The following is a 71,711-nucleotide window of genomic DNA, read 5'->3' as shown; positions in this document are numbered from 1 at the left end:
TGTAAAACAGAGACATTAGGCAGACAATCTATCAATCAGTCTCTTTCCTGCTGCTTAGAAAGGCTTCGCATGGAGCCAGCAACACCCAGAGCAAAGTGATTATCTTTCTTTCAGTGCTTCTGGGGAAGTATGCAGGGGAACAGAAGGGTTGCTGCCTAGGAGTGAAGCTGAAGCTGCCTGGAGAGAGAATGACTGATGGATTTTCGGCTGGCTGGCTGGCTGGCTGGCTGGCTGGCTGGCTGGCTGGCTGACTGCCTGCCTGCCTGCCTGCTTGCTTGCTTGCTTGCCTGCCTCTCTTTCTCTCTCTCTTGTTAACAAGGCTCTTATTAAATGACTGTTTTACTTTAATTTAAAGGGCCCTTCTCATTGCATTGAGATAGAAAAATCCGTGGATAATTAGGTAATAGCTGTAATTGCTTGCATGACTGTCTCCCTACAAAGGTGAGAAAAGCAGTTTAAAAAAAAAAAAAAGCTGTTATTTAAAGGGATGCATTTTTCCCTTTCTCCAGGGGTCAGCACATTCCTTCTCATTTGCAGTGGCCATTCATGCTGAGTCAAATCCATGTATAAAAAATCTGTGTATAACAAGGTTGTACCTGCATTTTACGTACTGTTAGATGCCACTGATCTGGGCAAATGACAATATCCTGGAGTTAATCTGTGATGGAAATTTCTAAGTCTCTGTGTCAATCTCATTGCAGGATAGTTTTTAAAAATTATCAGCATGTTCTTTCCTTCATATTTGCCATTCATGAGATCAATAAGAATGCCAGGCTTTTGCCAAATACTACTCTGGGATTTACAATCTATGACAATGTATTTGATGCCAAGGTTACATATGAGACAATCCTGGATCTCCTCTTCCAAGAGCAAAGAAAGATGCCAAATTACAAGTGTGGCAAAAAGCAGGATGTATTTTCTGTCATTGGGGGACTTACTGTAGAAAACACCATTCAAATGGCCAGCATCTTGAGTCTTTACAAGATTCCACAGGTATGTGCGTTTGTGTTCATTTATGGAGGGAGTGATCCTACTGTTCAGTTATGCCCCAATTCCATCCCCCTCCCCTCTTGGTGTAACTAGCATTGCACTGGCAGAGCTTGCTTTCCAGCTGTTGTGAGGCAGCCTCTGCCAACAAGCACAGCAGGCCCACCACCTGGCAGGGCAGAGTGGCCTCTCACACACTGGTGGAATTATGGGCATCCACTGAAGCATGTAAGCCCGTACAGAAGGTTGGAGGAAGGGGGTTGAATGTAGCAGGGAGAGGGCAGAAGGGGGAGGGGTGGGCTGAATGGGGCAGTGATTGGGTGGAAAGGAAGATGGATCAGGTCCAGGGAGGAGGCAGAATTGGCAGCAGCATGCACCAAATCTCGAGCCCCTTCCTGGACCTGATCTGCCCACACAGACCAAAGTGGACTTGCAGCAGCAGTGATTGAGCTAGCGCAGATCTGACATGTCCCATAGAAGTTGCTGACGCTTCCCTGCGGAGACTTCCAACAGCCACAAATCCCCTGCAGGATGCAGTAGAAGCCATGCGAGAGCCACTGCATTGCCGCACAGAGATTTGCTGCCCAATCCCGGTGCCCATGGTTTCAGCTGTGCCAAAATGGCGACTGTCAGATCTTATGGACGCTGGGACACCACCAGAGGTCTCCTTGGGGAGCATTTGCTCCCTTAGCCCAGGTAGACAGCAGCCAGTGGCAATGGGTCTCCTTGGTTCTGTGCCTGTGTTTGAGCAGGCACAGAGCTGAGGAGTTCCGTGTTGGGCAGCCTGGGCCGGGAGGGAGGACAGGCTATGGTGGCAGAGCCTGCAATCAGAGTCACAGAGGTAAGCACATCCATTTTGAAATCTGTAGATATTTTTTTGAAGTTCTATTGAGTCACATTTTCCCCATTAGCACACCCATGGTGCATATGAAAGTATGCTCATTGATAAAATGGACTTCCCTTCTTTGTACTGGATGGCACCAAAGGAGAATATTCAGCACATGGGGATTGTTCAGCTACTGCTGCATTTCAGATGGACATGGACTGGTCTCATTGTTTCCCAGGATGACAGTGGGGAAAACTTCCTGTCGAACCTGACACCTTTGCTTGCCCAGAACAGCATTTGTATTGCCCTCTTGGAAAGAACTGAGATAATCAAGGATAACAATTGGCATCATTACCACCAACACATGTTAAGCATGTCGTCAGTACTTTCATTGACTGATGTCAATGTGATTGTTGTCAACGGGGACTCTCAGTCTCTGCATGCTTTGCTAATAATCTTAGATTATGCTGAATTTGACACAAAGGGCTATTTGGGAAAGGTTTGGATTACACCACCTCAGTGGGATTTCACCAGCACCATTAGTGTGAAGGGCTTCTCAGCAAAAACATTCTTTGGTGCTTTGTCTTTCTCAGTTCACACAAATGCAGTGCCTGGATTCCAGGACTTTCTCCTGCATTCAAAGCCTGATGAGTCACTGACACATTTTTGCTGCCTCTTCTTGAAAGTTGTGTTTCAGTGTTGTCTAACCAGAGTGAAATTTCAAGGTTGTGCAAAGTGTACAGGAGAAGAGAAGCTGCAGAGCTTGCCTATGTCTCGGTTTGAGATGGAGATGAGCGGTCAGAGCTATGGTATCTACAATGCTCTCTATTCTATAGCTCATGCTTTACATAACATATATGAGTCCAGACAAAGAACACCGCTAGATGGAGCCAAATCTAAGCACTTGAGTACTCAGCCATGGCAGGTACATTCATCACTGAAATAAACTTCTTTGAATGGATGAATTGGTGTTTGTTGACTGAAATGGGATAGCAGTGTGAGCACCAGGAATTCAAATTTGAATTCTGACAACCTTTATTGGCATCATACATAATAAATACACAGTCGCAATGAACCCACTAATAAAACACAAAAAACAACAGACCACATATAAAATGCACACTCAAACATACCAGTCGGGGCTACCTTAGACTGTTAGAAATAAAAACTTTTGCAAGAAACTTGGCAACAAGCGACGTCGTTTCTTGCGAAAAGTCGTGTAAAAGAAACACTGCAAGAAGATGGGAGGGGCCAGAATAGCTAGAAAGAACAGGGTCTAGAATAGAGCGGCGGAGCTTGCTGAACGCAGGACAAACGCAGAAGAAATGAATAACAGAATCAGGCTCAATGCCGCAACGGTTACAACACCTTTGGTCAAAGGGTATCATCGAGTAGCGACTGCTCAACACTGCAGAGGGGAAGATATTCAACCGGGCTAACATAAAAGCCCTCCTCTTGAGAGGATTCGTAAGGAAATGAAAATAAGAATACCAAGCACCAGGAATTTCTACAGATATTTTTAAAGCTGAAAACTAAATAAAATGAAGGTTTCCAGAGAGTTTCCTGGTGATCATGTTGCTATTCCATTTCAGTGGGATTTCCCGAAAATCAGAAGGAGCTTTAGATCAGTGCTAAGGGCTTTGAAAACAAGCTGCGGAGGATATCAGAGCGGGTTGTGAGCATCCAGGACCATGCAGGAGGCCAGCACTTTCCCCCAGGAAAGTCAAAAAGCCCCTTGGCGGTAGCAGCATTGCAATCTCTGTTGCTGCCATTGGAGCAGGGCCACTCCCCTTAAGGGAGAATGCCTTGCTTCTGGTTCACCTGGTGGATGGTTCCCTTCTGGTTCCCTATGGCCCATGGGCCACATCTGACCCACCATCTGAAATCATTCACCTCATAATCTCCTCATAATCTCCAAAAGATATCCATTCATCCCACAGTGGTTCTAAAAATTTGTAATTCTGTCTCTATACAGTGTTGTTCTATCTCTGCTTACAGTAAGCAGATTCTCTGCTTCTCTGTTGGGGTGTGAGTCTCTCCACTCCATGCTCATATTTTTTTTCTTAGGTCTATGGCTTTATTGGGAGGTTCACACATGCGTATAGAGTTCACATGTGTTCTTACTATGGACAGACTCAGTGCCTCACCCCTCCGCAGAAGAACATTGCTGACCCCTGTTCTGGACCTTGTCATCTCCATGTAGATCTGCAAAAGACCCTTGTCTGTTGCCACATTGAACTGAAATCAGTTAGTTTTGACAACACTAAGCTCAACTGATCAGTGAACTGACACAGTAAAAGGCAGTTTCCTATGCAGAGTGGCTATATTCTTGACTCATATACACATATTCTTCATGGTCTTTTCTCCCAATCTAGCTCAATTCTTTCCTCAAAAATATCTTCTTTAACAATGGTGCAGGATATGAAGTTTTGTTTGAGAATGGGGAATTGTCCGTTGGGTATGATATTATCAACTGAGTGACTTTCTCCAATCAATCCTTCCTTAAAGTCTGGGTTGGAAAGATCTCACCAAGTCAAGAATTCACCATCAGTGCTGATAGCATTGTGTGGAACAGCATATTTGAGAAGGTAGGAATCAAGGGTATATCTGTAAGTCAGTGGTATTCAAACTGGGACGTTGCGATGCCCCAGCCTGTGGGTCCTGGCCTCTTCCCCCCTAACGGGCGGGGACAGCCAGGAGACAGGGGGAAGGCAATGGCCTACAGATTGCGCTGCTCATGGGGGCTGCAGAGTCTTGGGTGCACTTCCCCAAGCCTCTTGCAGCCTCCTGGGGGTGCAGGGAGCCCTGCGCAACCTTCTGCAGGGCTCCCCAGTTCAGGAAAAGTGAATACGGAGCAATCACGCCCCGCTCCGCAGAATTGGAAGTGGAGCACGATCACTGCTTTCCCTTCTGATGGGGTGCACACTCCAGTCCCTGCAGCAGCTGTCCCTGTGTGTGGGGAGCCCTGCGCGAGCACCTGCAGGGCTCCCCAGGTCAGGGAGTGTGGGGCGATCATGCTCCCCTTCCGCTTTTGCAGAGGCAGAGCAGATGGCTCCACTCTCCCTTTCCCTGTCCTGGGTCGCCCTGCAGGTGCTCGTGCAGGGCTCCCCGCACACAGGGACAGCTGCTGCAGGGACTGGTGAGTGCATCCCAGTCCCTGCAGCCCCCTGAGCCACGCCATCCTGGGGATCATGTCGCTGCCTTCCCCCTGCCCCTGCTGCCTTCCCCCCTGCCCCTGCAAAGACTTACTGCGGGTTTCAAACTCTCGGAGAATATGAAAACCACAGCTGTATGTCATAGCTGAATTGCCAGATGATGCTTTCCATGTGCTGTAATACTGGGGTTCAAGAAGCACATGCCTGAGTGTCTTCTGAAGCTTCAGTCCTATGTCATAATTCCACCAAAGCCTAACTCCTTTCCCATACCATAATCATACCATAGTCATAATTTAAGACTTCCACCAAATCCTAATTCCCTTCCCATACCACCTCCTGTAGCATGAGTCCACACAGAACTGTACTAGCTATTTAGCTAGAGAAGGTATAAGTAACCCTCCCCCACTGCACTGCAAAGGCTTACCCCCAGGTACCTTTACCCAGAGGAGACCTCCTCAACTGCCCCCCCCCACAGGATGCAGTGGTAGCCATTTCAGTACCACTGCATCAGTGGGGGCGGGGGACACACAATAGGATTGAGTTGTCAGTCTCACTCTATTTGCTGATGTCATGCAGACGTTTAGGTGAAGTTTAGGATCACTACATGTTTGGTGTGACACATCTTTCTATTTCTAATGGTTAGATGCCACCCCGTTCCACATGTGTCAAGAGCTGCCTTGTTGGACACAGAAAGATGGTTTGGGAGGGGAAACCAGTTTGTTGCTATGACTGTACTCCATGCCCAGCAGAAATGATTTCCAACCAGACAGGTAAGTGACAGTGCACGCATTTGCCAGTAACTGTTTTCAAATATTTCCATACATGGTATGCAGCTATTAAGTAATTGGCAAGATACTTTTCCATTTTACGGCCCACAAACCTTTCATCATTTCTTCCTAGAGCAGTGGTTCCCAAACTTTTTAACATCAGGACCCACCTCAAACAAATTTCATTTTACCAGCTAGCTGCTCAAGCCTCTTCGGCTATAATGGTGATTGAGCAGCAATCAATCAATCAATCAAACCTTTATTAGGCATAAAAATTAACACATAATATCTCTAAACAATCCAATATATAAATATATGTTAAAAAAGCAAATAAAGATAAAGGTTAAAACAGAACAATTTACTTGCGCGGTAACTCCAGGTTGCTTAGGACCAACAGATTAGCCCTCTTCAAGTTACTCAGGTGTAAAAATTTCGCAACTGGAAGGGTCACGAATTTAGAATCTCCTGCCAACAAAAATTGTAGGCAAACATTCTCAGAAAGACTTTTTTTAGTTCTTAATAATGGGAGAAGGTACTGATCTCTAGGCACTTGATTGCCAACACAGTGCAAAACAATGTGTAAAAGAGAGTCTACCTCTCTAAGGCCACAGTTACAGACTCGTTCTTCCTTCGGGGCATTTCTAAACCTGCCAAGTAGGTCTTTAGAAGGCAACACATTGCAGCGAGCTAATGTAAAAGCCCTCCTTGCGAAGGGGCACTTCAAGAAGGTCAGATACTTTGGTTGTTGACCAAATGTATTACTTAGGTGAAAATTCAGGGGCGAACATTTTTTTTGTGCTGCACCCAAAATCTCTTGCCTTTCTATATCAGTTAATCTTGTTATCAGGAGCCTAATAGAAACCTCAGGTGTAGCAGCTCCTTGTAGATCTGCCTCGAGGCCCATTTGTCTGATTTTCTTATAGAAAAGAGCTAAGCAGGGAGATAACATTGGGTCAGTCAGTATCCCTTTTAACAAAGAGTTTTGATCAGCCCTTGAAGCACACTTTGGCCCAGTATTTTAAGAAACGGGACCATGCTAGAAACTCCAGCCTATATTGGCCTGTCTCCAGGCAGAGTGCCGCATAGGGAACGCAATGCGGAACACCTAAGATTTTGTATAAAAAATTTGAATGGATCTTTTCAATTAAATCATTTAATGCTGGCATCCATATAGGAATGCCATACAAAATTTGAGGTGTAACTTTAGCATTAAAAGCTTGGAGAGCAGCTGGAACAAATGAGTTACCCCAAGAAAAGAAAAAGCGGGTTATAGCCTGGACAACTAATTTGGATGAGTTAATTACTGGGAGGCGATGGGAAGACCAGGAGTGCCAGTAGTGGAACCGGAGACCAAGGTACTGGAATTCCTTGACTTGGTGTATTGATTTACCACTAAAAAGCCAAGACTGCAGTTTCCAAGAGTGCCCAAACACCACAATCTTGGACTTATCATAGTTTAACTGCAGGGCGTTGTTGGTAAAATATTCTATACAGGCGTTAACCAGTCTCCATAATCCTATTTTACTGCGGGATATCAAGGCCATATCATCCGTGTACAAAAGTAAAGGAGTTTCCACTGAACCTAATTTGGGAGAATGCGTATCGAAGTTAGCTAAAAAGGGAGCCAAATCATTGATAAAGAGATTGAACAAAGTGGGTGCAAGAACGTACCCGTTTGACTGCCTTGTTGATTGGAATTGGGGCCGAGAGGCCACCCCTTGGAGATAGTTTCACTTGACAAGAAGTGTTTGAGTGAAGGGCATGAATTAATATTAATAGCCTTTTGTCCAGTCCCATCTTCCCAAGTTTATCCCAAAGTATATCTCTATCTATGGAGTCAAAGGCCGACTTCAAATCTAAAAAGGCCACGTAAAGTCGGGATTTATTTTGAATCCTTTGTTTAGAGATTAGATGGGATAATACCGCACACTGATCAACTGCGGACTTGTTTGGCCTAAAGCCCGCTTGCTCTGGGCCTATGATGTTATGATCAGAAATCCAGTCCAAGCAGCAATCGTCGCCCCCTCCTCCAAGTAGCAGGTTGCTTGACTCTTGATGCACGTTTCCCAGTGGTTCCCAAACTGTGGGTCGGGACCCACCAATGGGTCATGAAATGATTTTTGGTGGGTCGCGAAACTGACAAGCTGATCTCTGAGACGGAAAATGCTTTGAGCACTATGGAAACCGAAATGCAGTAGCATGTACATGTTTACTCACAAGTGGGCAAACATGCCTCTGTTCTTATCAAAAGTCAGGTGAAGGGAAACCCAAGGCCACCAGAAAGGTCCTGATCTGATGAACAAGGAGCTCAACAAATGCTCCAAAAGGCGATCGCCCCTCACCATAGTAAAAAAGATAAAAACAGAGGCAGCTGGTAAAGTGAAACTCTCTTTTTAGTCTAGTAAAGCTGGGTGGGTCCTGATAGAGTGTCATTGTAAAAACTGGGTCCTGGTGAGAAAAAGTTTAGGAACCACTGACATAGCCTAATCTGCCTTGTAGGTTGTACGACCCACCCAAAGCTGGGTCATGACCCCACTAGCGGGACATGGACCCACAGTTTGGGAACCATTGCCTTACAGCAAGCATCACTGTGTGAACACCTGATATTCTGTTTGTCCCTTTCAGATGCAGCTCAATGTATCAAATGCCCACAAGACCAGCATCCAAACAAGAACCAAGACCAGTGTATCCCTAAGGTCATCACCTTCCTTTCCTACCAAGAGCCTTTAGGGATCATTTTTGTTTCCTTGGCTGTTTTCTTTGCTGTGATCACAGGTTTAGTGATATTAACCTTTATAAAGAACTGGAACACTCCCATTGTCAAAGCCAACAACCAGAGTCTCACCTGTGTACTTCTCAGCTCCATCCTGCTTTGCTACCTTTCTTCCCTGCTCTTCATTGGTAAACCTCAGAAAGTCCCCTGCCTTGTTCGGCAAATAATGTTTGGCATCATTTTCTCTGTGGCTGTTTCTTGTGTGTTGGCAAAAACCATCACTGTGGTCCTGGCCTTCATGGCCACTCAGCCAGGCAACAACATGAGGAAATGGCTGGGGAAAAAAGTGGCCAACTCCATTGTCCTTTCCTGCTCCCTCATTCAAGTGGGGATTTGCACTGTCTGGCTGTCAACCTCACCTCCATTTCCAGACACTGACATGCACTCACTTTCTGAGCAAATCATCCTGGAATGCAATGAAGGGTTAATCATCATGTTCTACTGTGTTCTGGGCTATGTTGGTATTCTGGCCATCATCAGTTTCTCTGTGGCTTTCTTTGCTAGAAAACTGCCTGACACCTTCAACGAAGCCAAACTGATCACCTTCAGCATGTTGGTCTTTTGTACTGTGTGGATCTCCTTCATTCCTGCTTACATGAGCACCAAAGGGAAATATGTAGTTGCCGTGGAGGTCTTTGCCATCTTGGCGTCCAACACTGGGCTTCTAGCTTGCATGTTTTTCCCCAAATGTTATGTTATAGTCCTAAGAGTAGATCTGAACTCCAAGAAATTGCTAATAGAGAAAAGAAATCATTAAATCTCATTGTGGAATTGTAGGTGTTTGCATTTTTTTTTCCCTCTATACCCAGAAAGAAATTATGCATAAAACAGCACATCCTTTGCTGAATGTTTTGCAAGTTGCAGGGACAGAGTAGACAAATGTTATATGCTGCTCTGAGTACCAGAAACATAGTAAGTAAGTAAGTAAGTAAGTAAGTAAGTAAGTAAGCAAGCAAACAAACAAACAAACAAACAAACAAACAAACAAGCAAACAAACAAACAAACAAACAAACAAACAAATAAATAAATAAATTTACAGGGACATAAATTTACATTAAATAAATTTACAAGTTACAGGGACAGAGTAGACAAATGTTATATGCTGCTCTGAGTACCAGAAACATAGTTAATAAATAAATAAATAAATAAATAAATAAATAAATAAATAAATAAATAAATAAATCATTTCAGAATCAATAGCTGTATCTCAGACAGCTATCCAGAGATAATTTTGATAACTGAATATAAAATCATAGCACAGAAGTCATAATGCTGAAACAATAAGATAGTTACTGGGTGTGATTTTCAGAACACATGTAACATGTGCATCCAGGGGAAATCCATTTCATGTGCCGGGACTATATGCAGTGGCCAAGAGAAGTGGGGGGGGGGGGAGAATGAAGATTCAGTAACCAAACTTTTATTGTGGAGATGATAGCACAAATATAAGGGAGGGGAATCAAAATGAGTCTGCACCAGCAACCAATCTTATCTATTCTTCTTCTGTTTTACATACCAAACATTGTAGGGATTGTGGGCTAGGTTGCTAAGACCACATAAGCTCCTGAATGGAAGGCAGAGTGCAACAGGTGGGAAGGATTTGAAAGCAAGTTAATTTTAAGGAGGGAAGCAGGGCAAGAGAACCTTGCAAGTTGCTTTCCAGGGAGAAGGGGCATGTTGCAAGGCAGACCACAAGGAACAGCTCTCTGGCCCATGCTAGCACAGTCACTTTGTGCTTGGGGAAGGGAAGCAGGGGAGAAAGAAGAAAGGTCCGAAACAAAGAAGGGAGTGGTTGGCTACAGTTTTGGGTTGGAACATTGGTTCTTGGGTACTGGCTAGAACACGGACACTTCATGGGTCAACATACAACAAAACCAACAGCAAGGCACCAAGAAGGTCAGGAAGCTTCAAGGATATGACTTTGTTCACAGGGTCAAATGAGCTGTGCAAGCAAGTTCCAGCCACCCAGGAGATTGCTTTCAAAAAATGACACCAACGCAAAGCTGCTCTCAAATCAGCCTGCTAGAGTGACGTAGGGATTGCTCTGACAAATTAAAAGTGTGACCTTCTTCTCAGTCTAAAGGGATCTGAGACCTATAGTCCAGTTCATTAATCCTGTTCTGAAGTCACTTTACTGAGAGCTGTTAGAGCTAACACACCACAGCCTATACACCACAGCACAGCCTACAAAATGCATTGTCGTAATAAAAGTGCATTGAAAGTGGATTAAAGCTGAAGTGGAAACACACCCCTGGATAGTCTGAGATTAAGGTACTCAAATTTATTTTTTAATAAACATGTTTTGTACGGTATAATTTGTTTCGTCATGGCCTGCCCCCATCCCCAGCCCTGGTCCCATGGATAAACAAACAGGTGAGTAGGACTGATATATGGACCATTCTGGACAGCATTTAGGGCAGTGATTTTCAACCTTTTTTCATCTCGTGGCACACGGACAAGGCACTAAAATTGACAATGCACACCATCAGGTTTTTAACAACTGACAAGGCACACCATGGTGCCAGTGGGCTGCTCACATCCCCTTTGGCCCTACTAATAAGTAATCTTCCCCCAAATTCTTGTGGCACACCTGTGGACCACTTGCGGCACACTAGTGTGCCATGGCACAGTGGTTGAAAATGACTGATTTAGGGAGTGCATGGGTCTCAGGGATGAAATAGATCCAAAACTGAGAAGAGCACACTGGAGTCAGAAGGTTGCCCATGGTCTCCCCCTACTCAGAAGCACCCTTAGTATCTTCAAGTAATCCAGGCTTGCAACTACCCCATCACTGCAAAACGTTTTTCATTTATTTCAGTGGTTGCTGGGGAACTGACAGTTGCAGCAGTGTGTTCTTTTGCAGGAAGAAGGGACAAGCAAACTCCCAGTATCTGCTCCCTCCCTGGCTGATGGATGAGGTCTTCTCATGGTCTTACCATGATGGCAACGCAGGGCAGGAAGAGATGACTAAGCCCAAAACTTTCCTTCTTCCCATGGTTCTGTTCTAGGCTCCAGCAATCATGCTGTAGGCTCAAGTAATCAACCAATCTCACCCTCCACTGAAGAAGGCCAAAAATCTCTTTCACCAAGGAAGAGAAGGCCCAGGAGGCAGGCAGCTGCAGAGGGAGGCAGTCTTGGAAGGCAGTTGATCTAGGAAATGCAGCCATCACCCAGATTCCTTCAACAGGTTGATAGGATTCTTCTAGCAGGGGAAGAATGAGAATGGTGAGGAAATTGAAAGGCTGGAAAGAATCCAGGATTTCAGTGACTACATGCCTTGATGGCAAGAGCCTGACCACAGACAGGTGAAGAGACTCTGTGACAAATAAGTCCAGCCTAGTCACATGGTTTCACCAGGAAATCATCCCACCTATTGTGGTTCTTGGGGAAAGAAGGAGAAGGGAACAATTGTGGCTGGGATGCCAGGCGAACATCCCCCTTCCCTACTTTTTTAAGTATATAATCAGGGATTTAACTCTACCCTCCACACTGGTCTTTAGGTATGCTTGCTGTTTCATTAATAAAGTCATGACCAAGTTTATAATCCACATGCAGTTGTGTCTTATGTGTGTGTCACCTAGGCCCAGCCCAGGTGGCCTGGAATCAACCGGGAGCAGGGTCTTCCTCAGGGGTAAGGGCCTCCTCTGGAGTAAAACAGGACTACTATCAGGACTGGGACCCCAGCCAAGTCCCTTCCCTGGGAGCAGGCCCTGGTGCCTCCTGGGAGCAGTCAGCAGGCACGTGGGTGGAAAGGGCAGGGCTGGAGCAGAACAAGGGGAGCCTCATAAGGAGGCTGGGAGGCCAAGGGAGAGGTTGCTTCTCTCCAGTCGGGAGAGGAATCCCAGAGGAGGCGAAAGGGGGTAGCCACCCCGGCCTCATCCAGACGACTGAGGCTCCTCAGGGAACTCGGCTGACCTCAGCCCTGGAGAGAAGGGCCAGGGGCTGGGAGCCTCCAGACCCTAGTCATGCCTGGGGTCCTGGGGTAGAAATCAGAGAGGCGAGTCTACAACAGCCAGGATCCCCTCTCAACAAACCTCGTTGGAGGCCAGGGATTTGAGGGGCAAGACCGGAGGTACATGGGGCCCTCCTGAGGACAGCTGAGCAGACCCCCAGCCAAGGTACTGCAGTTCTCGGGAACCCATACCCCTGGCCGACAGACAGCAGCGGGAGAGCCAGGCCTGAAGCCCCAAGGGGTCAGGCCGTCGTGGGGAACGGGCCGGGTATGCGCCGACGCCACCAGTCTATGTAAAACAAAGGGGCCTGTGACGTAACAGGCCCCATGAGTGTGAAGAACTTAACACGAGTAAACCGGCTGTATAAATCCACTATATCTGCCTCACGTTCTTCTTTTCGCCGACGACCGGCACGCATCGTCCGGGTAAGCCCCCCGTGCTTGGGCACACCCAAAGGGGTGGGGTCTCCACCAGCCATGGACGTCACAGTGTGTCTTCTGCAAAATCCAGTCCTAGAATGGAAGACTTAGTGGCCATTAGAGAAGGACCATTATCTTTTGCTCTTGTCATCTTCTTGGTTACACAGAAGGTTTAGTACTTGAAAACCAGCAAGCATGGCTGAATTCAATTGATTATAACAGGCATTAAGATCACATGGGCAGAATCACATTCACTGTTTAAACCATTGTCTTTCGCTTTTTGTTGTCCAGCACATATGCAGGCCTGAGTTGCTTAACTACCTTCTGCCTAATGATGGCAAATCACATATAAGACAGTGGTCAAAGCACAACAAAGAGGCTCTTAATCAGGCAGTCATGACTCCCATAGCCTGCAGCAGAGTGTCTGTTTACACAACAAAGGGTGCAATCCTACCATATGTTGGAACAGGCAAGCCAAGAGGCTTGCGCTGTGTCTAGTGCAGGATAGGGGCCCAAAGTGTCTCAGCCAGAGGCAAGGGGAAAACTTTCCCCTTACCTCCAGGTAAAACATGCTGACCCCTATGGGTCTCCTCAGACTTGTGCCACCTCCTGAGGAGAGCAGAGTGGCTTAAAGTCGCTCCGAACTCCCCAAGAATGGGGGTAGGGATCCCGCAGAACTGCTCCCCACGCCCCACCCGCCCCGGGGCTGCCCATTGCCCGCCCTCCCCTGACAGATTGGGAAATGTGGGGGGAGGGGGAATGGTGAAATGCAAGAGAGATTCTTGCAATTTGGAACTAAAGCTTGATGTATTAAAGCACACTGAATGTGGTGCAAGACAAAAATATGCATCTCTTGCTTTAGGTTTATCAACATCTACAGTGATTCTTTATGGCAGGGGTTCTCAAACTACTTACCTTGTGTTGTCCATGGCAAATTCAGGGTCTGAAGACCAGGAAGCCGCAACCTAAAATGCCACGCAACCTGGAAGTTGTTTCTGCATGCAACCTGTTTGAGTGGCCATGGTGCACTGTGGTTCTTAAATGGTGTGTCATGACCCACTGAATTGCAACCCAATTTTTGGTCCAGGAAATAGTGTGCCACGGCCAATTTCAATTTTTCCCATTGAAATTAATGAAATAAATGTATAGTACTCATTATCCAGATTTCCACATAAGGGCTGTTGTCACTTGTGGATTAGATACAGGGGGAAAGGTGTATTGTGATTTGTTCCATAAGACGGGGATTACTTAGTCTTCTTGCCTATGCTTGTAACAGTTACTCCAAGATGGATGACAGGGGATAGATAGGGGATGGATAGACTCAGGTTTCTGCAAAGAGGGAGCAAAAGAAATCACTGTGTTTCTGTTTCAGCTTTGAATGGAATCTGCCATCTCACAGAAATCACAGGCACCAGTGAGCTCCTTTCATCAGGGCATGTCCAAGAAGTCCCACAGGAAAGAGGAATGAATTATACTCTTTTATTTGATTAAGAGCCCACCAGTCCTATCCATTCTCCCCCTGCTGATGTACCAGTGCCAAAAAGGCTACCAAAAGGCATCCTGCTGGGAGGTGGGGGGCAGTCATGAATGTCTCCTCTGGGTAAGGGAACATTCAGGCTCCAAACTCATCAGCTACCTATAACTAACTCTTTCCACGTTGCAACTTTCATGTACTCAAATCTCTTTCCTGGAACCTCATCCAAGGAGTGGCTTTCACTATTTTCTCCATTACCATATGATGATTTTGAAACAAAGCCAAGGTGAAATAAACTTGCCTGGCCCTTTTTTATTTTTTCTACTGTTTTCTGCACTTCAGATTTATATCTGTAGTCCATACTGTTAATTTCACCTTCAAACATTGCCAAAGCACATATAGACTTGACCAAAGGCCATGTGTTCTAGACACACACTGAATCAGAGGAAGGGGTGAAGCTTGCTCTTCGGGCCTGGGAATTCTGTGAACTGAACTGGGTGACCTACTTCTAAGGTCATTAAGCAACCGAAGTCTCAGCTGCAACCGAAGTCTCAGCTGCATTCTTCTTAGCTCCATCCTACTTTGTTACCTTTCTTCCCTGCTCTTCATTGGCAAACCTGGCAAAGTATCCTGCCTTCTCCGGCAATCAGCTTTTGGCATTGTTTTCTCTGTGGCTGTTTCCTGTGTGTTGGCAAAAACCATCACTGTGGTCTTGGCCTTCATGGCCACTCAACCAGGCAACAATGTGAGGAAATGGCTGGGGGAAAAAGTGGCCCACTCCATTGTTCTGTCCTGCTCTTTCATTCAAGTGGGGATTTGTGTTTCATGACTGTCAACCTCACCTCCATTTCCAGACACTGACATGCACTCCCAGACTTGGGAAATCATACTGGAATGTAATGAAGGCTCTGTCACTTTGTTCTACTCTGTACTGGGCTACATTGGCCTTCTGGCCATTATCAGCTTCACGGTTGCTTTCTTAGCCCGAAAACTGCCTGACACCTTCAATGAAGCCAAACTGATCACCTTCAGCATGTTGGTCTTTTGCAGTGTTTGGATTTCCTTTGTTCCTGCTTACCTGAGTACCAAAGGGAAGTATGTAATGGCCGTGGAGGTCTTTGCCATCCTAGCCTCCAACACTTCACTGTTGGTCGGTATCTTTCTTCCCAAATGTTACATTATTGTTTTTAGAACAGATCATAACCTCAAGAAATGGAGAATAAAGTAAAGTGAATTTTAAATCCGTTTCTGAGAGTACAGATATTGGACTTTTTTCTTTGTATCTGTTGTCATTGATATCACCACTGTTCATGACTGCAATTAGCTGATCTGGCTAATCAAATAATACTAAAACAAATTGGGCATCCCTCTGCTTCTCTTCCATCCTGCAATCAGATGGACGGCTCTCCCTGTACATTGTGAATGCTGAATGATCCCCCCCCCCCAAGTCCAACTGACTGTATTTTTGTTCCAGAAGGCAGAACAATTAACACACAAGATGGATGTACACCTGGTTGTACTGGTGCACTATGAACCAAACATTTCCATTAAAAACCCATTAAAAGGAACAGAGGCTTGATTGACTCTTACTCATGTTATTTTTCTCAGTTGTGCAGACTGCATATGACATCTGGGAAATGTTTATCTACTCGGCAATTATCCAAATCGCTGTTATTTTCCTCCTTGTGCAGTCAGTAACCAATAATAAAATCCAGATTAAAAGCATAAGTGGTTTTTATTTTGAACTCGCTCCTGTGCTGAATGGCCACTCAGAGCTGGGGTATCGCTCCACAGAACAGTACGTTTAATCAGTAATTTAGTCAACAGTGTTTTAGTGGGAAACCTCTGACCACCGATTCTGCTTCTTTGTGATTCCTTAGTGAAATGCATTAGGTTTCAGCAAGATCCTTGTCACAGAAGCAACTCTATCAGGGACGGACAGAGTGCAAGCATGACCTTGGGAAGCATGGATGTCATCAGGTGGTTGTTACTTCTGTTACTGCTTCTTCTCCCTTGTTCTCTGTGTTGGGAAGAAACATACATCACATGTGATGACAGAAGAGCCCTTGGGCACAAGGTATACAGGCCAGGAGGCGTCATGATTGGTGGCATTCTATCTCTCATACATCTTACCATGGCTCCAATCCATTTTCAGAAGCCGCCAGTTAAAGATGATAAGAAATGTTTGTAAGTTCTTCATAGTTTAGTAGTCATAATGCTGTTAGACACATGATGATTCAGACTGATAGCCTGTACAGGATGGATGTGATTTCCTATCATGACTGTGAGCAATGGTGTTTGGGCTCATACAGCATTCTCTTTTGCTGACTGTCTGCTTGATCAAGGGCGGGCAAACATTTTGGCCGGAGTGCCACAGCATCTCTCTGACACTGTGTTGGGTGCTTGGGGGAATAAGAATTAATTTACATTTCAAATTTGAATAAATTTACATACATCTACATAAATGAATACATTAGAGACAGAACTTACATGAATGAATTTTACTGAGCTTATTTATAATACACATGAGAACTATAATGCAGGTATGTAGAACCACATGAGAAATATGAACTGTTTGCCGCACACCTTTTGCACAGTGAAAGTATACAGACCAAGCCAGAAACACTTGGAGGCATAAGGCAATGGGGGGGGGGGGAATCAAACTAGAGACTAGACATGAGACTAGAAAAGGCCATGCACTAACTTGGACCGCAGCTTGTGTCTGGTAGTCATAACCAAAAGTTATGGGCCAGCATGGGCTCCAATAGTCTCTGATAGATCAGAGGCTCATTGGAGACTGGGGGCTCCCTGCAGGCTGAATTGGGGGACCCTGAGTGCTGGAAATGGTCCCAAGGCTGGGGTTTGCCCCCCCCCCCCGTGCTTGATGAATAGCAACTCAATGCTTGCTCTTTGAACAAACCCAAAGTCTCATCCTCTTTTGAACTGTGGATATTTCTTTTTGTGGACTACAACAGTCATCTACACAGGTTTTTGTACTCCTTCAGGGCCGAGGATGAGCAATAAAGTGCCATGAAGCCACAAAAAGGTTGCTTGATGAGTTCAACCTACAGAGGACCCAACAGTTTTCTACGGAAAAAAAAGTTGATAGCATTGTGAATCACAGAACCCTTCCTTCCTTTCATTGTTTCTGATCTTTGTTATTCATTCCACATTTTGTTCCCTTGCTGATGGCTTTGCGGTTCATTGGCCAACCTGTGCTACATGAAGCAACCCATTAGTGGCATCACCAGGGGGGTGCAGGCTAAACTGGGAGTCCTGCACAGGGGGGTGACCCACTACTGGCCAAAAAATTTTAAATCATGGTATTTTTGAATAATAACATCAGGTTATATATCATTTGATGTATAATTTCTTGCAGAATGCAATGAAACAAACTGCGCTGAAATTATAGCCAAAAAACCTGTGGGGTGGGGCAATGGTGCATTATCATGTCCACTACCTGGGATGTTAAGCCACCTACTGTATGGGAGGAAGTCCATTATGGGGGAGAAGTGCTGGCCTACTGCACTGGCTGATGCCAACCCTAATGATACCACTGACCCCCAGTCCAGCTGCTACCCAAGAACCACTGTGCCAAACCAGCACCCAAGACTCTTCACCAGCTGCTCCCCTTTTTTCAGCCTCCTTCCCTTCTTCCCAAATCCCCTTCCTCATATGCACATGGAAGGCCACTCTGTGAGCATGTAGTAGTCCGCTATCCTTTTGGGAACTGCCCCTCAAAAGAAAGAAGCATCCCCTTTCTTCTAGGAAAGAAGCTCTAGTTCCCTTGCCCTGCTTACCTCCCTGAAATCAACTATGACTACAGCCTTCTCTCTGAGTTAACCTTCAAGGCCTTTTTCCTTCTGCACCCCAACTACAACCCAGGAGATGACGGGGTCCTGGCAACCTTGCCCTGCCATTCCTGTGGCACTTTGTATATATGGACTTTACTTAGGCCTCCCAAGATGCCCGGTCCCCAGCTAGCCCATAGTATGCATTTCGTACTGCCTCAGCACCTCTGTGCATGGTGGGCCGGCCCTGGATAGGCTTGGGCCCTTATTAATCAACAAAACAAAAATACATTCAGCCTACAGATTGAATCTCATTATTTTTGAGTGTTCTGTTCCCAGAACTCACATGGCTGGCAAAAATTGCATTAAAGCAAATCCATTTAATACAATGTCCCTTTGCTAGGCAATTTAAAAACAGACGTTCTGACCTTTGTGATGTAAAACAGAGACATTAGGCAGACAACCTATCAACCCCTCCCTTCACCCAGAGCAAAGTGATTATCTTTCTTTCAGTGCTTCTGGGGAAGTACTCAGGGGAACAGAGGGTTTGCTGCCTAGGAGTGAAGCTGAAGCTGCTTGGAGAGAGAATGACTGATGGATTTTCGGCTGGCTGCCCTCTCCCTCCCCCCCCCTCTCTCTTTAACAAGGCTATTATTAAATGACTGTTTTACTTTAATATAAAGGGCCCTTCTCATTGCATTGAGATAGAAAAATCCGTGGATAATTAGGTAATAGCTGTAATTGCTTGCATGACTGTCTCCCTACAAAGGTGAGAAAAGCAGTTTAAAAAAAACAAAAACAAAAAAGAAACCTGTGGTTTAAAGGGGATGCATTTTTCCCTTTCTCCAGGGATCAGCACATTCCTTCTCATTTGCAGTGGCCATTCATGCTGAGTCAAATCCATGTATAAAAAATCTGTGTATAACAAGGTTGTACCTGTATTTTAATTACTGTTAAATGCCACTGATCTGGGGCAAATGACAATATCCTGGAGCTCATCTGTGATGGAAATTTCTAAGTCTCAGTGTCAATCTCATTGCAGGATAGTTTTTAAAAATTATCAGCATGTTCTTTCCTTCGTATTTGCCATTCATGAGATCAATAAGAATGCCAGGCTTTTGCCAAATACTACCCTGGGATTTACAATCTATGACAATGTATTTGATGCAAAGGTCACATATGAGACAATCCTGGATCTCCTCTTCCAAGAGCAAAGAAAGACACCAAATTACAAGTGTGGCAAGAAGAAGGATGTCTTTTCTGTCATTGGGGGACTTACTGTAGAAAACACCATTCAAATGTCCAGCATCTTGAGTCTTTACAAGATTCCACAGGTATGTGCATTTGTTTTAAGTTATGGAGGGAGTGACCCTACTGTTCAGTTATGCCCCAATTCTGTCCCCCTCCCCTCTTGGTGTAACTAGCATTGCACTGGCAGAGCTTGCTTTCCAGCTGCTGTGAGGCAGCCTCTGCCAACAAGCACAGCAGGCCCACCACCTGGCAGGGCAGAGTGGCCTCTCAAACACTGGTGGAATTATGGGCATCCACTGAAGCATGTGAGCCCATACAGAAGGTTGGAGGAAGGGGGTTGAATGTAGCAGGGAGAGGGCAGAAGGGGGAGGGGTGGGCTGAATGGGGCAGTGATTGGGTGGGAAGGAAGATGGATCAGGTCCAGGGAGGAGGCAGAATTGGCAGCAGCATGCACCAAATCTCGAGCCCCTTCCTGGACCTGATCTGCCCACACAGACCAAAGTGGACTTGCAGCAGCAGTGTTTGAGCTAGCGCAGATCTGACATGCCCCATAGAAGTTGCTGAAGCTTACCCTGCGGAGACTTCCAAGTGCCACAAATCCCCTGCAGGATGCAGTAGAAGCCATGCTAGAGCCACTGCATTGCCGCACAGAGATTTGCTGCCCAATCCCGGTGCCCATGGTTTCAGCTGTGCCAAAATAGCGACTGTCAGATCTTATTGACGCTGGGACACCACCAGAGGTCTCCTTGGGGAGCATTTGCTCCCTTAGCCCAGGTAGACAGCAGCCAGTGGCAATGGGTCTCCTTGGTTCTGTGCCTGTGTTTGAGCAGGCAAAGAGCTGAGGAGTTCCGTGTCGGGCTGCCTGGGCCAGGAGGGAGGATAGGCTATGGCAGTAGAGCCTGCAATTAGAGCCACAGAAGGTAAGCACCTCCAATTTGAAATCAATAGATTTTTTTGAAGTTCTATTGAGTCACATTTTCCCCATTAGCACACCCATGGTGCATATGAAAGTATGCTCATTGATAAAATGGACTTCCCTTCTTTGTACTGGATGGCACCAAAGGAGAATATTCAGCACATGGGGATTGTTCAGCTACTGCTGCATTTCAGATGGACATGGACTGGTCTCATTGTTTCCCAGGATGACAGTGGGGAAAACTTCCTGTCAAACCTGACACCTTTGCTTGCCCAGAACAGCATTTGTATTGCCTTCTTGGAAAGAACTGAGATAATCAAGGATGACAATTTGCATCATTACAACCAACATATATTAAGCATGTCGTCAGTACTTTCATCGACAGATGTCAATGTGATTGTTGTCAACGGAGACTCTCATTCTCTGCATGCTTTGCTAATAATCTTAGATTATGCTGAATTTGAGACAAAGGGCTATTTGGGAAAGGTTTGGATTACACCACCTCAGTGGGATTTCACCAGCACCATTAGTGTGAAGGGCTTCTCGACAAAAACATTCCTTGGTGCTTTGTCTTTCTCAGTTCACACAAATGCAGTACCAGGATTCCAGGACTTTCTCCAGCATACAAAGCCTGATGAGTCACTGACACAATTTTGCTGCCTCTTCTTGAAAGTTGTGTTTCAGTGTTGCCTAAGCAAAGTGAAATTTCCAGGTTGTGCAAAGTGTACAGGAGAAGAGAAGCTGCAGAGCTTGCCTATGTCTCGGTTTGAGATGGAGATGAGCGGTCAGAGCTATGGTATCTACAATGCTCTCTATTCTGTAGCTCATGCTTTACATAACATATATGAGTCCAGACGAAGAACACCGCTAGATGGAGCCAAATCTAAGCATTTGAGTACTCAGCCATGGCAGGTACATTCATCACTGAAATAAACTTCTCTGGATGGGTGAAATGGTGTTTGTTGACTGAAACGGGATAGCAGTGTGAGCACCAGGAATTTCTACAGATATTTTTAAAGCTGAAAACTAAATAAAATGAAGGTTTCCAGAGAGTTTCCTGGTGATCATGTTGCTATTCCATTTCAGTGGGATTTCCCGAAAATCAGAAGGAGCTTTAGATCAGTGCTAAGGGCTTTGAAAACAAGCTGCGGAGGATATCAGAGCGGGTTGTGAGCCTCCAAGACCATTCAGGAGGCCCGCACTTTCCCCCAGGAAAGTCAAAAAGCCCCTTGGCGGCAGCAGCATTGCAATCTCTGTTGCTGCCATCGGAGCAGGGCTACTCCCCTTAAGGGAGAATGCCTTGCTTCTGGTTCCCCTGGTGGATCACGACCCACGAGTTTGGGAGCCATTGTTCTAGGCCAGAGCAAGACAACCTATGGCCCGTGGGCCACATCAGACCCACCATGTGAAATCATTCACTTCATAATCTCCTCATAATCTCCAAAAGATATCCACTCATCCCACAGTAGTTCTAAAAATTTGTAATTCTGTCTCTATACAGTAAGCAGATTCTCTGCTTCTCTGCTTCTCTGTTGGGGTGTGAGTCTCTCCACTCCATGCTCATCTTTTTTTTTTAGCTCTATGGCTTAATTGGGAGGTTCACACATGAGTATAGAGTTCACATGTGTTCTTACTATGGACAGACCCAGTGCCTCACCCCTCAGCAGAAGAACATTGCTGACCCCAGTTCTGGACCTTGTCATCTCCATGTAGGTCTGCAAAAGACCCTTGCCTGTTGCCACATTGAACTGAAATCAGTTAGTTTTGACAACACTAAGTTCAACTGATCAGTGAACTGACACAGTAAAAGGCAGTTTCCTATGTAGAGTGGCTATATTCTTGACTCATATACACATATTCTTCATGGTCTTTTCTCCCAATCTAGCTCAATTCTTTCCTCAAAAATATCTTCTTTAACAATGGTGCAGGATATGAAGTTTTGTTTGAGAATGGGGAATTGTCCGTTGGGTATGACATTATCAACTGGGTGACTTTCTCCAATCAATCCTTCCTTAAAGTCAGGGTTGGAAAGATCTCACCAAGTCAAGAATTCACCATCAGTGCTGATACCATTGTGTGGAACAGCATATTTGAGAAGGTAGGAATCAAGGGTATATCTGTAAGTCAGTGGTATTCAAACTGGGACATCGCGATGCCCCAGCCTGTAGGTCCTGGCCTCTGCCCCCTAAGGGGCGGGGACAGGCAGGAGACAGGAGGAAGGCAGTGGCGTGATCCGCAGGATCGCGCCGCTCATGGGGGCTGCAGAGACTTGGGTGCACTTTCCCAAGCCTCCTGCAGCCTCCCAGGGGTGCAGGGAGCCCTGCGCAACCTTCAGCAGGGCTCCCCAGGTCAGGAAAAGTTAAAGCGGAATAATCGTGCCCCGCTCCGCAGAACTGGAAGTGGAGCACAATCGCTCCGGTTTCCCTTCTGATGGGGCTGCAGGGACTGGGGTGCACCCTCCAGTACCTGCAGCAGCTGTCCCTGTGTGTGGGGAGCCCTGTGCGAGCATCTGCAGGGCTCCCCAGGTCAGGGAGAGGGAGAATGTGGCGACCGCGCTCCACTTCTGCTTTTGCAGAGGCAGAGCAGATGGCTCCACTCTCCCTTTCCCTGACCTGGGGCGCCCTCCAGGCACTCGCGCAGGGCTCCCCGCACACAGGGACAGCTGCTGCAGGGACTGGTGAGTGCATCCCAGTCCCTGCAGCCCCCTGAGCCATGCCATCCTGGGGATTGTGTCGCTGCCTTCCCCCTGCCCCTGCCGCCTCCCCCCGACCCTGCAAAGACTTACTGCGGATTTCAAACTCTCGGAGAATATGGAAACCGCAGCTGTAAGTCATAGCTGAATGGCCAGATGATGCTTTCCATGTGCTGTAATACTGGGGTTCAAGAAGCACATGCCTGAGTGTCTTCTGAAGCCTCAGTCCTATGTCATAATTTGAGACTTCCACCAAATCCTAACTCCCTTCCCATACTACCTCCAGTAGCATGAGTCCACACAGAACTGTACTAGCTATTTAGCTAGAGAAAGTACAAGTAACCCCCACCCCCGCACTGCAAAGGCTTACCCCCAGTTTCCTTTACCCAGAGGAGACCTCCTCAACTGCCCCCCCCACAGGATGCAGTGGTAGCCATTTCAGCACCACTGCATCAGCAGGGGTGGGGGACACACAATAGGACTGAGTTGTCAGTCTCACTCAATTTGCTGATGTCATGCAGAAGTTTAGGTGTATTGCTGAGCACTACATGTTTGGTGTGACACATCTTTCTATTTCTTATGGTTAGATGCCACCCCGTTCCACATGTGTCAAGAGCTGCCTTGTTGGACACAGAAAGATGGTTTGGGAGGGGAAACCAGTTTGTTGCTATGACTGTACTCCATGCCCAGCAGAAATGATTTCCAACCAGACAGGTAAGTGACAGTGCACGCATTTGCCAGTAACTGTTTTCAAATATTTCTATACATGGTATGCAGCTATTAAGTGATTGGCAAGACACTTTTCCATTTTACGACCCACAAACCTTTCATCATTTCTTCCTAGAGCAGTGGTTCCCAAACGTTTTAACTTCAGGACCCACCTCAAACAAAGTTTCATTTTACCAGCTACTCAAGCCTCTTTGGCTATAATGATGATTGAGCAGCAGTCGTCGTCGTCCCCCCTCCAAGTAGCAGGTTGCTTGACTCTTGATGCACATTTCCCAGTGGTTCCCAAACTGTGGGTTGGGACCCACCAGTGGGTCATGAAATGATTTTTGGTGTGTCACGAAACTGACAAGCTGATCTCTGACATGGAAAATGCATTGAGCTCTATGGAAACCGAAATGCAGTAGCATGTGCATGTTTACTCACAAGTGGGCCAACATGCCTCTGCTCTGATCGAAACCCAGGTGAAGGGAAACCCAAGGCCACCAGAAAGGTCCTGATCCAATGAACAAGGAGCTCAACAAATGCTCCAAAAGGCGATCGCCCCTCACCATAGTAAAAAAGATAAAAACAGAGGCAGCTGGTAAAGTGAAACTTTCTTTTTAGTCTAGTAAAGCTAGGTGGGTCCTGATAGAGTGTCATTGTAAAAACTGGGTCCTGGAGAGAAAAAATTTAGGAACCACTGACATACCCTAATCTACCTTGTAGGTTGTACGATCCACCCAAAGCTGGGTCATGACCCCACTAGTGGGACATGGACCCACAGTTTGGGAACCATTGCCTTACAGCAAGCATCACTGTGTGAACACCTAATATTCTGTTTGTCCCTTTCAGATGCAGCTCAATGTATCAAATGCCCACAAGACCAGCATCCAAACAAGAACCAAGACCAGTGTATCCCTAAGGTCATCACCTTCCTTTCCTATCAAGAGCCTTTAGGGATCATTTTTGTTTCCTTGGCTGTTTTCTTTGCTGTGATCACAGGTTTAGTGATATTAACCTTTATAAAGAACTGGAACACTCCCATTGTCAAAGCCAACAACCAGAGTCTCACCTGTGTACTTCTCAGCTCCATCCTGCTCTGCTACCTTTCTTCCCTGCTCTTCATTGGTAAACCTCAGAAAGTCCCCTGCCTTGTTCGGCAAATAATGTTTGGCATCATTTTCTCTGTGGCTGTTTCTTGTGTGTTGGCAAAAACCATCACTGTGGTCCTGGCCTTCATGGCCACTCAGCCAGGCAACAACATGAGGAAATGGCTGGGGAAAAAAGTGGCCAACTCCATTGTCCTTTCCTGCTCCCTCATTCAAGTGGGGATTTGCAGTGTCTGGCTGTCAACCTCACCTCCATTTCCAGACACTGACATGCACTCACTTTCTGGGCAAATCATCCTGGAATGCAATGAAGGGTTGATCATCATGTTCTACTGTGTGCTGGGCTATGTTGGTATTCTGGCCATCATCAGTTTCTCTGTGGCTTTCTTTGCTAGAAAACTGCCTGACACCTTCAACGAAGCCAAACTGATCACCTTCAGCATGTTGGTCTTTTGTACTGTGTGGATCTCCTTCATTCCTGCTTACATGAGCACCAAAGGGAAATATGTAGTGGCCGTGGAGGTCTTTGCCATCCTGGCGTCCAACACTGGGCTCTTAGCTTGCATGTTTTTCCCCAAATGTTACATTATTGTCCTAAGAGTAGATGTGAACTCCAAGAAATTGCTAATAGAGAAAAGAAATCATTAAATCTGATTGTGGAATTGTAGGTGTTTGCATGTATTTTTTCCTCTATACCCAGAAAGAAATTTTGCATAAAACAGCACATCCTTTGCTGAATGTTTTACAAGTTGCAGGGACAGAGTAGATAAATGTTATATGCTGCTCTGAGTACCAGAAACATAGTTAGTAAATAAATAAATAAATAAATAAATAAATAAATAAATAAATAAACCATTTCAGAATCAATAGCTATATCTTGGACAGCTATCCAGAGATAATTTTGATAACTGAATATAAAATCATAGCACAGAAGTCACAATGCTGAAACAATAACATAGTTACTGTGAGTGATTTTCAGAACACATGTAACATGTGCATGCAGGGGAAATCCATTTCATGTGTTGGGACTGTGTGCAGTGGCCAAGAGAAGTGGAGGGGAGAGAATGAAGATTCAGTAACCAAACTTTTATTGTGGAGATTTTAGCACAAATACAAGGAATGCACGGGCATCCAAGAAGTGGCTTTCACTATTTTCCCCATTACCATATGATGATTTTGAAACAAAGCCAAGGTGAAATAAACTTGCCTGGCCCTTTTTTATTTTTTCTACTCTTTTCTGTGCTTCAGATTTATATTTGTAGTCCATACTGTTAATTTCACCTTCAAACAAATTGGTTCACCACCCATCTAGTAGGTACTAATGCATTCTATTCCCTTAATGCATTCTTGGGGATGGGGTGAATTGAGGTTTGTTAAGGAATCTGAGCGCTGTTACAGCTACCCTTTATGTATTAGAATGCATTGGGGGAATAGAAGGGTTTTGAAAGTGGATTAAAACTAAAGTGCAAACACAGGCCTGGATAGGCTGGGATTCAGGTACCCAAATTTATTTTGTAATACATTGGTTTTGTACCATATGGATTGTTTTGTCATGGCCCCATGGAAGCCCTAGTCCTAGGGATTTTGTCCCTGCACCTTTCCTCAGGCTTGCCCTCAATTTCCCAGGGTATAATGTTACCTGTGATATCTTACTGGCTGAAAAATCAGTAATTAGCCGAGCTTATAAAGTTGCTTTTTGCAGAGCCAGACACTGAACTGACAAACTCAACAACTGTACTGAATGGTAGCAGAATTTCAGACTGAAAGGACCACTGCATCCTGGACAAATGTGCCCTGATATTAGACATTTGTATCCATTATTTTTGCATCCCAGACATTTGTGCATCGAAAGACATTTGAATCCCAATATATGCATGTTTAAATTAGATGTACTTTTTATTTTTTTAAATGCAAAGTTAGGGCTAGGATAAGAAGTTCTTAGGATATATATAACCTGAGCTTTGTTGCCTCAGATTTAATGATTAAGGTAATGTTCCAAGAAATGATTATTATGTACTATTTAATTTGCAAAAATAATCAAGGTGTAATTGGACCCTGAACTAGTGATGTATGTTTGTTATATGGTCAGTAGTTGATCCTCATCTTTGTTAATCATTCAACAGTGAGAACAAAATATGTGATTACATATACACACAGAGTAAGATGCTGTTAGGATGCTGTTTTATGGAACAAATCAGGCTCTATTGCAGAAGGTGCTAGCATGCAAAAGCATGGGCAGTAGAGGAAATCACCGGCAGAGAACCTGCCCATTTTAGTGACAAAATTAAGACGTGGGAAGGTAGAGTGCATCAGCCACCCTAGGATGCAGCCCTTTGCTAGCCAGCCCGATCAGATCTAGGTGACTGGGCTAGGTCAATGAATCAGTTGAGCTCCCTCAGCAGGTTCAGTGCTTCACACAGAATAAAACCCTGGAAAAGAGACTGGGAGTTTGGCTTATCCAAACATGGGATCCAGGGGTTCATGGAGTGCATCCAAGTGCCGAGAAATTGCATGAGATGGGAAGTTTGTCCACCAATCCCATGATTGATACTGAGAGACCCTGAAAAAGTGACCTTCAACTGAGACAGGAAAAAAGGTGCTAGGAAGAAAAAGTGCTTGGAAGAAAATGTTTCGGGCATACTTGATGTTGAATTTGTAGCAAAGACTGGGTTTGTGCTTTACTGAAGCTGAAGTACAATCCTAAACCTTCTAAGATCCTTTGTTCTTTGTCTATGTCAAAGTCCATTACTGGAGGGGGGGCGGGAGCACATGCGTCAATAGATTTGGCTTCTCACCTTGTCTGAGATGGGCTGTCTCCCTCCCATGATTGGCATGTGCTTAGCATTTTGGCAGCCACAACCTATTTAGGTTAGGTGGTATTCCTATGAGCTGCAGTGCAGGTGATCCACCAGCACTGCTGGCCTGACTATTGCGAAAAGTGGCACTTTTGCACCAGCGGTACTGGCATGCCATTGCCGCTGGGCCCAGCATCAGTTGGCATGGAGTCACACCTCCAGAGGAAGGCTGCCAGGAGCTCCTGGCAGTAAGTACTACCGCCGGCCAGCAGTAGGGTATTTCGGGGCAGGGGAAGGCAGGGTGGGGGCAGAACTGGGCAGGGGGAGGGGAGGGAGAGGGGGGCCCGGGAGGGGGTGGAGAAGGCAGCAAGCTCTGCCACCCCCCTCCCAGGCTGGGAAACACGAAACAGTTTTCCTCAACTCTGCATCTGCTCACTAGCTGCTCCAGGGGGTAAGGAATGTTTGCTCCCTTATCCTGAGGAGACTTGACACTGCTTCCCTGCCCCACTGGATGCTCAGTCACCATTTCAGCGCTGCTGTAACCCTGGGTGCTAGAGAAGCGTAGGATTGGGCTTCCTGTGGGTTACACTTCTCTAATCAGGTACCTTGATGACATCACCAATGCAAAGTTATACATGTTCCATTCCCTCGAGGAGACCTCCAGTGACCTCCCTGGCCCAGCTGGATAAGCAGTAGCCGTATTCATGCATTTTCACCTGGCAGCTCCGGGAAGCATAGGATTGGACTGCCCATCCACTTAAGACCTTTACTGTAGGCCTCTGTCAAAATCGATTTGAAGATTCAAATATATATCGTGTCTACCAAACCAGAAACAATGGAAAAGCCCAAACCACCACCTTCCTCCCTGTAGTGTTGCTGGGATTACTATTCCTTTTCAATTGGAAAAAAAATAAAATAAATTATTGTGGAGCAATATTTTGTTGCAGCTGAAGGCACTCTGACTGGTGTAAATTTTCCTCCCCAGCAAGTATAGGTCCATACACAGCATTCTGCCACAGGCACATATGCTTGGCGACAACTATCATCATAGCCTGTGTCTGAGTGCCTTAGTAGAGCTCAGCCCACTTGTGGCTTTTTCCAACTTCTGACATTGCTGCCTTGTCCAGTGTTGTGATTCCAAAGTTCAGGTTTGAAACCCTCCAGAAACATTCCTGACAGGAGATGGAAGAAGATTATGGCTGGTTACAGTCTGGGTAAGTTACATGAATCCTCCTACTCTAAATTATCCTATCTAGTCCTGTCTCCACTTGCTTGACCTAGGAATACTGTTGAATTTCCCACTTGCCAGAATATATGACAGAATACATCGTCCTGGACCATTCCCAATAGATTGGATTTTATAAGCTATGGAGATACAGTTAATTCTTGTTGTCCACTGGGTGTATTGGAATTGCAGAAGATATGGCGAGGAGATAGGATGTGGTGTCTTCAGTGACCCTTTGCTCTGGTGAATCTGGGAAACATGGGGTTAAGACCTGGGCTTTCAGCAGAGGGTGTGCTGCACAGCTGCAGCAACAAGAGGCAGTCAGGCTATTATAGGATATAAGGACACCTAATGCAGGAAGAGCCCATGTTGTATCCTACTCTGGTTAGGAGCAGGTTGAAGGTCTTCTTGGAGGAAGGGACATTTGGGATAAAGCCCCAGCCTGCAGAATAAGATTACTCAGATCTGCACCAGCTAAATCGCTAGTGCAAGTCCAAGAAGCCACATGTCGGGTTTTCAAGCCCAGGAAGGGGAATAAGAACGGTGACTATCTACACCCTTTGTTGCACCCCCTACCTGTCCTCTGTCTGGCCTCTCCCTATGCCTGCACTGCCAGGCAGGAGCTCACCAGCTCAGTAGGACACTACTCCTGGATTCAGTGCCTATGAGACAGTGCAGATCTTCTTGCCAACACCACTTACTCTCCAGATGCCGCATACATGCTTTATGGCAGATTTGCAATACCCTAGGCTGGCACAGCAGTCACTGCACTGGTTCAGTGTGACATTAGAATTACACTATGGATCATTGATCCTATGGGAAAAATAGGATTTGGTTTCCACGGACATTCTTTGCTATACACTAGAGGTGGCCAACCCACAGCATGTGTGCCACTAGTGGCACACAGACACTTTCTGAGTGGCACATGCAAAGTTGCCATATATGTCTGAAAAAAGGATTTAAATATTATGAAAGCACCACAGCAGTTTACATTTTGCTCAATTTCTTTGCTACTCCTTATCCAGCACACCCCCAAGTTTCTAACGCTGCAATGGGCACACTCAGGGTGACCAGACCTGCTTGGCTTGATTTGCTTTTGTTGAAAACGGGAAGGAAGGAGAGAAAATCGGTTTGTGATCATGAAACTGCAAGTTGGTCGCGATAGTTATTTTTACACTTTCTGAGGCTTGGGGAGCCCTGCGGAGGCGTCTGTGGGGCTCCCTGCAGCCCCAGGAGCCTGCTGCTTAGTTACATAGGTAAAAGGCAGTCTTTGGCCCGCCCAACAGTGGTGCAATCGTGGGGATGGTGTTGAGGTCTGAACCCAGGAAATCACTCAGGTCCTGTGCACAGGAGGGAACGTGACAAACCCTATGGTGAATAGACTGTTTGTAGAAGGTAACAAGTAGCAGCTGTTCCTGATTGCTGACTCTGTGCAGCTGATTGTGGGCGTGCCTTGTGCATAAAACAAGGCCGCAGACAAATGCTCAACGGTGAGCGTGTAGGGTGTTAGGATGCGTAGGATTCAGGACGCCGTATATGTGTGTTGCTGTATGCCGGACCATGTTATGGTAAATATCCTTGTATATAATATATCTTGGTGATGGGACCTAACTTTCAAGTGCTTCTTTGCCTTCTAAGAGATTGCCTTGGACATCAGCCTCGAGTTTCTGTTGCGCTGCCGTTTGTTTTTAGCTCTGCTGGAAACTCCTACACACACCCTACCACAACAGATGGCATTGCTTCATTCCCTCTCTCCCCACAAGAACTTACCTTGGGAGTTTTACTCCTGAGAAGTTTGATAACTTCTGTTTTATGAGTATCACATGATTGCTGGTTTCGGCAGTTTAAAGCAAAGCAATAATAATTAGATTGATCATCATCTTTTTTAATCATTAAACAATAAGAACAGTGAAAAGATATATATCTAACTGAATATTGTATGTGCAGGTGCATGTGTGTTTTGAGTGTGTTTGTGTGGGTGGCTTGGTCAGTGTAATAGATTTATTTATTTTAAAAAAGTTATATCCCACCTGTGACAGAGGTTGCTGCTTCAAGGGGGTAGACCGCCCACAGCAGTTCTCACTAACCCTCTCAGCAAACAACTCTCCCAGTGCTTAAAACTTCCAGCACTTTCTATTGCTCACTCCCCCTTCCCTACCTCAGCTCAAACAGGCAGAGTGAAGGAAGGGAAAAGCAAACAGAACCCATTCAAGGGCACAAATCTCTGGGTTCTAATGATTTCTCTTCCAAAGAAACAGGGTAATTCAGATAGAGAGAGTTTTATTTAGAGCTAGGCACAGAATTCACATACCAGAGAACTCCACTCACAGTTTAAAAGACAGGTGAGCAATTCATTTTTTTTATTAAGTATTTTATTTATTTATTACAGATACAGGTAAGGAAAATGGGTTAGACTTTGGGGAGGTGCTACACAGCTTACACATGAGGATATGGCCCTAGATTACAACATGCATTATTCAAAAAAGAAAAGAAAAGAAAAGCAATTAAATGGCTGAAAAAAAATACACAATAATCTTCAGTGCCAAAGCTATCATATTTGCCATTATAAAAATATAGAAAATACATTATTGTACATATTGTTACAGCGGCAAGAATACTGTTTGTGCAAAAAGAGAAAATTTAATAGACAAAATTTATGAAATAGCAGAAATGGAAGTTTTAACAGAAAGAATGAAAGAGACAGATTTAGGTAGAGTAAGAAAATATTGGAAGCCTTTTTATGATTAAACGACGGGTGAGCAATTCAATGGGCATTCCCTCAGAATCAATACACAAAGGCACAATCTACAAAACAAAGAACCTAGCTGTCCTACAATACTAAAACTTAGGCACATTACCACTTCAAAATACTGGACCTTCTTATCCAAAGTCAAATTAGCAGAGCTTTAGCTTGGCAGCTGCCCGGCAAAAACATGCCTTGAGCAAAAGCTCACACCAAATTTTATGGCTGTATTCCAAAACCCTAGAGGGTCCTAAGACTAATGAAGTTACTCCAAATTTGCTGAATCTTCATGAATCATGCTTATGGTCCAATCAAACTTATGAAAAGCCATAATGAAGAGTGAATTTCTTAACCCTGGTAGGGGATTCCATAAATGTGGTGTCACTACAGAGAATGCTCACCCTCATGCCACCATCCCTCTAACTTGATACAAAGGCGACACTTGTAGGAGAGCCCCTTCAGGTGACCTAAGAGGGCAGGCCAGAATGCACAGGAGAATGCAGTCCTTCAGATAACCTGTACCCAATCCATGAAGGGCTTTAGGTCAATACCAGCACCTGGAATAAGACCTGAAATGAATGGGCAACCACTGCAGTTGCTGAAGCAGCAGTCCAACAGAATCAACCTGCCTAGCTCCAGTAACCACCCCAGCTGCTGAATTCTGCATTAATTGCGGTTTCCAAGCCATTTTCAAGAGGAACCCCACACAGAGCATGTTACAGTAAACTAGTCTTGAAGTCGCTAAGGCATAGACCCCCCATGGTCAGGTCCAGTCAACTCAAGTGTGGAAACAGCTGGCGCACCAGCCAAAGTGCACACCCTAGCCATTCCTGCCACTTGATTTTCCATGAAGAGCTGTGAATCCAGGAGCACTCCCAAATTGTGTGCACATTTCTGCAGGGGGAGTGCAACCCCATTCAGAGAGTGCAGATGACTCAAAAGTTTCAGCAAGGATTTTCAAACCTGGAGGACTTTTGTCTTTTCCTGATTGAATCTCAGTCTATTGGCTCTCATCCAGACCCCAACCACCTCCAGAAGCACTCCAGGACTTCCGGCGAGATAGAGTTGGGTGTCATCAACATATTGGTGACACTGCACTCCAAATTTTCCCCAGCAGTTTCATGTAGATGTTAAAAAACATGGGGAACAAAATAGAACCCTGTGATACCCCACACAGTAAAGACCAGGGCACCAAACAGGTGCCCCCAAGCATCACCAACTGGGCTCTGTCAGCCAAGAAGTCAGCGGAACCATCACAAAGCAGTCAATGTGCAGGACAATGTTGCCAATGCACAGGACAATAAAGAGGCTTATGAATCTTGTTTCCTGTGTCTGTCTTTCTGCAGCCAGGCAAACTTTCTCAGTGGACTTTTCAGATATATTTCTGCTCACAGCAGTAGCCTGGTTCCCTTTTGATTTTTGTTCTGCTCTCCTCTCCTAAAAATCCTCCAGTTTTTGTTATTTGAATAACTTGATTGACATTTCATGTCAAAAGGGAAAAAAATCTCCCTGAACACAGCACTGTCAGTGCTGACAAACACTGTGTGTGCATGAGTAGTGGAGGGGTGGCAGGACTTTGGGAGAGGATCAGCCTGGAGGACTTGCTTTCGCTCTTGCCATTTTGTGAATGTTCATGTAACAGAGATCACCTAAGCAGGACTGTAGCCTATCAATCAAACTGCAAGCTACAGTGCTGTACCCCCAGCAAAATTGTGACCTCTGTCCCAACTAAAGCAAGGACCAGTAGAACCTGTCGAACCTGCATGCTAAGTCAACAGCATATCATATCAACAGTATGTTATACCAATAAACCTCATATCAGTTCTTCAGAAACAAGTTCCTTCTTTCTCCAGAAACATCATATCAACAGTATATCATACCAATAAACCTCATATCAGTTCTTCAGAAACAAGCTCCTTCTTTCTCCAGGAACAGTGTAACTCAAAAACCACGTGACTGTATTTCAGCGTTCCAGCCAAGAGGATAAAAGTGGACAGAATATCACTACCTATCAGCTAATGCAAGTCCTTGCATCTCAACTTTCCCCTTCTGCTGCTTCCTCGTTTTGAGTGTGAATTCCTTGAGTTATCTGCAAAGAAACTAGATGGAGGAGATGGACACCAACACATCTGTGAAGGTGAGGAATCCCTCTGAAAATCCACAATGCATCTACCTTCTGACACTTGCTCAGAATTAAAGCCAGCATGCTCTACAGTGCTTCACCTTTAATTATTGCATATAAAATGGTATTATCTACCATATGTTTCTCTGCAATAGCTGCAGCTCCAAGATGGCAAAGTTGTGACTGCAGCATCTTGCATCTCCAAAAGAAGAGACAGTGGCCCAGTTCAGAATTACGTACTATCTGAGGGAGCGCTGAGCTCATATCTTTCCTTGTAAATAATGGTTGCCTCTTACATTTGAAGTGGACAAACCATTGTTTTCCTGTTTGAGATATAACAGCCAACTAAGATTTGCTGCAAGAGACTGTAAGGGAGAGCAAGGAGGAGGATGCAGGGTACAAACTCAAGGTTTTGGATCTTCTTCAATCACATAAAATGAAACCGTGTCCTGACTTGGTGCTGCATCTGAACTGGTTCAATATAGTATCCAGTAACCCAGTGATGATGCCATCATGGACATAACTGTCACTGAAGTCACTATTCCATGTTATACTGGTGGTGGTGATAATGATGAATAGTTATATACTGCTTTTTAACAAAAAGTAGTTCACAAAGCAGTTTACATAGCAAAATAAAAGCGCAATCCTAACCTACTTTCCAGCACTGACCTAGCCAAAATGCAGCCCCAAGTTAAGGAAACGAACATGCCCTTGCTTTGAGGAGGCCCCCTTGACTGCCTCCCCATTGCAGGATGCAGTGCATACCACTTTGGCACAGATATGTCAGTGCTGGAAAGTTGGTTAGGATTGCTCCCTAAATCAATACATGGTTCCCTGTCCCCAAAGGGCTTACAGTCTACAAAGAAGTGCAAAAGAGACACCTTCAACAGGCACTGGAAAAGATCCCATACTGGGGTGAAGAGAGTCACTTGCTCTGCCTCTGTTAAATATAAGAGAATCCCACTTTACAAGGTGCCTCTTTGCCTAGCTAGCAGGGAGTGATATTTTCTTTGCTGAATATCTGAGTATGATATCAAATGCTCTGCTCTCCAGTTTTGCTGGTAAGAGACTTCCACTTTATCCCAAGTCCATTTTGTGTGTTTCCAGGTCCGGCTATCAACAGATCTGTCGGCGGGTGAGAAAAAAGCCATTGCCGCAAGAAAGAAAGTGGTGAAGAAAGGCCTTGTCAAGCTTAAGATCAAAGATGAAAAGGTGAGGTGGTTGTTATTATTATTATTATTATTATTATTATTATTATTATTCAGCAACAAAGTACCGGAGATACTCGCCTATATTACTTAAAATTCTTCAGTCCTTCAGTCTTGGAAGACCACGGTATCGCGCTCTGAATGGTGGTTCTGGAACAGAGTGTCCTCTCCAGTGCGCAAAGCCCGGATAAAGTAGATATGGAAGATAGACTGTCTCCCATGCAGTAAATCTCCCCTCTCCACATCGCTGAAATGGTCCAATGGAAAGGCAGAAGTCAATACGGTTGGTTCTAGCGGCATCACAGGAGTTGCCAGAATGTGACTGTGTTCAGCCATGAACTGCCTCAGGGACTCCAGCTCTGGATTTTGCCTCAAGGTTGACTCCTGAAGCCTTTTCCATAACTGGATATAGCCACAAGGCAGTGGAGGTTTGGGATCAGAGTTTTCCTTCTCTCAGATGAGCTGCCTTCCCAGGCTAAGGCGTCCCACCTACCCGGTGGCTGTTTAGTCGCCTCTTATGACAAGTACAGCCAAACTGAGGGCCTATTCTTATCCCCAGCCTCCAGGGGAAGGGATGCCAAGTAATTAAGCTCCAATTATCACTTCACCTTATCTCCAGGTCAATCAGAGGGCAGAGCCTTTCAACTCTGAAAAGTTTCATTTCTTTTTCAAGTGGGTCATTAGAAGTAATGCAGATATTAGCTTCTATAGTCACTTAGCTGGGAAATTCCAGCCAAAGTTAACCTTTTATTCTCCTCTGTTCCATTTTGCAAATGCTGCTGCAGCCTGGTTCTGTTTTGCAAAGGCTTGCATTTGGCAGAGGTCTGTTTTTTTCAACACCAGGATGGGATCCTCTCCATTTGAAGCGAAGTCCCAGGCTACAATTCAATGCACCATTACTTAAGGATAACACCCATGGAAAGCAGTGGGTCTACTGCTGAGTAAAAAGGGTTGCAAATATATGCAGCTGCATCTCTCTGCTGTGAATTGAATTGCACACTCCCAGTTATGTGTTATGGGTTGTATGTTGTACGTAGAGCTTCTGGCTTAACACACCAGACACCTTAAAGGTGGATTTGATTCATGGTTTTCCTGCAGTGGTTCCCAACCTTTTTCACTTGCATATCCCTTGGCAGCCCATTTCCATAAATTGTACCCTTCATATTAACAAAATGTTTGTAATTAATAATACAAGCCCTCATCTCCTCCATATGAAAGCCCAGACTTCATGTATTTATCACAGTGTTTTCTCTTTTCATCTGTTTGAAGAACAGAAGACTCTGCCTTTGCACTGTTTTACACCAGAAGTGCTGAGAAATTCTGGGTGATTGATCACTTTCCATATTATATTTCAGCTTTTTTACTGTGCTGGTTTTCAATCACTGGTTCATAGATGAATTGATGACCAAAAACTAGCTATTGGTGGGGCTTTCACAGCCAACTAACTACCTCCCTTCCTGCCTTGCTGGCCCAGCAAAGCATTCTGGAGCATGGCCTGCCTTTTTCTGCCATTATGCCATTCTTTTTCAAGTACCCCTAAAGGTCCTGTTGAGTGTCCCTGGGAGTAAATGAATCCCAGGTTGGGAACCACTGTTTTACTGGTATGTTGTTTACAGTGCACGGATAGTGTTTAGAAAAAGGTGGTGAAGACCACAATTTTTTTTTTTAAAATGTTTCTTATGATCTTTTACTATGTTTTTAATAAATTAGAGACTACAGTTCTTAGGTAACTATTAGTGGTAAGTTATTTTTCAGGATCTGGCCTTGGGTAAAATCAGTCAAAACTATAGTCAAGCACCCCCCTAAGTTTAACCCCCGACTTATCAGAGGGTCATAGAAAATCCCATGATTTTTGCTCAAACCCTGTCCTCAACTTGTCTGTGAGATCAACTTATAGGTGGGTGTCTGCGGTAGATCACAAAGTGACTTACAAAGCAAAATAAATAGCTAATATATCTATCTACCTCAATGGGATTAGCAATAAATTAAAAAAAAAACTAGATAACAATTGCAAGAAAGCTTCACTGGGGGACTTTATGTGAACTTTTCTTGCCAGGAAGATAAGACAAATGTACTTTATCTTTTAAGACAGTGGTTCCCAACCTTTAGTAATGCTGACCACTGAGGCAAAAACTGGAATTGTTGTGGACCACATGCAATTCCCCACCCCTGCACACACACAAAAAAATACATTTAAATTTGTAACATAGGTTATGCCGGATTCCAACCCCCACCTCCCACTCCCCACCAGCCCGCCCATGGGGCTGCGAGGGACTTGCACTGGCCCAAGTGAAGGGCTGGATTGTGCCCAAAGCTATTTACATAGGCAAATAAATAGTTCATATATCTACCTGCCTGAAAGGGATTAGCAGTACTTTAAAAAAAAATACCCTAGAAGAAAATCACTTTACTGTGGGATTTGATGACAACTTTTTCTTGCCAGGAACATATAATAAATGCATTGCATCTTCTAAAAGCAAACTGCTCAGGCATTATGCTGTGTGTACTGTGTTGGTTGTATGAAGAGATTTGCACATTATCATAACTGAATTCAGAATCCAGTGGCTGACTCACAACAGATGCCAGCAGATACTGGGGTCCAAATTTAAATCCCCTTAAAACAAAAACAGTGTGTCAAAATCAGGTTTCCTACCTTTTCACAGCCAAACTGTGCCGTTTCCAAACTTCTAGAGGTATTTTTAGCACCGAAAGACCCATTTCCAGGTTGCACAGAAGTTCCTTTCTCCTCCCAGCCTTGCCCCAGATGCATTCCGTGGTGAGGTTGGGAGGAGGAAAGAACCTCTGCATGAACCAGAAGTGGGTCCTTCAGTGCTAAAAATAGCCCCAGAGGCTTGAAAACTGCATGGTTTGGCCTCAAAAAGACAGAAAACCCAATTTTGGCATGTTTTCATTCAGTCATTTAAGGAACTTAAATTTGTGCTTCAGTATTTGCAGATTCTGTGTCTGCAGGGGGTTCCAGAATGAAACCTCTGTGGTACTGGGGTCTGACTGTAGGTGAATTGACTTGAGATCTGCCATAAATGCTTGCACTTGCTGGAATTTTGCAGCATCACTGGTCCTTGCTACAAGAAGATGTGATGATACATTGTGGAAGTGCATATTATCATTTTAATTTACCAGTAAATGCCATATCTCTGCCTTACACATTAAAAGGACACAGAACCCTGTCTTAACCCATTTTTACCCAACCCACAGGTGTACACATTTGATCCCTGTTGCGTATATGCAACGTTGGGCGGAAATGGCTTGGTGGATCAGAACCCTCATCATGTTTGCTTTCTTTTCACCAGGGCAAAATCCCGACTATTGCTGTCCTGGGATCAGGTGGAGGTTTGCGGGCCATGATTGCCCTTTTTGGGACACTAAGGCAGTTGAAGGACCAGAACCTCTTGGACTGCATTATGTACTTGGGTGGGGTGTCGGGTTCCACCTGGTAAGTGCATGATGGTAGATATGAAATGTTTAATGAGAATGTTTAAATTGAGAATGAGAATGTTGCTTTAGTGGGACAGATGGATCCAATGGTTCACCTCGTCTAGCATTCTATTTCCAGCAGTGCGTATCACTAGGAAAATTACAATGAAGACATTAAGGTGATGGGTTTTTCCAAATGTTTGGACCAAGCATGTGGAATTCAGAAGTATATTTCCCTCTGCAGACTGAGCTTTTATTTATGTATAATTGGTCTTACATTCCCCATAGCATTAAGTACTGCTGAACATTACTTGGAAACCTCTTCTGTGAATTCTGGCTCAATCCCTGAGAGACTTAGTACTGAAACAAAATACATGGGCTGCACTGAATGCATAAATACCTTTCATAATGTTGCTTCCATTAGTACTATTTTGCTACAGCGCTCTTTGTCCTGGCTGGATACAGGGTGACCAGATACAAGGAAGGATAGAGTGCTTATACCTTTAACCATTGTACAGAAGTGGGAATTGTGGCAGGTGTAGTTCAACATAGAGAGGTTTAAAAAGCTGCACCTGCCAAAATTCCCACTTCTATGCAATATTTAAAGGTATAGGCATGCTGGCCTCCATTGTATCTGATCACCTGGAGCAAATAAGAACAGCATATTCTGACCAATCAATTTCCTCCCTTATGGTCAATTCCATTTCCTATAGTCCTGGTTGAGACAATGCTTAGCTTTTAAGGATCATATCCCTCACATGAGTTGAGGTGTTATTATACCAACCTTAGAATAGGTATAGATGATCCCAAACCTCTAACAGTGTGGTCCAATGCATGTCTACTCAGAAATCAGTCCCACTGTGTTCAATGGAGCTTGCTCCCAGGAAAGTGTGTATAAGATTGCAGCCCAGTTCTCTAGTTTGGGGGTGATGGGGATCTGATCCTCTCAAGGAGTTTTATAATAGCAACACTACTGCTGATTTATTCAGATTAAACATCTTTCCCATTATTACTATGCTTAATGAATAGTCTCTCCCCAGTTCAATTCTGTAACAAAGTACATAGAACAACAGTGGCTTTGCTTTTGGCTTGGGGCAGACAAGTTTTGTCTGAACTGACGGGTGCTGCCTGCCATGTAACTCATGTACTGCCTCCCATGGCATCATTGTGCTACATGGGGTACTGTCAGGACTGGAGGGCATGAAACTGTCACCAGCTAGAATGTTGTTGCTGCAGTCATCTGGCCATGAACAAAGTAACCCACATCCACTACCTAGGGGCTCCTCCCAGCTAGCTGTTGCTGTTTGTTGGCTGGGCCCAATCCTTTCTTGATACCAGGAGGGTATGAGGAGTGGGCTACCGAGCCCTTGGAAGCTGCCCAAGAGTGTCTTCTGCTGATGCCAGCTCTGCTTTGGCACCCACACTCCCCCCCCCTTCCAGGGCCAGCCAGTCCTGAATCAGTTGCCTTTTGCATCATGTTGGTGGACTCCCACCTCTGCCCACTTACTTACTCTGCCCCCTTCCTTCTCCCTTGATTGGAAAAGGAAGAAGGAGACAGAGGGGATGAGGAAAGGTGAAAAGGAGGAGAGTGAGGAGCTTGAACCTTGGAAAGTAGGAAGAACAGAGGCTGGCACATAAGCAGGCAAGGTGGGCAGCATTTGACATGTGCCTCAGATGTCAGGTCTTGGGTTGATGCTGTCTCTCTCTATGTCCTCCCCTCACAAGCTCTAATTTTCTATTTTGCTTTCCGATGTGGGCAAACCGTTATTTGTCAGCATTTAAATGGCAGCTGTATGCAACCCATTATACAATGTATCATGAGCAGGTTCAGTTGGAAGTGCAAGTCCCACCCGTGGTTCTGCTAGTCCAGCACTAAATTAAATGTTTAAACAACCATTTGTTAAATTCAGAATTCAATATTTTACATGTAACTCATAGGTTGAGACCATTCACATGCCTCGAAGCACATAAGACAAGATTTTGATTATCTTCATATGAGGATTCCTCATTTCCCAGACTTACGAAAGCTCCACGAATCAGTAAATCCCAGATTGTGGTCTAAATCTATTACACATTTTCCACCATTCTCTCCCCCCACCCCCTTCCCCCGTTTCACTACCAGGTGCATGTCAGGACTCTATAAACAAGAAGACTGGTCAGAAAATATGAAGATGTTAGAAGAAAGTCTGACTGAAACACTTACCAAAGGCCTTTGGGATTATTTGAAAGCACTAGAAGCTGCGATAGAAGCCACAAAAGATAAAAATTACTCTTTGACTGACTTCTGGGCCTTTTGTATTGTGTATGAGCTACTGAAACAGGTAGGGGGCAAGAAAGGCTGAATGCAAAGAATCCCTGAACTTAACAAGAATGTAATGAATTTTTTCATAAAAGCAAACCAGACATAAACATTTCCTGTAGTTCCTGTACAATCTGTCATATGTGATATAACTAGAGGTGTTTAAAAGTGGTTATTTATTTCACTCAAAAGTAATTCCATTGTGTTCAGTAAGACTTAGAGTGCAAACCAGAGATAAGGACCCAATCCTATCCAACATTCCAGCCCCAATGCAGCCATGCCAGCAGGGTGTATGCTGCATCCTGTGGTAGGGAGGCCTCCTCAAGATAAGGGAACATTTGTTTTCTTACCTTGGACCTACGTTGTGGCTGCATTGGCGCTTGAAAGTTGGATAAGATTTGGCCCTTAGTCCCTTAGACTGCCCCTGGAGTGTCGCAAATGTGCCGTAAGACCCGTTTGCAACAACTTCAGGGTCAGTGAAGCCGGCACAAGGATGCACACTGACCTCCCCACACTATAGCAAGCCCCAGGACAGATGAGTTCATGCCTGTGGTGGGCTGCCTGTGCGGGGGTCTGGGAGGGCAGAACCGGGGCATTCTGGGGCAGGGGGAGGACAGATGGCGGGTGGGCCAGATCCTAACCCCCCTCTCCCAGGAGGCCTGGCCTAGCACCAGGGCACTCAGATCTGCGTCACCTCTTCAGGTGGCGCAGATCCGAGTAACCCCATTTGAGCCACTGTGCAATCCTTTGCCCTAGGTTGCACAGCAGCCAGCCTCAACCCTGCACTGGATACAGCACATGTCAGCCAGCCTACCCATTCCAGCACAGGTTAGAATTGGTCTGTTCGGCTGCAATCCTGTTTTACTCACCAGAAACAAACACTTCTAAAAATAACCCCTGAGGGGTCTCTATCCATCCAGAATGTGCTCTCAAAGTGTGGAGTGCTACATTTTTGCTACCACACCTTGATTAAATTCTTATAGGGCTTCCTGGAACAGGCAGAAGTGCTTTGAGGGCCACACTTGGCCTGTAGGTTCCCAGCTGACCATTTTGTGACTTAACACATTCTTGAAAAACCAGTGTGAGGACTCTCCTTATAAACATATATGAACCTATGAATATGCTTTATGTTGAGACAAGCCATTGTTCATCTTGTTCACTGTGGTTTATACTGAGTTGTAGTGGTTTTTGGACAGAGCAGCCCCACCTGGAGATGTCAGGAATTGAACCTGGGACTTTCTGCATGCTAAACCTGTCACTGGCTAAGAGTGGGTTGGAAGCAGATTTAGCAGTAAATTAAATCAGCTTGGCCTGTGCCTTTTCAGATGGATGAGACAAAATTGTCTGAGCAGAAGGAATCTTCAGAGAATGGGAAGAATCCTTATCCCATTTATGCAGCTGTGGACAGCAACAGATATCATGAACATAAAATAGGTAACTAAATTATTTGGTACAGTGCTTATTAATCCTATTTCTCAAATGAATTTCAATTTATAGGGTGAGTCAAATCTGTGGGTGCCAAATCCATGAATGACAAGAGTCAACTGTATAGCTGTGCAGTCTAAGACAACCCAGTACATTCATGGCAGAAGCGCAGTTCAGACTGAGAATGTTCTGATTTGCAACCCACTCTCTTAGCTGCAATGTTACACCAGCATTATTGTGAGGTGCCACAAGTGCCCCTGTCCAAGTAGATACTGCAGCTCCCTCATTACATGCCCATGTAGAAATGAGTAGCACTGTATATGAGATTTGCCTGGCTAATGGGCAGGGAAGTCCTGTAAGGCTATAATCCTATACACCAGTGGTCTTCAACCTTTTTCATGCCACAACCCCAATATATAAATAAACAAATAAAGTATGAGACTGAGACCCCACAGTTGATCCTGTCCCCCTCCTGGGATCCTACCTGCCCACCCCCCCCCCCAGAATGCCCTCCCAGAACTGTTCACTGTACAAAATATTCTTATTAGAGAGAACAGAAAAAGTTGCTATGAAGCCTGTACTAATGAAAGCTATTTTAGCCCAATTGCTAAGAACCCAAGTAGGAGTGGGACACAATCACCTGGTACTTGATGGGCTACATTAGATTCCACCACTTTACCTCTAGCTAGTTGGTGCTCTAGCTAGTAACTTCAACCTTTTTCATTACTCTAAGTTGTCACGACCCCACAACTGAGGCCCATTGGTGTCCCAACCTCACAGTTGAAGAACACTGCTATACATACTTACCTGGGAATAAACCCCACTGAACACAATGACAGTGACTTCTGAGTAGACATACAGTCAACTGTGCAGTAAGATAACCATTTTGCCAGATTACTGAGTGGCAGTATGGGTCAGTGATCATTCTCAATTGTCATGCTGTAAAGGTCGAAGCAATTTTGCTGAGGTTCAGCCAACAAAAATTGTGCCAAGCCCTTCTCTTGCTGAGACTTTTCACCAATATTAATTAGTGGAGTTAATCAGTTCATCTTTTAACCGTCCTCCTAATTCCTACAGATCTTCCATCAAAGCACGGTTTTCAAATTGGCTTTGAATCTTCTTATAGGTCAGTGATTCTCAAACTGTGAGCTGTGGCTCCTCAAGGAGCCACAGAAACCAGACAGGGGAGAAGTGGAATCCTGATGAAAAACACTTTGTCCTATACAATATATAAGATTGTAACCCAAACAGGGAATCACAGCCAGTGGCCCAGTAGGTCAAGCGAGCTGCCAGTCAAAAAAGTTTGGGAATCACTGTATAGGTGAATGTGGTGGCAGCTTGAACGGAATTCCTTTTTGTTATTTAGCCATTTCATATCTTATTTTTGCACCCTTGCTAAAGTAACTCATGGTTTAACTCATAGTTAAAAATAGCACAGTTTTCCAGATAACTTGTCTCCATTCAGGTCCTGACTAGACAGTGACCCATTTAGCTGCAACAAGGTTGTTGTGTCTTGTGCCTTCAGACTATGCCATTCAAATCTTAATATTTTTAGGAAGCTGGTATGAATTTACCCCACATGAAGTTGCAATCGCTGGCATTGGTGCCTCCATCGACATTGAACACTTTGGGAGTGAATTTGAGAACGGGTGTCTGAAAGACCCGAAGAAGGAGAAAACAATCTGCTATTTGCAAGGTGACCCTTTTTGTTGTTCCTGTTGAAAGGGAGAGGGGGAAGCAGCAAAGTAAAGCTTCCTCCCTTCCTACAGTACTAAAAATATATATCCCACTACCTGGGCTAGTTGCTATCAATAAAACATATAAAGAAGAGAAGGCGAAGTTAAGGCTTCATAAGAAATCATAGTTGTATACAGATACCTTTGATTGTTGAGAGACCCTAGGACTTTAGGAACCCTAGAACGGTCCCCTGGCAGAGCACATCCTTCTCCTGCAGAAGAAGAAGGGGAGGAAGGAAGAAAACTGAGGACCAAACCTCCTGCAAGAACCACAGAAAGGACAGCTAGATGCTTTCAGGTGACTTTACAGTACACTGGCCTCCTTAGTCCTGCAGGTTGCATTGCATCCAAATTACAGTAGTTCCTTTGTAGATTGGAATATCTGTGGTTTTGCTTATAATCTTTCTTTCCTCTGCATTGTTGGGGCAACCACAAGGTGAAGCAATTTTTTTTGAAAGAAAATATCAAACAACTTTGCCATTTAATATTACCTGGTGAAAAATGGTGAACATTTTTGTTTTCTTATTTTAGGTTTATGGGGAAGTGCCCTCGGAAGCGTGGAGGCAATTATGGATTATATAATTGGTATGGTTTTTTCTGTGGTTGAGGTTAGGATCAGAGTTCATGAAAGACAATGGGTAGATAAGAAGGATTTGCATGGAATGGGGAATTCTTGCACACTAGTCAGGGCCCTGATGAGTTGGACACTCCTAGAGGGGAGGAGGGAAAATGGCAATAGTGTTGAAATGGGGGAGGGGTGGAGGACACAAGGGAAGAGATGCACCTTCACAGGTCATGGAGGACAAAAGTAAAGGCCTGGATAGGTAGCCTTTTGTAATCTGAGTATAATCAGCAATATGTGTTGTATATGAGAGAGCCTCATATGTGTAAATGTAACTATACATTTCTCTTTCCAGACAAAATAAAGTCTTTATTTCAACAATATAAAGAAACAAGTCATTTAGAAAAGTTCCCACCACGTAAGCCATTGCAACAAAAGATTGTAATATAGCTTCTTTCTTCTTCTCCGTGACTTCTTCTCTGGTCATTCACATAATTTCTCAGATTATCTGGAAGAGTAATATGATGGAGAGCAAATCAATCATCTAGAAAAGGCTTGAGAGAGCCAGTCAGTTTGAACAAATCCTATGTGAAATAATGGGCTGAGCATGGTCTAATCCGGGGTGGGCAAACATTTTGGCAGGAGGGCTACATAATAATAATAATAAATAATAATAATATACAGTATTTATATACCGCCTTTCTTGGTCTTTATTCAAGACTTTATTCAAGGCGGTTTACACAGGCAGGCTTATTAAATCCACGCAGGGATTTTTACAAATTGAAAGAAGGTTCTCTCTTTCAAGAACCACCACATTCAAGCTGTTACACTCCGATCTGGTTTAACATTCTGGCCTCCATCCTCCCACGCTCCGAGCAGATGGAACAGCTCAGCTGCAGCTTGTCAGCTGCTTCAAGGTCGCACAGTGCCGGTGGCCTCGAACTGGCGACCTTGTGGATGTTAATCTTCAGGCAAATGGAGGCTCTACCCTCTAGACCAGACCTCCTGCCCTCCTACATCATCTCTCTGACATTGTGTCGGGGGCCAGCAAAAGAAATAATTAATTTACATTTCAAATTTAAATACATTTACATAAATGAATATACGAGACGGATTAGAGACGGAACTTATATGAATTAAAGCACAATCCTAACCCACTTTCCAGGACCAACATAAGGGCAATGCAGCTCCTAAGTAAGGAAACAAACATTCCCTTCCTTTGAGGAGGTCTCCATGAGTGCCACCCAACTGCAGGATGCAGCACGTGGCTCTGGCACCGCTATGCCAGCGCTGGAAAGTGGGTTAGGATTTGGGCCGGAATGAATTTTTACTGAACTCATTTATAATACACAGGAGAATTATAACTCGACCCACAGCTTGTGTCAGGCGGTCGCGGACCAGCACAGGCTCCAACAGTCTCTGATGGGCCAGAGGCTCATTGGAGATTGGGGGCTCCCTGTTGGCTGGATTGGTGGACGCCGAGGGCTGCAAATGGTCCCTGGATGGGGTTTGCACACTGCTGGTCTAGGCAAGAGCATTCATCCTACAGGTGTCTAAAGAGATGGAATTCAGTAAATTTCAGGCTGAACTCAGACTATGTCCAAATGTGCCTTCTTCCAACAGACCCACCCATGTGTTGAGCACTGTTGAAATATTCTTAAACAGGTTCTCAAACCACTTCATCTGGTCACCATGCAGAGCAGGGATGGCCAAACTTGCTTAATGTTAGAACCACACATGATTCTTAAATATATTTACTCATCATGAACATTAATGTATGTTTTATTTGTTTTTATTTTATGCTCTTATGACTTTTATTTTAAAGTATTGCTTCTATTTTTGTTTTAACTTGACTTTAAGCTGCCCTAAGGTCACTGGGTGATAAAAATGGGGCACAATACAAACCAGTCAACTAATAATATGTATTAACTGCCCAATCCTCCAAGGCTATAGTGCCAATCTCAGGCACACAGCCGTGGGGGGGGGGAGCGCTGGGGGAAACTCCCTGCACCAGTTGAAGAGGCCCTGGGAGCTGTCAGTGGTGAGTTGGCTGCCATGCAGTATGGAGGTGTTCCAGGTCAGTGGGAGGCTGCGGGAAGCAGGGAGGGGACAAACCTGGGTAGGGGGAGGGTGGCATGAAGGCAGGATGTGGGCAGACTGGACCCAGGAGAGAAGTGAGGACAGTGGCAGAGGACCCCTTGGGGTAAGGGAACATCTTTCTCTGTGTAGAACTCTGGCAGCTCCAATGGGTCTATTCCAGAGGTGCCCAAACCCCAGCCCTGGGGCCACTTATGGCCCACGAGGACTCCCAATCTGGCCCGTGGGGAGCCCCCAGTCTTCAATGAGCCTCTGGCCCTCCGGAGACTTGCTGGAGCCTGCGCTGGCCCAATGTAACCGCTCTCAGCATGACGACCAACTGTTCGACCTCTTGCGTGAGCTGTGGGATGAGGGCTCCCTCCACTGCTTGCTATTTCACATCTGTGATGCAGTAGCAGCAGCAAAGGAAAGGCTGCATCACAGGCCTTGATGTTATTGTGAGACCTTCATTCATTAATATGTTCCATCTCTAATATATTCATTTATGTAAATTTATTCAAATTTGAAATGTAAATTAATTATTTTTCTTCCTGGCCCCCGACACTGTGTCAGAGAGTTGATGTGGCCCTCCTGCCAAAAAATTTGGACACCCCTGGTCTATTCTGTGCCAGCTCCTGAGCTAGCCCAGAACAGAGGAGATTAGTGTTGGGCTCTGTGGCTCAGGAGGGGGGATAAGATTTGGCGGCAGCCTCTGCCGACATCCCTGCCCCCTCCTGGACCTGATCCACCCTTGGGGCTGCCCTTCCTCTGTCCTGTTTTGCCCCTCCTCACCTTTCCCTCATCCTCTCCACACCGCAAAATGCCTCCCCATTGACTGGCAGGGATACTTACCACAAGGGTGCTCTTCTCTGGTATTCTACCGGCATGGAGACCCAGCACTGGCCTCTCCGCCAATGCTGTGTGTTGCCCACTGGTGGCTAAGTGCCTTACAGCACTTTCATGACAGGTGTTGCCCTGGAGCTACCTTGGCATTGAATTGGGCTGCCCATCATAGTTAACTGGTCTAATTCATTTCAATATTCAAGTTTCAATATGAAATGATCTGACTCTCTGATTGCCCCCCCCCCCAAAAAAAAAGTCTACTCCCTCCCCCCCAATGTTAATGGAAGGGTTCTTCCAAATATACGGAAGATATCTACAGAACATAATCCGTAGCTCTAGTCTGGTTTACAGCACAGTCCTATGTGGTTCTACTCAGATGTAAGCCCCATTATGTTCAATGGGATTTACGGCAATGAATTGCATAGGATTGCAGCCTTAAATGCTGGTATACTGTCAGCACATGAGATTTTTTCCCAAACACAATTCTGGAACTGCACCTAAAACTATTATCAGTCATATTATTATTGATGATATTTATAAACCTCTTTTTTTTAAAAGTTCACAAAGCAGTTTGCAGAGAAATTCAACTTGCTCTGTGTCTCAAAGGGCTCACAATCTAAAGGGCTCACAATCTAAAAAGATGCAGCAGAAACTCCAGGAGACAACCACTAGAAAAGAGACAGTGCTGGACTGAATGGGGATAGTTACTCTCTTGCTGATAGGACTCCACCCCAAATCTTAAAGCCCCATATCTTGATGTCCCTGATGTGTGTCTGGAACACAGAAACATAGAACATGAATGCCCTGTTCCCACTGAGCTACAGCTAGAATTGGAACCCCATGTAGTTTTGTTCATGGCGTTCAGGAGCTTGATGATGACATCGTTGCCAAGTGTTCCAGAGCTGCCCTTGCCCAGCAAAAATAGGACTCCATGCAGTCCCTGTAATTTTCACAGAGAACAGTGCATGTGTTTTGTGTTGTGTTGTTCTGTTTGACCCCAACAGTGTTCATTTCTGTTGGAAAGTAATGAAAAAATAATGCAAGAAATTTAAAATATGTTCCTTAGTTCCCTATGGTAATGGTGAGTTGTTTGTTTAGAAGCTTGACTTTTTGTCTCAGTCTGCTATTTTTCTTTCTTTCAGATACAGCACATTTACAGTTGTTCAGTTGGTTCACAGGCAAGTAACTGAATGTTAATATTACCTACCAGTGGCGTAGCTAGGTCATTTGACTCCCAAGGTCCATAAATTTTTGGTCCCACCCTTATGACAAATTTATTTAATTAATTTAGGGCGCAATCCTAACTTTGAGTCCCTTGGGTTGACCTGGGAGGGTTGCAAATGTGCTGTCAAGCGCATTTGCGCCTCGATGGGAGGAAGCCAGGCCAGCGTGCTCAGAAGCGCTGGCCTGCAGAGGCCAGTGGAGGCCTCTGCACCAGCTCCCTCCCGGCTTCTTGCATTGGCTCGGATGAGCCAACACAAGGGTAAAAGGTAGGCATGGGGGAGGCAGGGAGGAGGCAGGAGGGAGGCGTTCCTGGGCAGGTGGAGGGAGGGTGATGGGCGGCCCAAGGGGCAGGCAGGTGGGCAGGGAGCGGGGCTGGGATCTGGCAGTTATGCCCAGTGGCATCACTAGGATTCGTGTCACCCGTTGCAGGAGGCCTGCATGTCATCCCATGCAGTGGGCGGGGCAACGCCCCAGGTGATGGGCGTGGTGATGTGCCATCGCCCCACCCCCACTGGTTTTTTGGCTGCACCTTTTGTTAGAACACAGATATTTCAATGTGGTTTGTTTCATTGCATTTTGCATGAAATTACGCATTGATTGATATATAACATGATGTTCTTATTCCTCCAAATTCAGATTTTAGTGATTTTGAAAACTTGTAGAGTCACACACACCCGTGTCAACTTACTAACACCTTATTGCAGCAGTTCTCGAACTTTTAGCACTGGGACCCACTTTTTAGAATGACAATCTGTCCAGGACCCATTGGAAGTGATGTCATGGCCAGAAGTGACATCATCAAGCAAATTAAAATAAATAATTATAAATAATTAAAATAAAAGAAATACTTAAATAAGGGGGAGCCAGTCCTGTTCCACCAAATGAATCTACTCTGAAGTAAGTCCTATTGTGGTCAATGGGGCTTACTCTCAAGAAAGTGTAGGTAGGATTGCAGCCTGTGAGCCCAATCCTATGCATGTCTACTCTGAAGTAAGTCCCATAGTGGTCAATGGAGCTTACTCTGTAGCCTGCCTGCAATAACCCCTCCCCCCAAAAAAAAGAATGAGTGAGATTTCCAGCCCTCCCCAGTGCCCATTTTAAAGTTCTTCTATTTCAGGCATATCAGAATAAAGACCCACCTGGCTTTGCAAGTGCAAAATAGAAAACTTTCCCCTTACCATTCAAGCTTCTTTTTTTGCCCTTTTTAGTTGGATAGAGAGGCTGCCTTCTCAACATATGTTGAGCCTCAGTTCCATTGGATCAGGACCACTCCAGTGTCCTCACATTCCCCTTTGCCTGGCCTGACCACCAGCCAAGGCTCGTCTGCCTACTCATGAGTAAATGCAACCTTGAGGCTGCTTCGCTTTCCATATGGCTGGGAGGGAGGGACCTCATAAGAACATAAGAACATAAGAACAGCCCCACAGGATCAGGCCATAGGCCCATCTAGTCCAGCTTCCTGTATCTCACAGCGGCCCACCAAATGCCCCAGGGAGCACACCAGATAACAAGAGACCTGCATCCTGGTGCCCTCCCTTGCATCTGGCATTCTGACTTAACCCATTTCTAAAATCAGGAGGTTGCACATACACATCATGGCTTGTACCCCATAATGGATTTTTCCTCCAGAAACTTGTCCAATCCCCTTTTAAAGGCATCCAGGCCAGACGCCAGCACCACATCCGGCGGCAAGGAGTTCCACAGACCAGCCACACGCTGAGTAAAGAAATATTTTCTTTACCTCCTCCTCCCTTTTGTGTTTTTCGGGGCTGCATTCATTGGATCAGGACCATTCTGATGTCCTTGGAGTCCTCTCAGCTTGCCCTGAGCCTTCTCAGTCCTTGCCTGGACTAAGGCAAGTTTGCCTACTCGTGAGTAAACTCAGCAATGTGGCTTCGTTTCGGGCTCAATAGATGCAGCTGGGAGGGAGGCAGGGACTTCCTTCTCTGTTTTTGGGGGCTGCATTCATTGGATCAGGACCATTCTGGTGATGTTGGATTCCTCTCAGCCTGCCCTTTCTGATGGACTATGGCAAGTATGCCTACTCACGAGTAAACATGCGATATGACTCACTTTCACTTTCCATAGGGCTCCATGCATTTTTTCTTTCTGGGTTTTTGGCCATAACTTTTGAAGGAAAGGAGCTATTTCAATTCTGTTTTTTTGCATTGCACTCCCCCCTAGTGACACCAGTGGTTATGCCAGATTCCAACCCCTGTCCCACGGAGAACGGAGTGGCTGCAAGTTGCTCCACTCTCCTCAGACTTGTCCCATCTCAAGAGGTGGTGCAAGTTCAAGGAGACTCATACAGACCAGCAGCCCTTACCCGGAGGTAAGGGGAAATGTTTCCCCTTGCCTCTGGTTGAGCTGCTTATGGCCACTATCCTGCACTGGATACAGCGCAAGCCTCCTGGCTTGCCTGTTCCACCACAGGATAGGATTGCGCTGTTAGTTACATCAGTCAGTTGTGTTTTCTTTTTATTTGGCTATAACTTTTGATAGGACACAAATATTTCAGTGTGGTTCATTTCATTACATTCTGTAATAAATTACACATCAAATGATATATAACGTGATGGTATTATTCCTAAAAACCTCAATTTCCACAATTTTTGTCTCTAGTGGAATCACCCCCTCTCCCTAGGGTATCACCTTATTAACACCTTATTGATTCCATGCTGTATCATAATAGCATCCCTTCAGCTCTTTGAACAATTAGTCTCATTGGGCCATTTTGAATTAAGGAAAACTTTATTAGAAAACATCAGAGATGAATCAAAAACCTCCGTGTCAGGCAGTGAACCCAACATGGAAGCTCAGGATGCAGTGGAGCTTGCCGCCTCCCTACCCCCCTCGCTCCCTCCCGGCAGCACGCCTCCTCTCCACCCTTTCCCCACCACCTCCCTCCCTCCCCAGAATGCCTCGTGCCTGCCTCCCCCCACACCCTTACTTACCTCTCTGTTGCTTGGCAGTTCACATGACCACTGAGTGGCAGAGCTTGGGTGCCCACCTGGCAGTAGCCCAGCACTGAGCTACCACAGGCGCTTGCCCGGCGCTAGGGACCACAAACTTGCTTTATGGCATGTTTGCGACAGTGCGGCCAGCGGTGAGCCAGCACGCTGTGCTCAGGATTGGGCTTTAAGACAGTTGTATTTTTGTTTTCTGATTTTTTTGATAGAATGAAGATTTAACTTTTGATAGAATGGAGATATTTACTCTTGTTTGTTTCATTGCATTCTGCTATAAATTACTCATCAAATGGTATATAACATGATTGTATTATTCCTAATAACCACAATTTTGTGATTTTGATCACTAGTGGTGTTACACTCCTGAGGGTGTAATCCAGGGTGGCCAACCCACCTCCTTCCCACTAGCTTTGCCACTGTTACCTGCACATTGAATGTTTACCACTTCACATTTACATGGATTTACATGGATTCAGCACTGCTGATTGCAGCCTAAATATTCTTTTACTAACGTGCAGGATCACAACAAAGAAATTTGACTCAAATGTTTAAAGGCACATTGAGAACATGAGGAGAGCAGGAGTTGCAAATAAGTTGTGGAAATGGAACACTGGAGCAAACCTTTCATACTCCACTTCCAGTGTGAATTTTAGAAATCTTTCTGGTTAAACTCAAATTCATTCCTGTCATGCTTTGGTACCTCTTCCTGCTGCCCTGCTGATGCTCACTGTAGCAGAGGTAGAAAATCAACATTTGAGAGACTGAAAAGATGAAACTAGCTGGGTCTTGATTTCAGGCTATGATTTTGAAATGTCTTGTTGCTTCTCTCTTATTGCTCTTCTGAATCTTGTTCGTTTTAGATGTGTGGCACTTCATCTCAGAAACATGGCATAGTGTTGTCTGTTGGAAATGGGGGACAACAAACAACTTCTTGTACAACTACTGTAAGCCTATGTTGCTATTATGGTTCATGTTATACATGCTACAAGAATGCAACTCTCATGTTAAGTCAGCCAAAACACATGTTTAAAAAGTGTGCTGTCTGCAGGTGTTTTCCTTTTTCTTTTTTTAAAATAGCACAGGGGAGGTAGGGGGCTTTGGCACTTTTCCCACTGATGTGACTCTAAGCCAGATTGTGTGCTCCCATGAACTATTTTCAGTTGGTAACATGGTTGAAATGACTTTCATTTGAAGCTTTCTTTTCCTACAGTAAACAACACGTAGGAGGAAAATGTTGAATGACTTGAGTCCCCTCCTCAGTTTCATGGAGTTTGAAATAATATGCATTTTAAGACTTTCTAAAAGTTATTTTTCATATATTTATCCCACCCTCCCTCCATGGAGCTCCAAGTGACACATAAGGTGATATCGGTTTTGCTAGATTCCAAGGCCAAACATCACTTAGAGAATTATGCCCACTTTAAGCGAATTAGCTCCCCTTCTTTCCCCAAAAATGACCCTAGTTCTGCTCTGTAGTACTGCTGGACCCCACCATCAGGGTAGCTTGCCTGTTCAACCTGCAGAGGTCCTCCTTCCTCCCCTCTCCTGCCAGCATCTCCTCCCACCACTACAGCAGCACTTCAGTCCTCAGCAGGTCTTGGGCATGGCAGCCACACACACATCTCCAGTGTTTCCAGCAGTTTCTGCTCCTGCAGTCTCCAAAGTCCATTCATCCTTTAGTCAGTTAGTAAGGTTGGAAGGTGCCTAATAGGTCATCTAGTCCAACCCTCTGCCTATAGCAGGAAATCCTCCTAGAGCATCAGGAGATGCTTGTTTGAAGATTTCCAGTGAGGGAGAATCCACCACCTCCCTTGGCAATCTGTTCCACTGCCAAAATGCTCTTCCGATCAGGAATTTTCCCCCCGATATCCAATCAGAATCTCTTCTCTTGCAGTTTGTATCCATTGAATCTAGTTCTACTTTCAGAGTCAGTTGAGAACAAATTTGTCCCTTCTTCCATATGATAGCACTTCAGGTATTTGAAGAGAGCTATCATATCCCCTCTCAATCTTCTCTTCTCCAGGCTAAACATACCAAATTCCCTCAACCTTTCTTCACAGGGCTTGTTCTCCAGCCCTCTTATCATCCTCATCGCTCTCCTCTGAAGCCACTCCAGTTTGGCTGCATCTTTCTTAAACCAAGGTGCCCAGAACTGGACATAGTACTCCAGGTGAGGTCTAACCAATGCAGAGTAAAGCAGAACCACAACCTCATGACTTAGAAGCTACGGTTCTACCGATACAAGGTAAAATTGCATTCAGCTTCTTTGCAGCCACATCACACTGTTGACTCATATTCATCTTGTGATCCACTGCAACTCCAAGATCCTGTTTGCAGGGGCTGTCAAGCCAGGTAGCTCCCATTTTATACCTGTGTCTTTGGTTATTTTTGCCTAAGGGCAGAACCTTGCATTTGTTCCTGTTGATCTTCATATTCATTTCAGCCCAGTGTTCAATTTTGTTTAGGTCTTTCTGAACACTTCTAACCCCAGCACTGACATAAAGGCAATGCAGCTCTGAGATAAGGGAACAAACATTCCCTTACTTTGAGGAGGCCTCTGTGAGTGCCACCCAACTGCAGGATGCAGCACATGACTCATTGGCACCTCTATGCCAGTGCTGGGAAGCGCTGACATAATGGGTTAGGATTGCACCCTTAAGAGGGTTCTAGCTAATTCCCTGTCAGTTCTAATCTTCAGACTTGTGCCATCCAGGTTTTCATTACCTCTTTGGGGGTGTAAGCATATCCTTCCTATCAGCCAAGAACCCTGCACCTGCATTTGTACTATCCTCCTTCTGAAAGTAGGCAGATGCAAAATAGGAGTTGAGCAGCTCTGCCTTCTCTTTGTTTCCAGATACCAATTGACCATCCTTATCTAGGAGCAATCCCACCCCTCATTTCTCCTCCTCTTTCTTTGGGCATACCTAAAAAAAAACCCTTTTTGGGCATAAACTTAACCCACTTTCAATCACTGACATAAGGCAATGCAGGTCCTAGATAAGGGGACACACATTTCCTTACTTTGAGGAGGCCTCCATGAGTGCCCTCCAACTGCAGAATGCAGAACACGCCCCATTGGCATTGCTATGCCACTGCTGAAAAATTGGTTAGGAATTGGGCCTTTGTTGTTCTTGACATCCCTGGCCAGTCCCAGCTCACACTGAGCTTTAGCATTCGTGACCAGGCTATCTGTCTGTACTTCTCCCTGGTGATCAGTCCTATCTTCCATTTCCTATACATGTCTTTTAAAATCTTCAACTCGCCACTAAGTTGTTTGTGCAGCCATCCTGGTTTCTGAGGCATCTTCCCCTTTTCTTTGTCATAGGAATTGTTTTTGTCGGCACCTGTAGAAACTACTTCTTAAGGAGCTCCCACCCATCTTGGGCCCCTTTTCCCATTAGTTCATCAACTCATGAGATCCCAGCTATGATTTCTCTGAGCTCATTAAAATCAGCCATCCTGAAATCCAATGCACAGGTTTCACTGTGTATTCCTTTTGTTTACCATAAGACTGAGAATTCCAGCAGTTTGAAGTTATCCTCCAGGCACAACATGAATTTATTGGACCTCCCATGCTTGGCCGAATTAGTTTCCCAACAGATATCTGGATAGTTTAAGTGCCCGATTATAACTACATCATGTTTCCTTGCAATGTCAGCCAGTTCTTTCAGGAAAACATCATCCACTTCCTCCCCTTGGCCTGGTGGTCTATAGTAGATGCCCACCACAAAGTTGTGCTTGTTGCTTTCCCCCCTAATGTTCACCCAGATGCTCTCCACAGGGGTATCTGGATGATTTTATAGCATTTCTGAGTAGGTGTATAAATTTTTGACATATCATGCCATTCCCCCTCCCCTTTTACCACATCTGTTCTTTCTGAACAACTGATAGCCTTCTATTTGTGCATTCTAATCATGGGAGTCATCCCACCAGGTTTTGGTTATTCCTATCAAGTCAAATTTACCTTCCCTTGCTAGAAGTTCAAGCTTGTCTTGTTTATTTCCCATTTTTCATGCATTTGTTCAGGCAATGTAAGCCCTGGAAATTGCGACTTAATGCCCCTTTCCCTTCTTTAGTTAGGCTGAGCCTCTCCAAATATTCCCTACAGAGGTGTCCCAAAGCTACAGAGGTGTCCCAAAGTTTCCTATTTGAAACCCACCTGGATTACCTCATCTTGTCCCCACAGCAATCCTGAGAAATAGGTTAAGTGAGGAAAAAATGACTGACCCAATGTCATTGAATGAGCTTCATAAATGAGTAGGGATCCCCATACACCAACTCTCAGTCATTCCTATTAATTGCCACTACAAACAGAGGTGCTCTGCCTGTGCTACAATGTCACGCATTCCCACCTCACCAAGGCAGCCAATGATGATTTAGGACCAGAGGAACCTAAGCTGATGGTCACAACCTGCATGTTCCTACACCTTTCTACCTTTTATGGGGCAGAGATCAATCCCCAATATGGGGATGTTGTGTTTTGTGGCATATCCATAGTGTGTGTCACATGAAGTCCATGCCTCAAGGGAAGAAAAGAGAAGACATGAACCAGGGAATTCTTGGGATTGCAGAGTAAAGACTGCAGTGAGAAAAAATGCAAGCTGAATTGATTAATCAGGTTTACTGAGTGAAAGCCTTGGGCACACTAAAGAGATACCCCCACAATTAATCAAGCTGCAGGTGTTTTTAGGGAACAATGTTATTTTAATGATATTATAATATTATATATTATATATCATACTATATTATAAAAATACATTTTAATTCCCCTGGGGGCTGGGGATAAGAATAGGCCCTCAGTTTGGCTGTACTTGTCATAAGAGGCGACTAAACAGCCTCTGGGTAAATGGGACTCGTTAGGTTGGGAAGGCAGCTCATCTGAGAGAAGGAAAACTCTGATCCCAAACCTCCACTGCCTTGTGGCTACATCCAGTTATGGAAAAGGCTTCAGGAGTCAACCTTGAGGCAAAATCCAGAGCCGGAGTCCCTGAGGCAGATCATGGCTGAACATAGTCATGTTCTGGCAACTCCTGCGACGCCGCTGGAACCAACCGTATTGGCCTCTGCCTTTCCATTGGAGCATTTCAGCGAGGTGGAGAGGGGGGATTTGCTGCATGGGAAACAGTCTATCCTCCATAGCTACTTTACCCAGGCTTTGCGCACTGGAGAGGACACTCTGTTCCAGAACCACCATTCAGAGCGCGATACCATAGTCTTCTGAGACTGAAGGATGCCAGCAACATTTTAATATAAACATCACATGGCAAGCACCATCATAGTAGTATTTATAATAATTATATTATTCTTAATTAGCAGCATTAGCAGGGTCAGTACTACTACATGGGAAGTAGATGGCTATTGATGGGTTTGTATGGATTCAGTTATCCTATACTGAAGCTGTGTTTCACTTCGTGCAGCTGATGTCAATTACCCTGAGCTGACTAAAGAGCCAGCTGTCTCTCTGATTGATGCGGGTGTGGCCATCAACACGGCTTACCCACTCATTCTGCGCCCTGAAAGGAAGGTGGAGCTGATCCTCTCCTTTGACTTCAGCGCTGGGGATCCTTTTGAGGTAACTCATTTAATGTGGAGAGATGATCATGCAAAGCTAGGATTCAGGGTTAAAGGAACTGGTTGCCAAGGATTCATTATTTAAAAAAAAAATGATTAGGTATATTTTGCAACCTTTCTTGTACACAGGGTCAGCCCATCCATGAAGCAAGTGATGCTCTTTGGATCAAGTGTGTGTAGTGGGGAGAACTGTAAATTTACTTAATCTAAGGGGACCCTTTACTTAAACCTAAAGGGACCCTTGAGAAAGGAGCAAGGAGATGTGGTAGGAGGTAGAGAAGCAGCCACTCACATGGCTCCTTCCTTGCTGTCCCTTTAAATAAAACAGGAAATGCAGGACATGCTGCAAGCCCCCAGCATCATCCGTACTTCCTGTTTTATCCAAAAGATTGTGCTGGAAGGAATGAGTTAAATAGGAGCATTTTTCTTTCTCGGTTGGGGTGGTGGTGACGACATGAGGCAGTGACTCCAGTCTGGCTGACCCTGTTTGTCTAATTGAATATTAGTCAAGTTGGGAAGGTGAGATGTTAAAAGAATACTGTGTTCTCCAAGTGTCCTCAGGATTGCACCTGAGTTCTTCTTAATGCAAAACATGTGCTCCTCTCCTGAGCCACAGCCTTCCACTAATGGTTTCAGGATTATTTATGATAAGTATGTAGTATCTTCTTACACATGAGAATGGAACATTGGAGCAAAACAGTATTTTCCTAGTACCCTTTCTGGTGTGGAGGCTACTTTCCTCAATAATCCACTGGTGTTTTGGTTCTGTGGAAAGAAACTGACACAGCTTCTTCCCCCTCCAGCATTATTCTTGATATTCTTGATATTGAAGTAGTACTTGGGAAAACTTCATTTTCCAGTGGTTGCCTGAGACTAGTGGCATTACTGTCTCTGGTGGCACCCGGAGATGGTGACTCTGGCATCATATGGGGAAGTAATTGTAGGTGACATGATGATGTCATCGCCAATTACTTCCAGTGCAACAGCTGCCGGACTTGGAGTGAAGAAGCAAGTTGGCTGACCTGCTTCTTCAAGTCGGAGCATGTGGAAGCCTGCATTTTCCCCTTGTGTTACCCCATCAATGGGTGTGACGGGGTGGCCCAACCTCTTCCCTGCCTGAGACTTTCCTTTCTTTGTCTTGCCACCACTGCTGGAGCACAAACCCCACAGCAGTTCAGTGGGCTGAGAGGAAGTTTGGAAGATTATTTAGTGGTCAGGGGGAAGGGTCTGATTCAAGGTTCACATCCAAATTCAATTTGCTAGAAAATCAATGAAGATATGTCTTGATTCTGACATTACTAGAGTAGCATTGAAGAGAATAACACCACCTGATTTCTCATGCTGCTGAGGTAACATCTGATGGGTTCATGATTGGAACTTTTCAGGCAGTCAATCAACCAGCAGTTATTCCCCTAAATGGATTTGGTCATTTCACTCTCTTTCCCTTTGGTTCAGACCCTCAAAAAAGCCGCTGAATACTGTAAGGCAAATGAACTGAGATTTCCCAAGATACCTGATAATCTGCCAAAGGAAGGGCAACCTTTGTTGGATTGCTACATCTTCAGAGAGGAAGGTTCCCCAACCGTCATGCATTTCCCACTATTCAACGATGACAACTGCCCAGGTAACTCAAGAATGTGGTTTGTTGGGAGAACGTTCTAATTGATTAGAGTGAAATAATTTTTGATATGATAGTGTGCAATGGATCTTCTTGTTTCTGGCACTATGAATTGCTTTTAATATCCTGGTCTTCCTAAAGCTTAATTTAAATCTGTCATTCAAACGCATGGATTCCTGCTACCTTTTTCTTTCTGACATTTTTACTTTTCCAAAATGCTGAACATTTCCTTCTTTAGCCTTCTTTCTTCCTTTCCAATACCACGGTCAATGAAGTAAACTACACCAGTGGTGGACTGTAAAACCAGAGGTTATTTTTTTGTGGGGGGAGAAGATCAACCAATGGGAAATTTTTATACGGGGATGGTAATTCTACCAGATCTAATCGGTTACGAGTTGTGCAGGACTGCTCGGGTTTGAGCATATACTGGACAAAGCTGGAGAAGCATGTTCTCCTGTAAAGCAGAATTAGGGTGCAATCCTAACCCCTAACCCTAAAGTCAGTGCTTTTCAGTACTGTCATAGCGGTGCCAATGGGACATGTGCTGCATCCTGCAGTTGGGTGGCACTCACGGAGACCTCCTCAAAGTAAGGGAATGTTTGTTGCCTTACCTCAGAGCTGCATTGCCCTTATGTCAGTGCTGGAAAGCACTGACATAAGGGGTTAGAACTGCACCCTTAGACGTTTAAGATCAGTATCACCAGATAAGGGTTCTTCGCCTGTGGGGCATCTCTCCCTCCCCCTGGGTGTGCATGAAAGATGTACATGAAGTGCTCCCAGAATTAAGAAAACATTTGCTTTGGTGCATACTTTTTTCCTGAATTAAGACAGTTTTGACCTGGAGCTATAGGGTAACAAAATATTCTGCCAACCAATTCTCTGAATCTTTTTTTTACTGAGGCCAGTGATGAAACCCGTTCTGTGAGTATTTTTTTTTTTTTTCAGATTGTTAGGGTCACCCCATTTGCACACCAGAAGGGCAAAAGTCACTGTTTCAGGGCCACTGCACCACTGTAAAAATGTGCATTCACCCTCCCCCCACTGTAATTTGGCATATTTTTAGCGTAGCCATTTTCAACCAGTGTGCCATGGCACATTGGTGTGCCTTGAATGGTCTGCAGGTGTGCCGCAAGAGTGTGGGGGAATGTCAAGTATAAATAGGGCCATTGGGGGATGTGATCCCCCCACCAGAAGCATAGTGTGCCTTGTCAGTTGTCAAAAAACTGATGGTGTGCCTTGACAATTTTAGTGCCTTGTCAGTGTGCCATGAGATGAAAAAGGTTGAAAATTGCTGTTTTAGAGTAAGGGACTATACTTTGTAATTCACTTTTATTGAAACCCTTTAGCAACAGGTTCATACTTGTAATTAATTGTGGAACATAATGGTGCATAAACATGCCTTTGGCTGCAATTCTGTATAGACTTTCCTGGGAGTAAACTCCACTGAACACATTGGAACTTACTTCTGAGTATAAATGCTTAGGATTGTGCTGTTTGCAGCCTATTGAGACCTATTCACGGCACAATCCTAACCCTTTATGTCAGTGCTTTCCAGCGCTGGCATAGCGGTGCCAATGCGACATGTGCTGCATCCTGCAGTTGGGTGGCACTCATGGAGGCCCTCTCAAAGTAAGGGAATGTTTGTTCCCTTATCTCAGAGCTGCATTGCCCTTTTGTCAGTGCTGGAAAGCACTGACATAAGGGGTTAGGATTGCACACTCAGTCATATTTCTTATTCTGCATCAGCTCCTCTCCTACCCCCTTTTTTGTTTTGTTTCTGCTGGTTATTATTCACCTAAAACTCTGTGGAACGTAATGGTGCACGTATGCTCCTGAAACACTGAAACATAGGTAAACTTTCAGGCATTTGCTTCAGTCTCTGGCTTCAGTCATTAGCTACTTGACACCTCTGTTGTTACCTGAAGAACAGAGAAGACAGGAAGCTCTTCAAAGGTGCCTGACTCTACATTCCTTCCCAGGACTACTGAAATGACTCACACAGAAGGCAGCAAGGAAAAAGGATTGTTACTGAAGATTTTTGCTTTCACCTATCCTCCCTGTGAGGCTCCTCAAAAGGCTTAGCAAGACCTTAGGATAGCCAGCTCTATGGGATAGGTTTTTGTTTTATTTTACTGATGATTTCTATTACTCAGTGGAAAAAAAGTGGAAAAAAATGAGATTAACAACAGGAAAACGAAGGTAATGACAACAGCAGCAGATGGACAAGTAATGTTAACTATTAACAATGAGGAAATAGAATCAGACCAGGATTCTATCTTCCTTGGATCAAATATTGTTCACAGTCGTAATTCTACACCTGAAATTAAATGCAGGATAATTTTAGGTTGAACTGCAGTGGTCATAAGAACATAAGAAAACCCTTGCTAGATCAGGCCAAAGGCCCATCCAATCCAGTTTCATGGTTTGTAACCTTTCCTCCAGAAATTTTTCCAATCCTCTTTTAAAGGCATCTAAGCCAGATGCCATCACCACATTCTGTGGCAAGGTGTTCCACAGACTAATTACACACTGGATAAATAAATTTTTCCCTTTGTCTGTCATAACTTTCCCAACACTCAATTTTAGTGTATGTCCCCTGGTTCTGGCTATGAGAGGGAAAAGGACACCCCCCTATCCACTTTATCAATCTCCTGCATAGTTCTGTATGCCTCTATCATGTCACCCCAGTTGCGTGCCTACCGTGGGGTGAGATGGGGCAAATGCCCCAGGCGCCGGCCACTAGGACCCCACAGAAGCCTCTCTGAGGCTCCCGACGGGGACAGAAACTGTGCTTCTGAACATAAGAACATAAGAACAGCCCCACTGGATCAGGCCATAGGCCCATCTAGTCCAGCTTCCTGTATCTCACAGCGGCCCACCAAATGCCCCAGGGAGCACACCAGATCAAGCTTCTGGTTTGCCAGAAGCACGGTTTATAGCGCCAGGGAACCTCACAGAGGTTTCTCCGGCATGGACTGCGGTCACGTGAAGCTCTGTGAGCCTCTGATGAGTGGGGGGGGGGTGGCAATAGCCTGCAAGGTGGGGCACCATCACAGAGCTATGCCCCGGACACGGGGCTGCAGAGGTCCGTTGTTGTGTCACCCTTCAGGCGCCTCTTTTCTAGATCGAAGAGCCCCAAATGCTGTAGCCTTTCGTCCTAAGGGATGTACCCCATCCTAGTAATTATTTTGCTCACTCTCTTCTGCAGCTTTTCCATTTCCACTGTATCCTTTTTGAGATGTGGTGACCAGAAATGGACACAATACTCCAGGTGTGGCCTTAACATCTATTTGTACAATGGCATCATAATGTTAGCCATTTTATTCTCAATACTTTTTCTAATGATCACAAGCATGGAATTAGCCTTTTTCACTGTCACTGCACACTGGTCAATACTTTCATCAAGCTGTCCACCAGCATGCCAGGATCTCTCTCCTGATCTGTCTCAGACAGCTCAGAACCCATTAGCCTATATGTGAAGTTTTGATTTTTTGCCCCAGTGTACATTACTTTACATTTACTTACAGTGAAACACATCTGCCATTTTGCTGCCCATTCTCCCAGTTTGGAGAGATACGTACTTCTGGAACTCTTTACAATCTCCTCTGGTCTTCACCACTTGGAACAGTTTGGTGTCATCTGCAAACTTGGCCACCTCGCTGCTCAACCCTGTCTCCAGGTCATTTATGAACATGTTGAAAAGCACTGGTCCCAGGACAGATCCTTGGGGCACACCGCTTTTCACCAGTCCCCGTTGTGAAAATTGTCCATTGACACCCACCCTCTGTTTCCTGGTCCTCAACCAGTTCCTAATCCAGAAGAGGACCTGCCCTCTAATTTCCTGACTATGGAGTTTTCTCAGCAGCCTTTGGTGAGGGACTGTGTAAAACGCCTTCTGAAAGTCCAGATATATAATATCCACAGGTTCTCCTGCATCCACATGCCTGTTGACCTTTTCAAAGAATTCTAAAAGGTTTGTGAGGCATGACTTGCCCTAACAGAAGCCATGCTGTTTCTCCCTCAGCAAGGCTTGTTCATCTGAGTTTTAAGACTTTATCTTCAGTGAGGCATTCCACCATCTTGCCTGGAACAGATGTCCCGGGCCTATCGTTTTGAGGGACAGGTTGCATATTTTAGTCAAGAGATCAGCAACTTTGTTATTCGATTCCTTAATATCTCTTGGGTGGATGCCATCAGGGCCCGGTGACTTATTGGTCTTTAATTTGTTAACTGAGTCTGAAACATCTTCTCTTTTAACCTCTATCTGACTTACAGCACAATCCTAACTGCACGTTAGGCTGGCGCAAGTCCCTTGCGTCAGCCTAGGAGGGTTTCAAACATGCCGTAAAGCACGTTTGCAGGAGGAAGCTGCGCCAGCACACAGAGGTATGCTGGAACATGGAGGCTGCATTCAGCCTCTGTGGCAGCTTCCCCCAGGTAAGTTGAGTCAGCCAAGCTCAGTTGACGCAGTTGTCTGGGAGGATGGGGAGGAGGGGAGAGGAGACGAGAGGGAGGTGTTCTGGGGAAGGGGGGAGGGCAGGCAAAGGGCAGTTCCAGGGGCAGGCGGGGGGAGCAGGAAGCGGGGCTATGCCAGATCCCAACCCCGTTCCCCAAGCAACTTGAAACCGCTCTACTCTCTTCGAACTTGCGCCACCTCAGGAGGTGGCGCAAGTCAGAGGAGACCCATAGAGGCTGCAGTGGCTTACCCAGAGGTAAAAGGAAGAGTTTCCCCTTACCTCTGACTGAGCCACTTTGGGCACCTATCCTGCACTGGATACAGTGCAAGTCTCTTGGCTTGCCTGTTCCAGCACAAGATAGCATTGCACCCTTAATTCCTTAGTCAAGAAGAACTATTCAGGCAGCGGCATCTGTCCAAGGTCTTTTGCCATGAAGACAAATGCAAAGAACTCATTTAATTTTGCTTCCATGTCCAAGTCTCCTTTTATCTTCACTTTCTCTCCCTCACCGTTCAACGGGTCAACCACGGGTCAACTACCTCTGGCAGGTTTCCTGCGTCTAACACACTTGCAGAAGCTTTTACTATTCCCCTTAATGTTGCTGGCCTTATGTTCCTCAAAGTCTTTCTTGGCCTCCCATATCACCTTCTTACATTTCTTTTGCCACAGTTTATGTTCTTTTTTATTCTCTTCATTAGGGCAAGACTTCCATTTATGGAAGGAAGCTTCCTCGCCCTTTAATGCCTCTTTAACTTTGCTCATCAGTCATGTTGGCATCCTCAAACTTAGTGGAACCTTTCTTCCTTTGCGGTATACACTTCCACTGGGCCTCCATTACTATTGTTTTAAACTACCTCCATGCACTCTGGAGAGATTGGACTCTTTTTACCTTCACTTTCAACTTCTGACTAGTCTCATCATTTGGGGGAAGTTCACCCTTTGGAACGCAAGGGTTTTTGTGTCAGATTTGCTTGGCACTCTTCCCCTGACATGCATGGCAAACAGACAGTGGCATGGTCACAGATCCCCAACAGCTCAGTAATATTTACATCTCCTGAGGTAGGTCCTGAGTACTACACAATAATTCAGAGTCACCTGTCTTCTGGTGGGCTCCATGACTAGCTGCTCTAATGCACAGTCATTTAGGAAGTCAAGAAAGCAGTTCAGATGACCACAGCATGAATTAACCCAGTTGATGTGAGGATAATTGAAGTCCCCCATGATTAAAAACTCTCCTTGATGCCTCCCTGATCTGTTTCCTCATTTCAAAGTCCCCTTCAGGTTTCTGGTGTGGAGGACAATAGTACACGCCCAGTATTACATTGCTCCTCTGGTAATTTCACCCACAGTGATTCTATGGTGGAGTCTGATCCACCTTCAGTTTCTACTTTGCTGGATTCTACCCCTTCTTTAACATAGATGGCCAGCCCACCTCCAAGATGCCCCTCCCTGTCCCTTCTATAGAGTTTATAGTCTGGGATTGTGGTATCTCACTGATTCTCCTCATTCCATCATGTTTCCATTATGCCCACTATATCATAGTTTTCCCTAGCCACCAAACATTCCAGTTCCCCCATCTTTGCTTGGAGACTTTGGGCATTTGCATAAAAGCATAAAAGCACTTGTATACAGAGATGGGCATCTTGTATCCCCTGAGATGGGCTGCTTATTTGCTCCTTTATCCCTGTAGCCTCTCATTTTGCTGGATCACATCCCATCATGCTTCCTCTCCCAATTCCCACTCTGTCACTACCTTGTTGTTCTCTAACCTCCTGAACCGGATGCCACTTGGCTCCTATCGGCTTTCCCCCAGAATTCACTTTAAAAGCTGCTCTCCCACCTTTTTAGTATGAATAAGATCTGGAAAAGCAAATATATCACCCTAAGTACAAAAGGTAGGCTACTCAGAGCAACAGTCTTTCCTATAATGATGTGTGGGTGTCAAAATTGAAAGACTATGACCGATTTACTTTGGCCATGTCATGTGTGCAAGTTCAGTGATTGCTAGTGGAACAAGAAGAAGGAGCAGACAAAGAACACATTGGTTTGATACCATCAAAGCAGTTACATACAAAGCTGAACATCCAAGAGTCGAAAAAAAGCTGTCCTTGACAGGGCAACATGGGGAGCTCCCACCTATAAAGTTGTCAAGAGTTGTACTCAGGGCCTAGCTGAGGGGGTAAAGGGGGTAGTTTGTACCCAAGCCCAGGGTCAAAAATGGGTCCCAGGAGCCAATGGAGGGGTCCCAGAAATTTCCTGGGGTCTTACATTTTCCTATCTACTCAGACTGTTGCCCGCACAGGATGTTGCGAACAATACCACAAGCATGTAGTTGCAGCTACTGCAGCTTCTGGCAAGCCATAAATGTAGGGCCAAGGAATGCATACATGACACTCCTTAACACAGTGTCTGGGAGGAAACTGACCTGCTATAGTAGCTCTTTGGCTTGTGGATCTACTTACCACGGAGGAGTGTATAGGAGATCAGGGACACAGCTGCAAGACTACAGCTGCTGCAGAAGCAAGTTTTGGTATGCATAGAACACTTCCCATTCTAGTGTGTGCCTAAATATGAGGATTTTAATTTGCTGCAATTATTTTCTATATTTAAAAGATTTTAGAGAGTTAGGCATGTGTTTGATTTTCCATATTACTGTATTCAGCTGCTGATACTACATGGATGGGTAGACCTGCACTCCGAAGACTTTTCTGGCTGTCTCCACCCTCTTCCCACCCTGTTTTATCCCTCTCTGCCCCCATTCTGCTCGTCCATTCCCTCCCTCCCCCCTTTGCAAAGGGGCCCAAAAGAAACTTTGTACCCCCAGATAAAATTCCTCTCAAAGGCCCTGGTCGTACATAACTGAATGGATAAATCTACCTACCTTCTGTTACCAGAAAGTGTGTTCACAAGTCATTGAGATACTCCTCTGCTGTGAAACCCAGTGAAACATAGGGTTTTCCTCCAGCTATTTACATGGTATTCTAAGGTCAAGGATGTACCCTCTCCCCTGAGGCCATTCTCTGCAAGATCTTGTAACAGCTAGAGCTGTGTGTTCAGGAACGAAAGGTTTTTATTGAGAATTTCTTAGGATGTTCTGATGAGATCTGGTTCTGATTATGATTTTGATAAGGCTCTATACATTAGTACTTTGGACAGTACGCTAAAAGGCCTGCAATTACTTGTATACATTCACAGGTTCACATACACACCATTTGGATAAAAGGTATACAGAAACACCTGGAAGCTTTCTGAAGGCATTTTTTTTTCCTGTTGAACTCCTTGTCAGGGGATTTGAAAACAGGACCAGAGCATTCTAATCACTCCTATTTGGCCTTGATGACTCTTGTGTCAACAAAAGTCAATAATGTAGTTTTCTGATTGGCTACAATATTTATTACTCATTTTTTTAGCTTTATGCCAGAATTTATAAATACCTATTGACAATATCTCTAAACAGTCAGCAATGGCAGGTGTTTGCGCATGTGTGTGTACGTGTGAGAGAGTCAGTATTTTAAGCATTGGTTGTCATTAAGTCAAAGGCTCGAGCTGGTTGGATGCAAGGCATGATACGCATCCAGTTTTATCAAAAACTGCTCAACGAATTAACTTTCCGATTGAGGGGAAATAGCGATGGCCTTCTTATTTAGTGAAATCAGGGCAGCTTTAACTCTCCCTTGAATAAGGTTATGGTTACACCCGGGCTGTGTGAGTACACTGGCCCTATGAACAAATGGTCATCATTCCAATGATCAACCCAGCAGCTGACTTGTGAAAATAATTGTGCACAGCACACGGTTACTCATGGTCTACTAATGTGAGTAGGAGAGCTGTGACTGATCACTTACACAAGATCACGCTCCCATTGTGATCTTTAGAAAACATGCAACTTGTGTGACTCAGATTTCTGAGTAAATATGCATTGGATTGAGCTGGGCATGCAATATCCGTAGTAATAATGGGGTCTATATTCACCAATGTTCCTTATCGTCAGGTGAAGCTGAAGAATATAACGAACAATTTTCAACCTTCAGAAAGAGCTATTCAAAGGAAGAGATAGAAAAACTGCTTCATGCAGCAAAAGAGAATGTGAAGAATGTTCATCAGAAGATACTTGAGGAGATCAGGCATATTGTGGACCCTCCTTCTGCAAATGTTTAAGAAATTATTTTCCAGATATTGACAGGGGATTTGATCCCACTCCCCCATCTATGTGCATTCAACATAATGTGTGAAGCTTCCTTACTAGCTTGTTTGTATTGGTTTCACTATTCCTAATCACCCAGACAGGATGTTGATGCTCACACTTCCAGGTTAGTGCAGAAATGTGTTTCATGTGAATTACACAGAACGTGTGGTTCATGCACACGATCAGAAGGAAGTTTAGTCATCACAGAAGCTGGGAAAAATGCAGCCCTAAAGCAGCACTTTACCCCACAGTCTTCACTAACGTGGAACCAGCACTTCCCTGCAAAGATGAACTTATTGCATTCACTTGATAGCTGATGTCCTGGCTATTTTCAAGGCCCTTCAGTGGCCACAGCATCTGCCAATCATCTTCTGCATGTGCAGTATTTTGCCAGGACTCTAAGAATATTTTTTTTTTAATTTTATGAATTTACATCATGTCTTCCTTTTGCATGGCGAATAATAAGAATTCTTAGTTGATGAATTTTTCAGCATATAATTTTTATCTTAAAATGCTCAATGGCACTTTCTACTTTCTCTGGAAGTCAGCTTTTCTTTGTCAGTGCCATCCTGTACCTTAATTCATTGTACTTCTCTTCATTCTGAATTTTTGGGCTAAGATTGATTGAACACAATAGATTCAGTTTAAATGTCAATGCAGGTGAAATCCAGAGAGGGGAAACAACTCCCTTGAAAAATGTTTCTGAATTGCTATCTCTTAAAAAAAAAAAAAATTAGCTTTCCTTGAAAGTTTGATCTCAGGAGATTTTTCTCAAAGAAATATTCAGCGCCGTTTTCCAAATTCTTTTATCCCTTTCCCAAGACATTAATTAGGTCATGAATATCTGCAGCTTCCCATATTCTTTTTAAACAATTGCTGCTTCAATAAAAAACTATGGGTATGAAAAACCACTGAGAGTGGAATGGGCTGAGGAAGCTCCATTCCAAAACTTAAATAGTATGACTTGGGCGGGGGGGGGGGGGGACGGACCATCTTGGCAAGAGTGTGTGCTTTCTACATTCATGGAGCTCTTTGAGTGTCAGCATCTTGCCTATCTAAATTAATCTAGGCCTACTGAAGCAGTTGGAAGGCTCAGCAATCCCAATAGTATCACAGCCCTTCCACTGGGGCTGCCAACCATCCCCAACCCGCAGACCCCTTAACTAACTTCTTCCTCTACCTTGGCTCTTTAAACAAAGTAGGAAATGAAGAGCATGCTGGGATCACTCCCAGCATGCTCCATATTTCCTGCTTCATTTAAAACAGGGTGTAGGGTCCCTGCCCTGGAGGGGCCTGGAGCAGGCTTGTTCCACCCCCAGGGAGGCCTCAGATTGGCTGAAGGGGGAGGGGGTTCCAGCACCCTCGTCCTCCTCCCTAGCAGAGCTGCCAAACCTGGCCTAGGAGCTGTTTACCTCACAGTTCCCTGCTTCACACTGACTGGCTCTCATCCCTGGCCTCCCTGTTTTAGGGAGCAAGCCCGACCCTTTGGCCCCTCCCCTTCCTCCAGGTGGGGCAGAAAAGGCCTTTCCTGTTCCTGGCTTGTTTCCTGCAGTGTTCCTTGTTTGCCCTGCCAGCCCCCTCTGTCTGGTTGGGGTGAGCCAACCTTCTTTGCCCCCCTCAAGGGCAGGGAAGCCTCCCCACCCTGGGCATGGGGTGCCTGCTCCAGGGTAAGTTGGGGGTCAGGGCCTCTGGGAGGGACCTCGACACAGGGATGTCAAACTTGTTTCACACAGAGGGCTGAAGATAGTATTCATGGTGCCTAAGGGCCAGAAAGTGACATCATTAAGCAGAAAGTGACATCATTAAGCAGATGAGGGGCAGAAATAAGCACTTTGTTCTCAGAAACACATTGGCTACAAATGACAGAAGATAAAATGTGCAAACCTTGTTCATATTTTCAATATATGACAGAGCCTAATCATCAAGCTTGTCTTTGAGATGTGGTGTTTTTAGCCAGTCTTTATACTACTGACAGGTACAGTGTGGGACAGGGAGTAGAATTAGGCAGTGGTGTAGCTAATGAAAGTGTGTCCCGGTGCCGATTGCAAAACGATGCCCACCCAGACTTCATAAAAGTGAAAAATGGGACAGTGGCATCGCTAAGGCATCTGCCACTGGGGTCAATGAAGATTTTATAGCCCCCCTTCCTTGACAAAATTGTTTCACTAGCAAACAAGCAAGCAAGCAAGCAAGCAAGCAAAATGTTTTCTGGTTAATTGGCCATAACTTTTGATAAAATACAGATATTTCAATGTGGTTTATTTCATTGCATGCAGCATTAAATTATCTTTCCAATAATATATAACATGATGATATTATTTGTACAAATGAAGGTTTTTACTATTTTGGCCACTAGGGTCAAGCTCAGCTTGTTGCCCTGTGCAATGCCACCCCTGTGCCCCCCTTAGCTACACCACTGGTATTAGGGATTCAGTGTGTACTTTAAGGTAAGAGTCAGAAGGGCAACCAGAACGAATTCCAATAGACTGTCTGGCTCTGGGGATGCAGGTTGTGGAACCGCTTGTGATTGAATTGTAAAATATTGCAAAGTCCATCTGAAAGACTGGCAGACTTAAGATGGGAAGAGTGTTTTGGCTGCCTTGTCCCCCTTTCTGGGGCTTAATGTGGAAAACCTGGGATCAGCAAGAGGTGACCTCAGGTTAGAGCCAGGGTGGTAATGCTCAAGGGGGAAGTGGCAAGTGCATCTGTTTTCCTCCAGGGGTAGATGTGCACATCTAAGGAGAGGAGTTCTGTCTAGGTAGAGTCTGCTGCAGAATGTGTTGAAATGAGGTTGTACTTAAGTGTGTCCTATTTCATACCAAAGCTGATTTTGGCTCATATCATTTATGGCAGAGAGGGGAATTGGGCAATTCTTCATTCTCCATCAGTGTGATTTTAAAGAGCCTGGGGTGGAAGGAGCAATATGGGAGTGGAATATGGGGTGGAAGGCAGCAGTCCTACTGCTGCCTTCCTAGGATGAGAACACTACAATCTTGTTCTTTCCTCCATACAGGTTCTTTAAATGAAACAGGAAATGCAGAGAGCCCAGGGAGCAATCCCAACACACCTCACACTTCCTGCTTTGATTAAAGAGTCTGTGAGGAGGAAGGAGCTGATAAGGAGGCCAGTGCCCTCTGTGGCATAGTGTGGGGGTGGACTGGCATCTATTTACTGCCTCCTTTGCTTTCCCTAATCCCTGTGACCTAGCATAGCTGGTCAGCTCTCTTTTTTTTTTAATCCCATTTTGAGGAGACAACCCCCAAGCTCCATAGGTTGCTTTGAAATTAATGGATGTTCAAAATTTCCCTCTCCTAGGTCAGGTGAACAGACTGGACCAATGTCTAGGTGTTTTGGGGGGGGGGGAGGGGAACCAAACAGTCATGATATCTACTATACATTTGAGAGCAGATGCTTCCTGCAATATGTGACCTAGAGGTCTGGGAAGACTGGATAATGTGATAAGCCCGTGTCTCTAGGTTACCCTCAGTGTACACAGAGTTCATTAAATTGAAGAGGGAGACAAAGGTTTTCTCAGAAGTGGGCTGCTTGCTCCTGACCATCTGCATCAACATTTTCACTTTCCAGTGCCACTGAGGGAGGTGGTGGATTCTCCCTCACTGTAGATCTGCAGGTTTGACAGGTACCTCCTGCAGGTGCTCTGGGAGGATCATCCTGTTACAGGCAGGGGTTTGGACTAGATGACTTTGTGGGTGCCTTCCAATTCTAGGATTCTATACTACCAACGATCAGGACTCCTGAGAGTATTAAAATGGTACCTGGGCAGGAGAACAGACCACTGCAGCTGTGACAGAATAAAACTGCTTCGTTTTGTTTTATTGGTTCACCCTTTTAATGAATGGTAAAGCAGTGAAGCTATGGTATACCCATAACGTGTTGAGTGTCATTCATCAGCTTAACAGATCTACACTACCACACCAGTGTATAGGGAAAATAACATCCATCAATCAATTCTTTAATCATTTTGGGGGAGGAAAATACATCTGTAGTTGCAGTCTTGACCAAAGTTGCACACCGATATGGATCACTGACATGAATGGAACTCACCTGAATAGCCACCTGCAACCTCACTGACTCTTTGTAGAGCAGTAAGCATGTTAACCTTCATAACCTTCATCATGATGTTCTGGAAGATTCTGACATGTTGCAGTAGTTATATGTATCTAAATGTCCACAGTATTTCATCTTCAAATGCCTTTTAGCATGACTGCTTTTCATTTATTAATCATATAACACAGACCATCTCCTCAAGGTGCTCGTCTTTACCAAATTTTCCCTTACACAGCCTGAACCTGTTTTACACATGTACACACAATGTTTTGGTGTCTGCTGTCTATGAAAGGGCCATACAAAGATGACATCAGATGACCAGATTGA

General features: G+C 44.9%; 3 protein-coding genes across 3 annotated transcripts; all 3 read left to right on the top strand.

Moving 5' to 3' along the window:
* The first annotated feature begins 5,662 nt into the window (after window positions 1-5,662).
* On the top strand, window positions 5,663-9,265 carry LOC136652413 (vomeronasal type-2 receptor 26-like). The gene is made up of 2 exons (XM_066629351.1): window positions 5,663-5,738; window positions 8,361-9,265. Exons 1-2 carry the CDS (start codon window positions 5,663-5,665, stop codon window positions 9,263-9,265), a joined length of 981 nt encoding a protein of 326 aa, XP_066485448.1.
* Window positions 9,266-23,643: 14,378 nt separating this feature from the next.
* On the top strand, window positions 23,644-25,470 carry LOC136652412 (vomeronasal type-2 receptor 26-like). Its single transcript, XM_066629350.1, has 2 exons — window positions 23,644-23,719; window positions 24,566-25,470. The coding sequence occupies exons 1-2, from the start codon at window positions 23,644-23,646 to the stop codon at window positions 25,468-25,470; spliced, it is 981 nt and encodes a 326-aa protein (XP_066485447.1).
* Window positions 25,471-33,689: 8,219 nt separating this feature from the next.
* On the top strand, window positions 33,690-67,288 carry LOC136652411 (cytosolic phospholipase A2 gamma-like). Its single transcript, XM_066629348.1, has 10 exons — window positions 33,690-33,722; window positions 34,815-34,919; window positions 38,227-38,369; window positions 40,473-40,671; window positions 41,975-42,083; window positions 43,630-43,770; window positions 52,345-52,428; window positions 56,902-57,056; window positions 58,511-58,679; window positions 67,122-67,288. Exons 1-10 carry the CDS (start codon window positions 33,690-33,692, stop codon window positions 67,286-67,288), a joined length of 1,305 nt encoding a protein of 434 aa, XP_066485445.1.
* Window positions 67,289-71,711: the final 4,423 nt, after the last annotated feature.

This window comes from Tiliqua scincoides, chromosome 5 (assembly GCF_035046505.1).
Source record: "Tiliqua scincoides isolate rTilSci1 chromosome 5, rTilSci1.hap2, whole genome shotgun sequence".
Classification (NCBI taxonomy): Eukaryota; Metazoa; Chordata; class Lepidosauria; order Squamata; family Scincidae; genus Tiliqua; species Tiliqua scincoides.
This window is presented reverse-complemented; position numbering and strand designations above follow the sequence as displayed.

Coding starts and splice junctions, on each gene's coding strand:
- LOC136652413 (XM_066629351.1), top strand. CDS start 5,663: ATGGTTTGGGAGGGGAAACCAGTTTGTTGCTATGACTGTACTCCATGC. Junction 5,739..8,360: donor AATGATTTCCAACCAGACAG/GTAAGTGACAGT, acceptor TGTCCCTTTCAG/ATGCAGCTCAATGTATCAAA.
- LOC136652412 (XM_066629350.1), top strand. CDS start 23,644: ATGGTTTGGGAGGGGAAACCAGTTTGTTGCTATGACTGTACTCCATGC. Junction 23,720..24,565: donor AATGATTTCCAACCAGACAG/GTAAGTGACAGT, acceptor TGTCCCTTTCAG/ATGCAGCTCAATGTATCAAA.
- LOC136652411 (XM_066629348.1), top strand. CDS start 33,690: ATGGAGGAGATGGACACCAACACATCTGTGAAG. Junction 43,771..52,344: donor AACAATCTGCTATTTGCAAG/GTGACCCTTTTT, acceptor TGTTCGTTTTAG/ATGTGTGGCACTTCATCTCA. Junction 58,680..67,121: donor CAACGATGACAACTGCCCAG/GTAACTCAAGAA, acceptor CCTTATCGTCAG/GTGAAGCTGAAGAATATAAC.